Here is a 70,152-nt window from a genome sequence, read left to right as displayed (position 1 = left end):
AGGCTGTCACTGTGGCACTTTCTGTCATGTTACATCATTATAGTTAGGTACAGCAGTTGGCCACAGTGAGTAACTGCTGTGTGCCATACTCATCTTTCAGCAGTCTGCCAAAGTGGGGCTTCTGATGTGCCATGAGGAGCACAGGAAGAGCTCTGCTTTGCTTACAGAAGAGGTTTGCGTGCTGGTTGGTCATCGTTTGCAGATGTGTTGTGGGCAGAATTGTCCCTCGCAGGTGTGTCCGTCAACAGGGATCAGCAAGACCCAGCAGAACCTGGGTGAAGCCACAAACACTGCTCTTGCAGTGTGATATTGGCTCTGAGCTCATTGCTTTGTTGTAATTGTTATGAGTCAGTAAGCTATTTCAGGCTTTGCCTGCATGAGAAGAACCCATACAAGAATAGATGGGAATAACAGCACAAGCATTGCTGTAGATAAGATTGTGCTGCTGCAGTGTTCACCAAGAAAAATATTCCATTAACTTACTTTCCAGTTTGTCAGAGGAGCTGCAAGTGTGAGGGGTTTTGATGAGTGCAAAGCATGAAGACTTCACAGAAAAGTACACTAGATTTGGAAGGACTCTGCCCTGATATTTCTCCCAGTGACTGGTCAGTAACTGGTTACTCTTATGGACTCAATTTCTGCTAAAGCAAATGTATCGTTTTACTTCTCAATGTTTCAGATCAGTGTAGAGTTGGAAAATGGGCTGAGCAGAAAGTATTGCAACAAAGTGTAAGGACTGCATGGAAACTCCCATCTGATGGGTTCTGAGCAGTGAGCGCCCTGCGGGGTTTGTTACAGCACGCGCGGAGGGTAATTAGTGGTGACTCAGTGCGAATAAACCACAGCGCGGCTGTCGCCGGCCCATCGTTCTCATCTGCCTGAAATGAATGCTAATTGTTGTAGTGCCACTCGGTGGTGGAACTAGGAGCAAGCGGCAGCTGGGCATGCATGCGATGAGGGAAATTAAGGTGTGCTAAAGAACAGCAATCAATATTTGAATTATTTGTCTGTGTTAAAGTGGTTTGCCATTTATGGCCAGTGCTGTAAGTGCAGTTAGCACAAGCTAAACTAAGTGCAATCAGTTTTCCCCATTTATTTTCATAAATGAAAACTGTTCATAGCAGCACTTCTAGGTGCCCCAGTCTGTTGCCATAATGCACACTAAAGATGATTTCACCTCACCACGTTTCCCAGCTGCCTTATTTAATTCTTACCCAAAGGCAATTAAAACTAACACACACAAGCTATTGCTCCCAAATGTGATGCTTCAGATGAGCAGAGGAGGCACTTTCTTCAGCAAATACAGTTTATATGGGCATGATGGAAAGAACATCCCATGGGTCTGTCAGGGTGATGCACTGCAGTGGGTCCAGCCATGCAGGTCACCTGGGCAGGGCCTCAGGACAGCACCCAGGCTCCTGTGTGCTGGCAGAGCTGGGCCACTTGAATGCAAACAATGCAGGGAGGAATCTGATGGCCAGGAGCATGGCCGTGGTAACTGCCATGGCTTTTATTTTTGGTCTGAAGTTCCATCCAGTTAATTGTTTAAAAGCTGTTCTGAAGGGTCAGGCTGTTTAACAGTAATTTTAGGATACAGGTTGTCGAGGAGGAAAGGGAGGTGAGACCTGTGTTAGTTTCTCATGTTCAAATGGTTTCAAAGAGCCAGTAAAAACAAGTTAGTTCTTTGCTGCTTTGTCCTTTGCACATTCAGGCTTTAGATTTCTTCATTTGTCTGCCTGCTGGTGTGAGCAGCTGAGAACGTCCACCACGGAGCTGCAAACCATGAAATCTTTGCCTTCACCCCAGAAGCAGCTAACAGGAGGCTGTTTGGCTCAGTTAGCCTCTGTGGGAGGTGGAGGAAGGCATGTAGGCAGCTTAGGAGCTGTGCTTTGCTGCCTCAAAGAAATTGTTACTCTGTTCTAAGGGAAGCAGGTGATCCTGAGATCCTTATTCTTCATTAACTTTACCACAATAAGCTGATAAGCTTTATTTCTCAGAAAACTGCAGAAGAATGACATTTAAACGTCTTTATTTTATGGCCTTTTCCTCCCCTTCAAATTCTAGTAATGAACCAAATTCTGAATACTGACCTTGCAATGATGAGCAGAACTGGGTGGAGGTGAGGGAGGGCAGCAGCAGGTTGAGCAGTGCTGCATCTTGGGCTCCAGCTAAGCTGTGAGCTTGAAGCATTGAGCTGTTGCTAGGGAAATGTTGAGCATCTCACAGCTGATCAAACCATCTAGTGCCAATCAGTTATGTCTTTTATAAAAGCCTGTATCTTGGCTGTTTGTGACCGTTGAACTTTGATCCTCTCAGTTAATTGGTACTGACTTTATCCCACGTTAATTAGCCACACAGTGGATGCCCAGGTGCTTGCTCGCTTTCTTCCTTTCTCGTGGCAATACTCTGCCTTCAGTGTTTCATTCCCCATTCAAATGAAATCTGACTTTGAGAACAATTGTCATGTGGGTGGTTCCTCACTTCATTACATTCTCTTCTCCCAAAGGCATTCAAATATTGTTTTGGGTAGATTCAAGATGTCAGTAAGAAAAGTTCAACACATTGCCCTGTTTTCATGCTAATCTATTGCAAGAAATCTTTTTTCCTGATAAGTGACAGATGACAGGAAGGTAGAAGGTACAGGTACTTGGCAGTGAATTGCCAAAGAGAAGTGGCATAATTGGGGCCTTCCTTGATTGCTGATCTTGAATTAAGTGCTCAAGATTAATCATCAAAGGACAGCAATTCCCAGCCATAAGGACTGAGGTTGTTCAAAGTGATGATTTTATTGCTTGCCCGAGGCTATGGATAAATCTAGAGAGAATGCTTCCCCATTTCAGTTTGACAGGAGTATCAGAAATTGGGCTGGTTTCGGTGCTGGGAACTTCTCCTGATCATGGTGCTGCATTGTGTAGGTGAGCAATGAGACACCAGGAGCTACTGAAAAATGCAGAGAGAGCAAATGCATGCACTGGAGGCAAAGCAGGAGGCTGTTAGTTGTAGGCAGTAGTGACTGAACTTTGTGTGGTTACAGATTAAGAGTTTCCCAATGGTTTTATGGTGTAGATGTGACTGACTTTATCTCGCTGCAGGCAGAAGAGAGTGGAATTTGAAGAGAGCCCGTGCTTGTACCCTGCACAGAGGTGAGCCCAGTCCTTAACTCTGGCAAATTCACACAAACACATCAGGAGCTGAAAAATCCCCAGTCTTCAGGTTTTTCTGACTCCTGGAAACCTTCAATAGGAGGTTTATGTTTGTGTTCACTGCTGTACTGTGCTCCATCATGCATTAGGCATACCTAGACCCAGGGTCAGATGCAGAGTTTCATTAAAGAAGGCATTCATATTGCAAATGAGATTTTGTTGGTATGACTGATGTCCTCAAATACCCGTATTATAGTAATGCAAGAAAACCCTACAACTCAGCGTAGTGTGTGTAACGTTCTAAACGTTCTGAAGAAGTGGAATGGAAAAGAGGTAGTTTCTAGCTTTCAAACTCATATTAGGAAGTAATAGTTGTTGCTAATCAAGAAACAAGTTCATATCACTCTGTGAAGAAGAATTTTCTGAACTTGCTGAAGTTCTCCAAGTAATGCAGGGATCTCTTTTGTGCCAGCTCCTTTCTTGCAGGCAGTTTGCCCTTGTCCGAGCAGGATGCTCTATGCTCCTCTATTTGGCTGTATTGCCAGTTTTGCCTTCTGATCTACATGGGTTGTCCATTCTTCTGCCTGTGTCTTTCTTGCAGTGTTTCTCTGCAGACGCCTCTTCCCGCATTGCACATCCTACAGGTCTGACTCATCCTTTGCTGGTGGCCAGAGATAATCAGAGAAGCTGACAGAATAATCCTGACTTCCTTGTTTGTGCTCAGCACCTGAGTGTGACCGTCCTGTTTACAAACCATAGCAAACCCTTCACGCTTTCAGCTAAAATTCTGCAAGACTGTAGACCACAAGCCAGGTACAAGAAATGCCATGTGTTATGTATGGTCCTGAGGTGCAGTGTGCAAACAGTTTTAAGTCCTGTTGTAGCCTTTACACATCCTCAGAGAGTCCCTGGTCTTGCAGTCAGTTATCTGCCCAAACACTTCTGTGTCTGGCACTAACATGGAGCATTGTAGCCAACACCAGCAGGGTAATGAATTGGAACTTCTGGTAACGTTGACGCCAACCTTCTTTATCCTCCATGTGGCCTCTACAAGAGCTCTGTCCCACAGGAGCTGGCTGTGGCATCACAGCATGAAACCAATGCTGTAGCTACAGCTGCAGGAATTCCAGAAATTCCTGCTCTGGGTTGCTCACAATATAAATCAGGGTGAGCCCTCTGAAACCAGTGTTGATGCTGGTCTCTGCCTGCTTCATCTCAAAATGAGTGCTTGCTTCTCATTAAAGACAATGTGTTTTACTCTAAATTTATCTTAAAAAGGCCACCTAACTGGATACGTTGCATAGCTCCATGGTTGCCAACCAGTATTTAATTTCAGGGTTAACTTCTACATTATTTGACGGGACGAACTGTCTTAATTCTTGAGTCTGCTGTGCTGGGCACACACATGGGACTCCTGCTATTGCTTTCCTATGTGGGATGTGGCTTGTTGGGCATGGTGAGGATGGGTTGATGGTCAGATTAATGATCATAGAGGTCTTTTCCAACCTAATGATTCTCTGAGTCTGTGATATTTGCAGTGTGATACAGAGCATGCACCCTGGCTGTCTGTGCAGCTGTTGAACCACATGCTGCTGTCTGGAGGGGCTGCAACAAACCCAGCTCATGTCTTAGCATGCTCATAAATATTTCTGAGGGTTAAAAACAAGATAAACAGCTCTGTCTAGTGGCAATTTCAATAACTACATCAGAAGGTTGTTCAGAATTCAGCCCTTACATGTTGAATCAACTGAGTTTATAAGCATGTTGGCTTGCTTTCCCACGTGGTAAATGCTCCATGTCCTGCAGAGACCAGAGTTAGACACACGAGGCCGTTCTGTGATTAGTTTTCTCCCAGTTCTCAGAGATTGTCCCCCAGCCCAATGCACAGCTTTGACCCTGGATATAACTCACATGCTGCACTTGCCTCCCCATTGTGGCAGTGTGAAGGCCCCATATCCAGGCTCGCCATGCAGACTGTGGGCTGTAGTAGCAGATCTGGGCAGCTCTGGACTGCGCAGTGCTGTGCTGCTCTCTGAGGTGGTTCTGACAACTGAGCTTGCAGGCTGCACAAGCCCTGGGCCTTGCCGGTGGGCAGTGAGCCTCACCTGATGCTGGGCAGAGCCTCACCAGGCAGGGATAGTGGTGGGGTGGGCAGTTTTTTGTCACTTGAAAGTGCCCTTGGTAGGATCCAGCAGTGATGGTGGTGGCCAGGGCTGCTGTCAGCAGCTTCAGGACATGTGGAAGAGGAGCCAAGGGCAGGGCAGGGCTGTGCTGCCTGGAGGGAGACTGAGGCTGGGAGGAGGTGGTCAAAGGTCACCTGGGATTGCAGCTGGAGGCTGTTACCTGCAGGCAGTGCAGTGAGCAGTGTGGGTGTGTGTCCTTGGTGACAGCCCATCAGCCAGCACACTGCAATACGAGGGGAATTGTGAAGCAATGGTAAAGTTCCCTATCACTTCCCATCTCCAAAATACCACTGAAAGATGTCACTCACGTGGCGTTGTAAAAACGTTATCCAGAGAATTTCATTAGAATTGTGATTTTAGTGCTGTTTGAAGTGGGAGCAAATCAGCTCGTCATCCCTCTGCTGAAGTGCTGTACTCTAAAGGGGCACATGTAAGTTCCTGGCAGGGTTGAAGGGCAGCTGAGGGTCTTACCTGCTGGGTAGAGACACATTCCTGCATGAGAGCTGCTGCAGGAGGACCTCCACAGAGAGCATCGGAGTGCTGGAGAACTGAGGTCAGAGGGCTGTCTGAAGGTGGCCAGCAAGTCCCAGTGTTCTGGATGTGAGCACAGAGAGCTCCATACCTTGAGGACCAGTTAAGGAAATCTCTGAGCTGACTTGGACTAGTTGCCAGCCCCTGATCTACACCTGAGTGGGGCATGTTGCACAGACGCTCTGCTCCATCCTTAGCAATTAGCAGGTGCTGTCTCTGGACTCTTTAGCAGTCTGACGCCCACGGCTTGGTCTTGCTTTTCTTGCTCTTGCTCTGTCACACTCACTTGTGTGCTCACCAAGATAAGAGATTCCTGAAGCCCAGAGGCTGCCCACAGCCCCACCTCACACCCACCCCTCAGTGCTGGCTGCTATCTGGTCAGAACATTTCAAAGCACACTTCTTTTTTACTATGTTGACAGTACTTAACAAACAAGAGAAACAGCCTTTTTATCTAAAGGGAAAGTTGAAGTGAAGGGAGAAGTAGGTGAAATCATCAGAATCATAATTGATTTGTGTATTTCTGTTCCATAGGTTCATGCACATCTGTGCATAGTACAGCCCAGATCTGAGACTGGAGCTGCTTGTACTAATTGTGGTAAATGAAAATGTGCAAGCACAAATAATAGAGAAAGTTGAAGACTGTGTGTGTTGTTGCTGTGTAATGATGTCAGCATACAAAAGATCGAAGGTCAGTGCCCGGAGGTGGAGGAGGCTGTGCTGGAGGCTGCTGGAGATGTCAGGTGCTGTGCTCAGCCCAGGGACACAGCAGCAGGGTGCCTGCTGCAGCCAGAGGTTGGCTGTGGAGCTGATGCTTTGTAGGCTGCAAAGCAAATGACATGGGGCTTCTATTTGTAAAGCTCTCATCAAACAAGAACTCTGCTTTTTCTGGGTAGGCAGGCTTTAATTCTGATTCCCGTGGTGAGCAGAGACTGAAGTGAAACTGGCTGGCTGAGAGTCGTGTACAGCAGAGCTTTAATGTGAAGTCTGAACTTGCATGTTTGAAAGCTGCAGTGAAGCCAGCAGAATTTTACAAATGGAATGCATTCTTGATAAATCTGTCTCCTCCCTTGCAACACCTCCAGCCAGCAGTAGCATTGCCTGCAGCCTCGACATGCTTTTTGCATAAGCAGGGGCTGAAGATAAGGAGAGAGAAACAATAATAGAAACCTGCAGTCTACAGACTGCCCTGCCCAGAAAGAATTCAGGACTTTGATTTGGCTGCTGTCTCTGCACTATTGCTTTACCTGAGTTCTGTGTGAGTGCTTCTCACTGCACTCCATCACTTCACATTGTTTGCCTTTCTCTCGGGTTGAATCTGGTGAATTAGGTTTTTCAGATATTTTTGTTCAGCATTTTTTAAGCTGCAAGTCCTGGATCACATCTCCCTCCTTTTGTGCTGAGTTTTCTTTCTTACACGTGTTTTGTAAGTTCTGGCTCATTTCAGTCTCCTTGTATGTTCTCTCTTGGCATCTCCCATCGTGCCAATTCCCTGCAATCCCTGTGTCATCTCCACGCACTGTTTCTGGGCTGCCTGCCCATTCTCAGACTCCTCACTTCAAGATTTCTAGGATCTGCTCTCTTGAGATTTTTTGGCCTTCTTTATTTCTTCTCCTGTTTTAATACTTGAGACCATTTCTCTTTTAGCCTTGGGTTGAACTCTACAGCCACAAGGAATGTCAGCAAGTTCAGCATGCTGGCTCGGGGCACGCTGAGCTGGGCAGGGTGGCATGGAGCCTTGATGATGTGCCCCCACAGGCCTTATTCACAGCAGAAGGGTCTCTCAGCTGCCTCTGGAGAGCAAGGGCTGTTGATGACCCAAAATGAAGAGTCTTAGTAAGCTCCAAAGAAAAGCGTATGCCAGAACTTCCGTTTATTAGCAGGCCCAGGGAAGGCAGCAGGGAACGGGAAGCTTTTCTCTGGTAGTTTTATGTTGTTCTTCCTATTTGCTCTGAAGGGTGTTTCCCGCAAACATGCATGTAAGATGGAGCAATAAGAGCTAGCTAATATGTAGGGGAGAAAAAATAATGCTATTGTTTTTTCTTTGCCAACATTTTGTTAAGTGCTGCAAACTTGAAACAAGTATGTCAGTTAAAACGTTCCCATCTGTCTCCTTTATTCTCTTTAAGAGTAGCTGTACATCAGCCAGCTTCTCTTGCAAACACATTTCTCAGTCTTGCTGGAAGCTGCTTGCTATTTTGATATTCTATTGCTGGTTCTGCAGCTCCATTTTGGACCAAATGGCTGTTTTACCTGCTTTTTTGTATAGCAGTGTGTACGTCAGTAGGATACAACATCAACTTCTGTATTAACATTAAATGGAAACAGTCACTCCCTCATATTCTTCCTTTGTCCTTATCTCTGTCAGAAGCTAGCGCAGACAGAGACACGTGTTACAGAACTTGCCAGCCTATATATGACTTGCTCCATTGGGCTTTCCAGCAGACAGGAATTTGTTCCATGCTTGTCTTTAATGCAGTATTGAGGCCATAACTCCATAATGTATGTTTTTCATTATAATGACATTATAATGATATTTCTACGCGAATCTTTCTGCTTTGGGTGGTTTTGTTGTGTTTTTTTTTTTGTTTTTGTTTTCATTAGAAATGTATCATATCGTAATGTATGTCTGATCATCTAAGTCATATACTGGTACTTCTTTTCCTCGATTAGATATCTCTAAACTCTTCTATAGTAATGTTACCCTGATCATATTTCCTCAGTGAGGATGTCTGTACGTGCTCATACATATATGTAGTATTCACATATGTTTGTGTATACAAAACCCCAAATACACGCATGGGTCCTGTGGAGGCAGAAGCAGTTGTGAGGCAGGCAGTGGTGCTGGAGGTGCAGTGGAGCAGGCAGGAGCAGCCGAGTGGGCAGCAGGCCCATGCTGAGCCCATCCCTGCAAACACACACCGTGTTTTACACAGTTTGTTTATCTTTGCCTTAGGGCTTAAGTAAACTAGAGCTGTAATGATAAACTGTGAAGATTTCTCTGTTACAGATTCTTGAATTCTCCCTTTATTACTTAGTGTACTTACAAATAACATTTTTTTCTACTTTATGTGTTACAATTGAGAGCGCTGGGGCTCCTATTTAATTCCATTGTGTTTCTTATTACTGCCAGATGTGTTCACCACAGCTGGGAGCACTGCAGTGAGTTCCGAAGGAATTACTCCCTGAGTGCAGTCTGAAGCAGAAATGCCGGAGTGTTGCTCTCCAAAGGTCTGTGCAAACTGTCTGCCATACATTTGCTCCTTCAGTTCTGGTATTGAATATGTCCTGATCTGGCAGTACTGTCACTTGGCGGGGCATACACTTCAAGCGCTCTCCTAAGGCTGGCTGCTCTCTTCACAACAGCCTAGTGAAGAGAGCAGGCTAGAATGCCTTAGCACCACAGACTGAATTTGGCTGAAGGACAAATCTGCAGGAGCAGCTGCTTTTGTGTTGGGATCTACCTGCGTGCATTCTGCAAGAAGGGTCTGCGATAGGGCACCAGAAGAAGCAGTGAGTGGTTGATAATGGCCGTGATGTGCATGGTGAGGATCAGAAAAAGGCTGCTCTGCATGTCTGCTCAGCAATAGGAATGAGGATACGGAATAGTGGGCAGCACCGCGAGGTGGAAGGCTGCAGTAGATAAGGGCAGAGTGCAGAAAAGGGAGAAAAAGCAGCGCCTGGAGCTCAGTGCTGGGTGTTGGGTTTGCAGATAACACGTGTGGCTTGTTGAGATTGTTTAAAACAGTTTCTCCTGCAAACTGATTTTTGCCAGGGATTTAATTGCTGGTTTGCAACTGCATGTGAATCGCTGTTTGAACTGTTGTTTGTATTTATCTTCCTCAAATACCTGACGTTAATTCTGGAGTAATAGGATTGTCAAGCTACAAAGATATTGTTCTGATCTGTAAATGAAAATAGCCATTAGTTAACAACCATTGGAGTTCATCAGCTAGATGTCTTGGCTGCAACTCTGCTTTATGTGGGCAGAATTTAAATGGGATTGGGGTCAGCAGTAATTCAGGCTGATCAAGGATGTGGGGTTTGCTTATTGCCAAGCTGTATGCAGATTAGAAAAGAATGGTCAGGGAACTTGCATTAGCAGTAAATGAAAACAAAGATTGATCCATATCTCTATTCTTTAATCATCACCTTGGGTGGGGATTGTGCTTCTTGAACAAGCGGGCAAAGAAAAGTAGCAGATTTCTCTCAAGATTTTCTGTACCTTTGGTCTTTTATTATCCCTTTCCAGTCAGTTGCAGAAAATGGGCTGACATATCCGCCTGTGCTGGGATGGATGTGCCTGTGCCAGTATTGCTGTGCCTGCTGACCTCCTCTCCGTACAAAGGCAAATGGAAAAGCCTCACAAACTTTTTCTTGAATCCTGAAGCCAGGACTGAGGCCTTAATTCTTAAAATGATTGTCCTCATTTTCATTGTGTTCTTGGCATGTGAATACAGGATTTGGAACTGCCTGCCCTCCACTTGTTTTTCCACGTTGAAGACATTATAGCTGGTGCTGCTTTGTTCCATGTACATCCCTTTGCCCATAGAAGTTACAGCTGAGCAGCTGCTTTGTGTGGGAAACTGATCTCTAAGAAGGGACACTCACGGATCTTGTCTTACCTCTGTTGCACTGGTGTGCATGAAATAAGTCTAAAGTCATTTAACAATCATAATGGCTGACTCAACTTTACATGTTTTCCTATTGTGTAAAAAGTCTTCTCTGCTAAATTTGATTTTTACTGAAGAATGCTTTTAAATAGTCTTTATCACAGATGCTCACTTAATTCTGCCCCATGCAGGTCTTTCAAAATACAGTCTTTTCACTTCTCTTTCTCCAAAGAAAGCAAGGCGGGACCAAAACGCATAGCATGTATAAGTGGATTGCTGGTGTGCAGCCCAGTGGGAAAAGGAGGTCGTTTAAGATAAGGAAAAAACCTCTTGAACAAATCTCTGTATTAATGAATTCAGAAGTTGCCTGCTTGCTTGTTAATGTGGGTCTATTGTAACTGCTAGCTCAGCTGCCTGTTTGGCTTTGTGAAGAGCCTTCCATACTGTAGTTTTCAAATACAGAACTAAAACCATGCTGAGCTGTTCTTCTGCCCTGATGAGAGCTTTTATGTATGTGCAGTGGCTGCCTTCCGTTTGCTGTCTTGTTCTCGAGCCCTCAGCAAAACTGTGCATGTTTTATAAGCAGGCAAGGCAGCCCCGTGTCCTGGCAGCACCTCTGCTTAACCTGGAGCAGCGTTGCTGCCCGTCTAGGAGGGGTGACCCATGTGTTAGTTCATTGTTTGCTTATCCTTCTCTTGCTTCAATGACAGAATACGTTTTTCCTTTGAGAGGGATAGGGAGAATGGAAAATAGTTCCCTTCTTGATGAGAAGTCCTCAGGCTCATTGTCAGAGGCAAGTCAGTTGTGAATATGGGTTTCCCCAAACAAGCGTGCCCTATATGTACGTGCTGACAGTCTGTTAAGCTTCCTTGACCTCAGCTGCTCCATCCGGCAGGCTTGGAGGTATGTAAAGCATGCACAGCATCTTCTTGCAGGTACTGGCAACGATGGGTTGAAAATAATAACAGAAGAAATAATCACAGAGTCTCTATTATTTTAAAGATGCATATGAATGCACATAGGCATATAACTGATGAAAAGAACTTGCTTCAACATTAACTTGCTAGGCAACGTGCTTGGCATTACCCTGTGCCTCTCTTTGCAGTCTCATACAGAAATCCAGGCTGCCTGGGCACTGAGCCAGCAGTGCCTTTCAGCAGCGCTCCGGGGACTGCCCCGTCATTGGGGTGCTGCGTGATCCCATCCCACTAGGCGCCATCAGCCCTCCCAGCAGTGTGTACCTGTTCCCAGGGCTGTGGGGCTGCCTTGCACCCCAGGCAGTGTTGTGCAGGGCTCAGTGACAGCCACCCTTTTGCCCATCCCTGGCCCTGTGCTTTCCTTGGAGCCCCGGCCTTCTGACTGGAGCAGGAGGAGCATTGTCTGAGTGCATGTCTAGGAAAGGCAGGCAGCTGGTACAGAGCCAGTGCTCACAGCAGAAAAACCTGACCTGATGGCGTCAGTGGATTGAGTCCGTATTTCTGTTGTGCTCTCCTTCCAGGAAAAACAGCCAGAGTATTGCTAGAAGCAGAAAAGGTGACGGGTGGGGTTTGAGGTAGTTGGGTGGCACTGGTTGGTCTTTTGATCTTCCAGTGCAGGGAGCTGAGCAGCTGCCTGTGGTTGCTCTGATTTCCTGGGGAGTTCTGTCGTTAGCTGGAAAGTGATGGAAAAGAAAACTGTTTGTATTGGGGTTCATGGAAGTGAGGTCTTGTAGGGTTACAATACGTGCAACTGGAATGAAACATTGTTATCATTGTTATTGTTACTTTTCCCTTTTCCATATTGATTTCCTATTTACATAGAACTTGATGCAAATGCAGCTCTTTTAACTGAAGATTTGATTTCCTTCCTGTGTCTGAACTGTATACACAGTGATGTAAACCTCTCCTTGTCCGTCTTCACACAAGTGTTTGATTCAAAATATAAACAAAATTAGAATGCTGAATGTATTTGTACTTAAAATCCTTCCAGGTGCAGAAATGCCAGGAGTTTATTAAAGCAGGTAAGGAATGCTGAAAAATATCTTCTTTTGGAAATCATAGCCATGAATTAAACCAAATGGGTAATTAGGAATCAGACCGTGCAGACAAAAGGCAAAGAAAGGTTTCTAATTATCTTGTCATTTAAATACAGCTTTCATTCAAGGAAAGGCTGTGAGAAAGGCTATTTTTAGGCTGAAGTTTTGCAGAGCCCTGTGGGAATGCAGTGTCCCTCTAATAAATCTGTCCTCCTGTGTTTCAGAGATTTCCAAGTGTTCATCTGAGAATCGTGCTGTCTCCACGCTTCTTCCCTGTGCTGGAACTACTGGGGTTCTGTGCTGCAGTTCTGGATGGCTGGTGTGTTTAGTCCAAAAACATTACTGTGTTTTTTATCCTTGTGATTGGACTCTGCTGTTAGTGGTTTACTTAAAACAAAGACAGACGCTGGCTGTGGTGCTGGCTGCCCAACTGGAGCTATCTGGGGTATTTCAAGTATTTCTGGGTTTTCACTGACAAGGATAAGAACATCTGTAGCTGTCTGTCCTTACTGCTGCCTGCTCCTGGCTCAGTTATTCCTCTTGGAATTCTCAGGGTGTTTGGGAATACTGGTGCTGAGGGCATACAGCTATGCTGGCATTGGCTGTTTCAGACCCTGCGTCCTTGTAACATGAGGTTCTACATTGGATGTTATCTTTAATAGAGATAAAGTTAAACATCAACGCAAAGAAAACAATCAGGGTACAGGCAGAGTGCATGTCTGTTTTGTTACAGGGTATGAGTGACTTTGTTCTGCAGAAACTTTTCATCCATTATTCAGTGCTTTGGTATATTCTGAGGATCATTCGTTCCTCTAAGAAGTTGGTTTTGTTGCACTAAAAATGCTGCAGTCAGGGCTGCCCAACACGTTGTGGGAGATGGCAGCTGGTTCGCACTGTGCTGCTTCTCAGGATGGCTTAAGTTTGGTGTGGAAGGAACTGCAGAACTCCCCTTTGAGTCCCAGTCCTGTGTGTGAACAGCAGTTTTGTTGTATCCCCACTGGATGTGCTTAAATCTGCTTAAACCCCAGCAGGTATCAGTTGAGCTTAAAGATGAATTCTAAATCATTAAACTCATTTACGAGCATTTAGAAGGGAGTTTGGACAGACTGAGCTGAACGGATCATAAAGGATTGCTGCTAGGGAGGTGTGGGTTGTGCCGGGGCTCAGGCTGTAATATAAGACCACATTCCTTTCCTGTGAGCTTTACTGTATGACTGCTGCCAAGTCACAAGAGTCCATAAAGGCACTTGCAAGCTGATAGACAGTTAAATCCACAGGGAGCATCTGGAGGGGAGCAGGCTGCTGGGTGGGAAGGAGCATCCTCTCCATTCAGCATGTGAGAGTCCATTGCTTGCAAGCATTTGTGTCTGCTATCTAACATCCCTGGGTTAGGGCTTAGAAACAACTGCTCTTTTCAGAATGCCCATATAACCCACAGTGAGGTGATGAAGATCATTTATTTTGGTTGCTTTCCTACTTAAAAAATCCAACACAGCTATTATACAGAGCAGGCAGATACCAAGCTTTGCTAATCTGGTTTGTAACACTTGTTCTTCTGTTTTCTCTCAGAGGAAGCGTCCCCTATATTTCTTTCTAGCTTCTGGCTTTTGTCACCAAAGGCACCAGAGCGCCCTGTACCACAGCTGGGCCTGGGAGCACCATGTCGTGCTGCTGGGTCTGCAGCCTGCAGGGCCAGGATGGGCAGCCCTGCTCAGTATTCCCTTTTTTTGTTTGTCCGGGCTGTTGAGGGAGGAGGAACACACAGAAGTAAGAACAGGAAGCAGTTTCTGGAATCACAAATAGCTGCTCGCATTTCTCTTTGTACATTTTCCATGTAATGACAGAGACATTCAATTTTTCTTCTCTTGCTTTCAGACTGCAATTTCAGCAGCTTTGTATTTCCTCTCCTGGGAAGATTTGAATGAAGATGTAAATGATACATAAACCCATTGACACCACGCACAAGTCCAGAAGTGAATATTTAATAGCACTCTCTGAAGCCAGCTGAGAAGCAGCTGTGCTCCTCTATGTTCCGTACAGCTCATCTTTTTCTCCATGGTCACTCAGTGAAGTGCTGTGCTGACCTCCAGCTTCAGGTGCTTGTAAGGCCTTTGCAAAGGCAGGGGAACCTTCTGGGCAGGGCTGCTCCCAGCTTGGTACAGCGCAGGAGCTGGCAGCCACCCATCCGCTCAGTGCTGGTCACTCTGCAGCACACGATCCTCGGCCTGCTGCAGGGATGGCCCTGTGACTCCTCAGCACGTTTTTCCTGACTAACTTGAAAACTGTTTAAACTCACTACTGATGTCCATAGGACACCTCGTTCCCCACAGCAGCTCTGCTGGGCAGAGTTTCTGCTTTAGGACCAGAATCACTTCTCAGGAAGAACGCCCTCCTCAAGGTCGCAGCCACCTTTAGTTTGATTTTTGTGTAAAACCAGCCGAATTTTGAAGCCGAATGAAAAGCAGTAGTAATATTTTGTCTAAGGGGACTCGTGTCATAGATAAAAATAATCTCAGAAGGCTGCTTAGGCTGAAGGAGAACAGCTAAGGCTCCTGTTCTCCTTCAGACAGAGGCCTTTGGTAAAACACCACTTTGTCTGCATTTTCCCCCCCTCCCCCCTTTTAAATCCAGGCTTTTTCTCTTTTGGGATTCACCTCCTGGCTCGGGAAGTGTCTCTGTCCTCATCTTTTTTTCTCGTTAGTCAGTTTAAAGTGTTGTCTGAGTTCTCACACATCTCAGCTTCTGACGTGTTTGTCTAAGATGAAGGTGTTTCTTTGCTTTCTTGCCATACTACCTTCTCCATACCCATTCTCCTTTTGTTCTTCCCCACACCTTCAACTGTCAGTTCTTTAATTCCAGCTGCCAAAACCTCTGTTTGCAGACTATGCAAACAATGTGCTTTGTAAACTGTGCTTATGCAACACTTTGCAGTACTGAGCCCTGTGCAGGCACACAACTGTGCTAGGGTGCTGGGGTTCAGATGCGTCCCTCTGCTGCAGGAGGGAGCACTCTGGTGTGTTAGTGTAGGAGACATAGTACTGACTTGGTGTTAGAAAAGAAACCTGGGTCCTCTGCCATGGCATTCAATGATCTGAGGCCCTCAGAAAGGAGCTCTACATGGACAGCTGGAGAAGTGCTTTGTAGAGGAGAGAGAGTAAGCTGAAGAGAGCTCTGGCATTTCCAGTTCTTTTTCCTGCTGAATCAGTGGTGCAGCAGAATGGGGCTGGATTCTGTGCTTCCCTGACCAGTTGAGTTGTGTTGGTGATCCTTGTGCTTTTAGCAGAGAATTGCTGCATCTGAGTGCTGAGATGTGCTTTGGGGTTTGGTGTACTTGTGTTACACATACATGTGCGTGCATGTAAAAATATGTGTAGTTGGTCAAAATTATTTTGGTAGAGCTATATGGATCCTCATGCTTTGCATATTTAATTGCATTCACTGTTAATAGGCTCCTATCTTAATTAATATAAGGTTCTCTTAGGGAAGCAAATGAGAACAATTTCAAAAAGGTTTACTAGAGAAGAAAGATGATGAGTTCTGAAAATGATGGTGTAGTGGGTGAGAACATGGGTGGGTTTAACAAGAGTTGGATCTGGGATGTCGCCTTTCCTTTTTAAGGACCTTTCAAGAAGCAGAGATTTAAAGGGACTGAAGAAGAGATGTAAAGGGGGCAGATTCTCATGTAGCTCCTCCAGTCATTCAGTGGGACTCACAGTTAGTTGGGTGCAGTTAGTTGTGGGCAGCCAAAATCATGGCCCTCTTGAAGTCAGTAGAAAACTCCTGCAGCCTTTCATGGGGCCAGGACATGGTCACGCGTTACACGTGTTGATGTGTAGTTTCCACTGAGGAAACGTCAGCCAAGAAGCTCAGCGAAGCATGGAGTCTGAATGTAGAGTACAAATTGCAAACTTGAATTTAAGGAGGAGAGGCATGCTTCAATGGCAGCTCATTAGAGAAAAGCAGATAGAAGCTCCCATGCCTCATGCTCTGCATCTCCTCGTTTTCTGATTCTGTTCCTACGGCACTCATAAAATTCCAGCATTTTTTGTGCAGCAAAGGGAAAGCGTGGTAAGTCACTCTGGGGTTAATAGCTCCCAGGGTGCCTGGGTCAGGTCCAGCATTTCTGACAAGCAGCCCAATGTAGGTAAGTCATTACATAGGGCTGATGTATTTAACCTGAGAGAGATGCAGGTTTCACCACCTCAGCCTTCGCTCAGGGCAGGGTCCTGCTGCACGGAGCTGGGTGCGTGGTCTGCCTGGTGCATGGCAGAAGGGAGCTGTGTGCTCCTGGGAGCCCCTCCATCACTGTCAGTCATGGAGGAAGATACAATGGTTCTGCAGATAGTTGCTCAGTATTATTATTTTTGATAGGAACAGAATGTTCATTCCTACTTTTTTTTTTTTTTTCCTTCTTCTTCCTTTTTTAACAAGGAAGAAGTGTTGGCTCCTTGGAAACGTGCCTGCAGTAATGACTGCCTCTTCCCTGTCACTTATTGTGGCGTTGTCTGGGCAATGTGCAAGCAAAGAAGGGAAAAAAGATGAAAATAGCATCCTTCAGCTCCCGAGATGTGGTAGCGCAGGCTCCCAAGCTTTTGGTCTTTGCTAATAGCAACCATAGAATATATATATAGAATGTCTTCAGCTGTGGCAAGCAGTGCTTTGGTCCTTTTGTTTGGCAGCTTTTGAAGCATCTTATCTTCCTGCTAGGTTCTTTAAATAGCAACATCTGAACTATTTGTCATCAGCTAAAGGAGTTTGTGTCTGCATTTTTGGGACTGTTCTCCTATGGAAAGGGCATTGTTAGCAGTAATTAGATGAAATTCACGTTCAGACATGTAAATGGAATCTTAAAACTGGAAAAATACCACTTAAAAATAAGTAGGAGATGGGTGGACCTTCAGTTTCATGGCTCTCTTTCATGATTGTGGTTCACTGCACTTTATGTGAACAGAACGTACAGGTGGGTGTGAATTTTGGAAAGCCTGATAACCTTCTGTAGAAATAACCCCCAGTTACTGCTGTGCCCCATGAGGTTACACTGATGCTGTACCTGAAGGGCCCAAGGCACACTGATGGCATTGCAGTGACTCACAGTCTGTTGCTTTTAGACAGCGTGCACAACTGGCTGTTATAGGGAGCTGCTTGGATGCGAGGCAGGGGGAGAGAAGATATTAGCAAAGAAACTTCTTTCATCCACAGTGGCTAAAGCCAAGGCAGTCAGAATGCCAGCATTAACAGAATCTTTTTTCCTGACATGCAATCTGTTTTTTTTCCTCTCCTGAAAGCTTTTTAATTGATGCTACAAAGCATTAACTTTTGCTGATTATTATAACAACAGCAAAAACGACTTAAGAGGGAAGTGGGAAGAACCAAGGAATGTACCTTTTGCTGATTGATTTATGGTTACAACTCAGCTGAGCACTGTTTGGAATAAAAGAGCTGTAGTTGTGCTGAAAGGAAGGGGCAGGAAGGGAGGCTGTGTCCTGTCCTGGTGGCTGTGGGCACAGATGCCTGTGCTGCTGGAGCAGCCTTTCCAGCACAGCCCTCCTGCTCGTGGGCAAGAAGCACCGCTGCCTCGGTTGGGTTCACATCCCTGCCGGGGGGGGAAAGCAGCAGCAGAAGTATCTCACGAGTGGCCGGGCTGCATCCAGTCCTTTGTGCTTGTGGTGTCCTCTGCCCCTGCTGTTGTTGTGAGACAGTGAGAGCCCTATTCATTCATGCATGCTAATTATGATAGAGACTTGCACTGATCCTTCTGAGAACAGTTGGCTCGTTTTCAACTAACTGTAAACAGGCTGCCCGAAGTCACGAAAAGAGTCTAAAAAGAACGTTATTGATGTTTCCTAGCTAGCTGCCAGTTAATGCAGCAGCACAGGGCCGAGTGCAGATGGCAGAGCATTATTACATTTCAATTTCCTTCCTTTAAATTATAGTAGATTCTACTTTCATTACAGCTTTAATTTTATTGCAAGAGCCTATTTCTTTAGCTCTGTGTGTGAAACCAAGTGCTGAGGTGGCCCTTCAGGAACAGGCATTACCCTTGGAGCTGCATCATATTTAATAAGTATGTATAATACAGTAATCTTGTAAAAGCTGGTTACCTCAATTATTAGTAATTAGGATTTATGAGTTAAGTAATATGCTGCAACTGTGTCCTATTGGCAAATCCGTATGGAAAGCTTAGAGTTCTTGGTGACAAACGAGCATTCTGAGCTATGCATTGTGTGCTCCGTCATGCAAAGGTGCTGTGCCAACGCAGCTTTGCCTCAGCAGTGAGAATCGCATCGGGCAGCGTCAGTGTGCTTTGCTTCCAGTTAAATGTACTTAGAGTGGAGCAGCCCCGTCTGTGCGCTGCTGACCCTGGGGCCGGCAGTGCCTCCTGTGCCGCACGTCCCCCCGCAGCTCCCTGCTGTGAGCCGCTCTGCTGGCTGCTCTGCGGCAGCGTGGCCGTAGGGCTGCACTGCAAAGCTTTTGGGGCTGAAATCTGGAGAAAGCAGGGCTGTGCGTTGCAGGTGGGAGCAGGGAGGGGGGGTGCTCAGCGTGACGGAGCCTCTGCTGCCCGGGGCTGCTCGCAGGTTCCCGCAGCTCGCTTAGATGTGAGAGTGCCGGGGTCGGTGAGGCAGCGCGGACGGGGCCGCGTCTTGTGTCGCTGGGCGTGCAGAGCAGCCCGGGCCGGGCCCTGAGCGTCCGCAGGCGATGGGCCGCTCCCGTGCTGCGCCCCCGGCAGGTGCGACGCGCAGGGACGGGACTCGCGGCTGCGGGCAGCGCCGTGGAGCTGGGGCGGAAAGGTGCGGGGATCCCGCGCAGTCCCGCACGCTCCGGGGCGCTGCCGGGACCGTGTGCACGTGCTGCGCTCCGCGGGACGCTCGGGGCGGGCGCGGGGCAGCGCTGTGCCGAAGGACGATCCCTCGGAGCGTTCCGTCACCTGGCAGCCCGCGGGGCCGCGATCTCACGTCAACGTCGAGGCGAATTGCTTCGCTTCTCGCTGAAGCCCGACCTCGCTTTGCTGGAGCCGTGCGGGTCCTGCGGGGCGGGAGGCGGCCGTGCTCGGGCCCCGGCGGCGCCGCGCGGAGGTGAGGCCGCGAGCTGCGAGCGAGACGGGGCGGCTCCTCCTCCTCCTCCTCCTCCTCCTTCCCCCCCTTCCCCGTCCCGGCGCGGGGTTGCGGCGCTCGCGGGGCCGATCCGCGGGGCGGGACGCGGCGCTTCCGCCTCGGGGGAAGCGGCGATGGACGCGGTCGGCGGGGCGCTGGGGAAGAGGAGAGGCACCGCGCGGCCGCACGGCAAGCCCCGGCCGCAGTCCTACCAGAGCCCCGGCGGGCTGCTCGTCACCGACTTCCCGGTGGAGGACAGGTGCGCCTTCACCCTCGCGCAGCCCGCGGCCACCGTCAGCGCCGCGCCCCGGGGGGGTTCCCCGCGCCTCCCGTCCCGCGTGGGCTCGGAGCCGCCCGCCGGGCTGCTGGCGCTGCTCTCCAGCGCGTCCCTCGGCTTCGTCGCCAACGGCGCTTTCCCGGCGCCGGGCAGCCCTCCGCCCCGAGGGGCTCGCGTTGAAGCCGAGCGGGGACCGGCGGGGCCCGAGGGCATCTCCAGGACCATGTCCCCGGAGCGAGGAGTCGCCGCCCCGGCCCCGCTCCCCGAGCAGCCCGCCGTCACGCTGAGCACCCACAGCCCCGCCGCGCTCAAGGTGGGCACGCAGCAGATCATCCCCCGCGGCCTGGCGTCCGACAGCAAAGCGACCCACAAGGGCGGCGTGGATGCCGGCAGGAGGGTGCTGAAGGTGCGCAGCATGGTGGAGAGCCCCGCTGTGCCGCTGGGTGCCGAGGAGGAAACCGAGGGTGAGCCGGACAGCCCGGGCGTGCTGCGGCGCGGCCTGCGCTCCACCTCCTACCGCCGGGCCGTGGTGAGCGGCATCGACCTCGACGGCTCCGCCAACTTCAAGAAGAAAAACAGAATGTCTCAGCCCATCCTGAAGGCTGTTGTTGAAGATAAAGAGAAGTTTTCCAGCCTGGGGAGGACGAAGGTAATTGAGCTGTGTGAGGTGCGCTGGTTTGGGTGCTGCAGGTTACGTACCGGCACAACTTGTCACCTCCGCGTTTTCTATAAGTGCTCATTTATTCCCAGTTTCCTTTTTGCTGCTAAAGCCCCTTTGTGGTCACGAGTGAGTCCCACAGATGGCTTAAAGTGCAGCTTCCAAAGCAGCAGTAGGGACTCCCTGGGCAGCTCCGGCGTGTGCTGCCAGCCTGGTGCCAATGGGCTGCCCCGGCCCCAAAGGTTCTGTGTTGCAGTTCAATGCTTCAGAATCTGCATCCAGAGAGCAGTAAACAGGAGAAAAGAGGCCCACTGGATTTGTTAGGTTCTGATTGAGGGAACAAATAGGCTGACAGGAAAACAGACTTCCACCCTGCTCAGAGACATCGCTTTAAAAGCATTGGAAAATATCAGAGTGTGACTTCGAATGGAGCAGAGTGCCCAGCCTTGTTGGTGAGCCCCAGGAATGATGCATTTCTGTAGAATGTTAATGCATGAAAATATATTATTAAGCCTTATTGGAAATAGTTCTTAAATGTCATACTGTTCTCATCTAGTTCATTTTTTAATACCATCTGCTACTTTTTTTTAACATAGTGGTAGATGTGGTAGATTTCTGCAGCACTGTGGAATCGTGAGCAGATCCATGCAGAGGGCTGGTTTGGAGCTGCTGAAATGCTTAGCAGCTTTGTGACAGTCCTTGCTAAATTAAAGATGACAGTTCTGGAGGCTTCTGTGAAGGTGTGAGCAGCAGTGAAGCCGTGATAGATGAGAGCTGCTCCTGCAGGAGGGGCTGGCTGGAGATCTGCAGCAGTGGTTTGAGCGGAGTTTGAGGCGGGATGCTGTGACTCCCTGGCTTCACACACAGACTTCTTGTCAGTAGCATTTTTCTATCATAGCTGCCTTCCTGGGCCGTACAGCACCACAGCAGCCATTCTGCTTTGGAGCTTTGTTTTGGTTCTCAACATTTTTGTTTATGAAACTCTTTGCAGAGTGTGAAGAGCTCCGTGCAGCTCAGACTGAGCCTTGTGTCTCCTGGGGAAGCCCTGAGACTCTGAGCTGAGTTATGAGCTCCCGGAGCTCTTGTGGTGCTGATGCATGTAATGCTTTGAACGTGTAAGAAAAATAAAACATTTGGGACAAATGTATGTAAACAGTGTGCGAGGGTAGGAAAGTCCAGAGCAGCCTTTTGCTTTCTGTGATGAAACAGCTGTATTCATGAAGAGAAGAGGCTTCTGGAGCAGGTCCTGCTAAGTCAGTGCTTAAGTATGAAGTTCTTGTTACTGGTGGTTATTTTCCTTTCTTCTAATGTGTTTATGCCTCTTTCCTGTTAAAATTATTAGAAGAAAACGCTGAGAGGACAAGGGACATTTGATGGGGAAGGTAAGCCTTCTGTACGTTACGAGGTGCTTAATGACAAGTGAAATGTACTTAAACATCATTTTGCACAGTTCCTTATTACTTGATTACACCAAATACCTTCTTTGTCAGTAACTGCGTTGTAATATGGAGCCATAGCTGTGGCACTAGCCATACTTTAACAGTTATTTTAATGAATATGGGATGATGGGTTACAAATGCCTTCTGGTTGAAGAATTTCTTTTCACCTTAAGCTCCTGTTCCCCTTAAAAGATGAACTGGTTGATGTGTGTCAGCACTAGCAGACCTGCAGAGGAGGTGCAGGTGAGGCAGACACAGCTTCTGGGGGTCAGCCTCAGGGTCAGCACTTGCAACAAATGCCTGGATTATAATTCTGAAAGCTCAGTGCTATGCAGCTTTCCCCCCTTTTCACGATGAGCAGAATGCTGCTTCCACTGCCACGAATCCCTTGACTTTGCAAATCCTTTACTTTCTTTTCCACCTGGGCTTCAGATTTCAGTGTCAGAGAAAACCTGCCTGTGTGTCTGCCCTCTCATGTTACTCATTAGCTCAGAGTTTTGCTGCTTTTCCCAGTACTCAACAAAGAACTTTTTGCCTGGCAGCAAATCTGTGGCTGTCACAGTGGAACTGCTGTCACACAACGGCTGCTGCTTCCCTTGGCCCTTAATGCTTCCTGAGGACATCTCAGCTGCTGCCTTACCTTCCCTTTCCTCTTTATTCTGTCTTCCAAACTTTATGCTGTGTCCTGTTTGCATCTCTCTGTCTGTTTCTTGTTTTCATCTTTTCATGCATTGTCTCCTAATTACTTCCCTAGATGCTGTGGTGCCTCTCAGAATGCAGTTATTGTAAGGGATTTCCTGTCTTTGGAGTATACAGATTACATAGATGCATTCCAAGGAGTGGGTACAGAAGGCTGAGCCCGGTGTGGTGCCCAGCTGAGGGGCAGAGCAGACCCCATGGGGTGGGAGCTGATTGCTGCAGGTGCCCCCCGGCCTGCAATTCATAAGCTTTATTCTTAGTCAGGCACTCTTTGAAGTTTCTGTTTGGAATAGTTCTGCCTTGAGATCTCTGAAGCCCGGGTCATTCCTTTCTCTTAGTGAGGTGGGAAGGAGGTATTTAAAGCTGATGGAGTAAAAGTGGGAATGGGTGTTGGATGTACAGCAGCCTTTCTGATGAAATTAGTTAGACCTCCAAATCGGCACTGCTCTGCTGACAGCTCGTTCTGTTTTTTAATTGCTGGCTAATTATGAAACATCATACAGCAAAGGGAGGGCAGAAAAATTGTTTTCTGTTTTTTTCTTGACAAAGGACACATCTGTGCTTTAATGCAGTCAGTGTGGATCTTTTTTGGTAGCGTTACAGTGATCCATTGTTACTGTACTGCTCCATTGTCCATCTGAAGTAAGATGCAATCTTTGTCTGTTGGAGTTTGTGAACAGCACGTTGACGTTTTCATTTCTTTCATTGTTTAAGTGTGACTTATTTTTTATGAAAAGCAACTAAATGATTTCATGTAATTAATGGCATATTGTTACTTTTTTATAGAAAATGCTGTATTGTATCAGAACTACAAAGAAAAAGCTCTGGACATCGATTCTGATGAGGAGACGGAGCCCCGAGAGCAGAAATCAGACGAAAAGGTTGTTTTTCCCTATAAACCCCTGAGATCAACATGGAGTCAGCTATCAGTTGTGAGTATTTAATCACTGCAAAGCCAGACAAAGGCTATCTGAGCTGCTCAGACCGCACTGAAGCAGATCTGCTTGCTGCGGAGTCTTCAGCTGAGCTTTATCATCATCTTCCTTTCCCTTCCACAATATATATTGAGTTTCTGTGGGTACATCTATCAACAAATTTGTTACCAGTCCAGGTTGTGGTTGTGCACATTTAGATTTTATTTGGGTCTCATTTAAGGTCTTTTTCTGACTTTTAGAATCTCACCTTTATATATGACATAGGGAAAGATTATTATCGTACCACACCATGATGGAGGATGTTTGACCATTGGGCCCCCTAGCTGTGTTTACCCCAATAACCACTATTGCTGAGTAAGGTTTTCTTCTTAGAAGGGCTGTCCTATAGGCGACCTTGTGTTTCAAGGTATTGAAATATGAACACCTCTCTGAGTCGTTAATTATAAAGAAGCCAAGACAAGGTGGTTTTAAAAAGATCTGCTTTGAATTTTCTTTCAACAGATTGAGTACTTAAAATGTAGTTCATTTTGCTTAATACTGCAAAAACATTGTTTCTAATGAGGACAAATTGGTTTTCTTTTGCCTTCTAGGCAAACTAGCAGTTAAGTGCTCGACAGCTGAGGTATTTCAGAAGGAATGGTACTTGGTAATGATGATTGCAAAAATGCTAATTTGCCTTGAGACCAAAGTAGAATTGTCTCAGTAAATACCAGTGGTGTGTTGTGCTTACAGTTACATAAACCAAACTTGTTCTTCACCATTTCTAACACGGCAGACTTGTTTTCTGCCTGTACTTGATTTACAAGGCTTGAAGTGGGAAGTAGAAGGGAAGAGGTACTCTATGAAAATCAAGGGTGGGAACCCGTGAGTCTCACAGTGTCTCTGTTTACAACTCTCTGGAAAAAGCATGTGCTGTCATTTAGTATTAAAAAGAGTAAGTGCTGAACTGCAGCAGGAAGTCAGCTGGGAAATGCTGAAGCGTTGGATTTCAACACGAATTAGGAAAGGAGGGGTGTAGGAGGTGTCTGGCCCTCGTTAGATTTGACTGTGCTGGGAGAGGAGGGGAAAGACCGCAGAGCAAATCCGTCATCCCTGCGGGGTGTCTCTGGCCATGCAGCCTTCACAGCTGATGCTGGTCTGCTTTTGGAGGTAAAACCTTTGTGTATTCAGTTGTTAAGGCTTTTAGACTGTAATAAAAAGGTGCTTCTGTATTCTTGCAGCATTTACACATGTAGAAGTAAGGGAGACTTTTCAAAGAGCTTTTAAAGTCCCTGAAGTGGGATGGTGTTTAAATGCAACTCCTTTCAAACTCCTCCCTTGAGCCCTCTTGCTTGTCAGGTACCCGAGGCAGTTTGAGCCTGCCTGTCTGCTCCCTGTTCTCTGCAGCCTTCCTCTGTGAATTTAAAGTTTTAATTTGAAGAGGGTAAACAATTTTTCTAAAATCTATTCCAAAAGCATCTTTAAACCTCTTTTTTAAGAACTCACAGCAGTCGTATGCAGTGCTACTACCTGCTGTGTTGTGTGGAAGGTAGGACTGCCCACAGACACAGTGGTCAGCTGTGCTGGATGATACCAACGTGGTGCTGGGTGTGCAAGGAGCTGCAGGATCCAGCATGAACTTCCATGGCTGCCTCTTCCCTCTGGTGTCAAGCAGCAGCTGCCTGCCTCAGGGCTGATCTCTGTCTTAGCTCCCCTTTCAGAATCAGAAGGCTTGTGTTCATTTTGGTTTATGGTGTAGCCACCATTCCTCAAAGAAATTTTTCATGAGCTCTTTCCCTTGTGTAGCTGTTTCTTTAGAGGAGCATCCTGTACCTAAGTGTGGGATTAACCCCTCATTCTCCTCCATTCCTCCTTCTGTCTGGTGGGCTCCATCACAGCTGAGCTGTGGGCAGGAAGCTCTGCAGCACAGTGGTGCTGACAGTATGGCATCCCTTGTAGCTTTCTTGGTACCTTCTTCTTAGCCTATATTGCATCCTTGTGAATGGCATAGCACCACAAATATGGTTTTTAGAGTCTTTAAGCTAAAACATTTTGGGCACCTCAAAGAGAAGAACGGTATTTTTTTTCACAGAGCATGACGAAATTGGTGTCCATATTTGCACCTCTTTCTTGGAAGAGGATGGGATGGAAGCTTTGCCATTGATTAATTAGGAGATTGGACTGTTTGCTTCTACAGCTGATTCAGATGTGCTCTTTGCTGTGTGCAAACCCATGTTGGCCAGAACAACAATCACAAAACACAGCTTATGTTTCTGGAACGTGAGGTTAGCATTGCTGCATTGTCCTTGCTGGAAATTTACAGTTGCTCTATTAACAGGAAGCACGGTAATCTCTTGGATATCTCCATAGGTATTTCCTGTGTCAGCATATTTTTAGAAAAGCCCTCTGTGACATCCAAAAAACAGTCATTTTATTTCCTAGTGAGCCCTCCTAAGCTTGCAGGTTGTTGATGGAGAGTTATGTCAGTAGGAAGTCAGATAACTGGTTCTTACGTGGCACTTGAACTGTATGCTTATGGTGTATTCAGAAGAGCAGTTACTCAAATACACAAATAGAGTATTTCTATTTTCTTTGTCCTGGAGAGGGGAGAAGAGTTCTCGTGCCTGCGCAGTTGTGCTGGAGTCCTTCCATGGGAGAGCTGTGCTGGCTTTTAATTACTTCTTATTCTTTGGAGCTATCAAATGTTACACATTGTCTTTATATGCTTATTTTGAAGGCTCAAGGTTGCATTTCTCCAGTAGAATTAAGTACGTATGAATCTTTAGTGCAGTACTTACATTGTTTCTTCATAAGTTTTTCTACAAAATATGTTAATGAATTAATTGGTTGTGGTTTTTTTTTTTTTTTAGGTGAAAAAGAATGGATTGTCAGAAACGATCAGCCAGGAAGAAAGAAAGAGACAAGAGGTACTCTCTTAAAGGAAAATGTTCTTTTATGTTGGTAACTCGGGTGCACTGCATGTCTGGTTTAATGCCTGTGTTGGTTCTGAAGGAGAGGAGCCCAGCACTCTGCTCCCTGCCCTGCGGGATGCCTGCTCCATGGATCAGAGCTGTGCTGCATGCAGTGTGCTCTGTGCAGCAGGGCACCTGCTTGGTGCTGATCACTGGGAGCAACTAATGCGTAACATTAACCTTATGTTCACAGAGGTGGGAGGCAGCACACAGTGTAACTTCTTGCATTGCCCTTCAGCTGCATCTCACCTTATGAACAGTTCTGAATGGGAGCTCTTGCCTCAGCATTCCTGAAATATTATTTACTGAAATAATGTGGGAGCATCCATGCTGTCAGCAGTACAGGAAGCAGCAGCAGTCACTGATGCAGTTCTCTTTTCTCTCTGTCCCTTTCTGTCTCTGTCCCTCTGCCTCTCTCCTTTTTTGCTCTTTTTGTTCTCTTTATCTGCTTTCCCCTCTCTCCTTGCTTACAGGGGCTATGTCAAAAAGAATGAGAGGTGTTGAAAGGAATAGCCTGACCTAGCCAGCTATTATATCCCTGCAGTTCTTGAGGTATGTCCTACAAGAGAAAGAAAAAAAACAAACAGTGTTCTGTCTTGGTTTGGTTTGGGGTGTTTTTTTTGTTGCTGTTCTGTTCTTGAAATAGCAGCACTGCAGAATTACCCGCTGTGGTCATTTGCTCCTAAACCTGCATTTTACTTCAGGACACACCTTGGTGAGCAGAGCAGGGTGAGATCTGCGTGGGGCTTTCCTCAACGTGCACAGGTGTGTGCAGCCAGCCCCACACCCTGCTTCAGCACTGACCTGCAGCTGTGGTGTTCATGTACTGACACAGAACTGTCTTCTGTGGCGTTCACGTGATGTAGACCGTGGAGTTTTTGTTTGTTTTTAATAATCCTGCATTTCCTTGGCAATCTCCTTTTGCTTTTTTGGGCTAAAGACTGTGAGCAGTTGAGGTTCTGCGTTCTGCTCTTCTGCCCCCTCCTGCTTGGAAGCTCAGAGTTACAGGGCCTTTATTTTGGTCCCCGTGTCCTCCAGGAGCCTGTTGTCTGTATGTCCTGGAGCCATGTTTGCATCCCCTCAAAGATAACACATTCTTCAGCTGTCTCTTAAATACGGAGTCTTAAAATGTTACCAAAATAGTTTCAGCTTGAGGGTTTTTATTTGAATATTGGAGGCCTGTCTTTCCAGAGTGAAACTGAAGAATCCTTTTACGATGCAGTTGTACTGTCAGGTCATGTTATTTCTTTAAAATTACCTTTTATCAATTATTTTATTATTTCTTCAGTTTGTTTTTTAGAGTCTGGTTACATTATTTTTGCCACCATAGTACATTGTCACTGCAAAGAAACATGGTTTTTTTGGCTTGAGAGAGTGAAGACTGGAAATGTAATGGTGGGCGAAGGCTCCAAGGGCTCTTCTCAGGCTCCTTTGTGCCCACGGTCAGCCCTGGGAGTAGGTCCATGTGCTGCCAGGGTGGCTGTACACCTTTGTTCTGGGTGCTGAGGCGAGTGCGCTTGGTGGGCAATTTCACATTATTGTAAGCATCACCTTTGCATATATTCTTGCACAGTAGTGTTTGCTCTCATGAATAACATAGGGTGCTGTAGCTGTTACCTCTCTGCTGCTGCATCCCTGACTGCATTCCAGCAGCTATTGAGGTAGGCAGGAGGATGGAGTGATGCTGCCGAGCAGTGTTGGCTGGGCTTCCTTCCTTGTGTGGGCAGTGTCCCTGTAGGTTTTCTGTGAAGCCAATGAATTTTAAAGGCTCGAGTCCAACCTGATCAACCTTAAGGGCTTGAGGTAAAACTGCTGCTTTTTCTGAAGAAGACTTTCAGAAGGGTAGGGAACGTTTTGAAGGTACAGTGTGGAACACTCAATCTCACGTTATCCAGGAGAAGCCGTATTTGATCAGAAGTCTACCTCAGCAAGCAGAAGGATTCTCTAGACTTAAACTGTAACAAACTTAAGAGAGAATGTCCCCAGCGGAATCTCTTAGTTTTGTTCTTACCCAGCATTGTTTGTCTCAGCTGCAGGCTGGGATTATTCAGCAGAGCTGCCTTCAGCATGTCTGCATTCTTTCTTGCTTTTATATCTGATCATGGAAGAGCAGAGCCTCTCTAGAGCATCAGACCACCTAAGGGAGTGCCTTCTGTAGGCTGTCACTCATAGACCCTTCTCTTTCTCCCCTTCTTTCTCTCCCTCTTTCTCTCCCTTTCTCTCCCTCTATGTGTTTATGGAGCTGTGGTCATTGTCCTTTCTAAATACTAGAGTCTGAGGTGCTGCATTTCAAGTTAGGCTCTCCCCTGTCATTTAAGGGAGATGTTAATTGCAAATAGCTAACGAAGTGGTATACGCAAGTGTGAACACCAGTTATAACACAAAATTATGTTAGCTCTGCTGATAGTATTATCCCATGCTAGCTTTATATGGGGGGCCACACTGGTGACAAATGCCATTTGGTGCATCTTGTGACAGAAGTGTTCTTGGAAATGTTTTCATGGTTTTTCCACAGTACGTATGTGTATAAAAACAGTGGTAGACTAACAGCCAGTAAAGCCTGGAGGGGTAAAAGATGTCTAAAGGCTGGATAGGTTTCCCTGTCAGAGATGGACGTGTCCTGTGGAATGAGGATTTCAGAGTCCAAGAGTCCACTGGAGGTTTGCTGTGGGTGCAGCCAGCAGGGGAAGGGAACGTGGCTGTGTCCTCTGAGTGATCACCGCTGGTGTGAAGTTTAAAAGTCTTAATATGGTTTTTTGTCCTAGAGTGAAATGACTGATTTCCAAGGGTAAATGGCATGGAGCTCATGGCAATGAAAACTTGTGCTTTTAGCTCGCATCCATTACCTTCTCTTTGCTTCTCTCCACAAACAGAAGGGACCCAGCCTCCTCAGTGGTAACCCTTCTCTTTCACCCCTCCACCTTGCAGGCCATATTTGAAGTGATATCTTCTGAGCATTCGTACTTGCTGAGCTTGGAGATTCTGATCCGGATGTTTAAAAACTCCCGAGAGCTGAGCCTCACCATGACCAAAACGGAGAGCCACCACCTTTTCTCCAATATAACAGACGTTTATGAAGCAAGTAAAAAGTAAGTGTACAAATGCAAGAACTGTTTTTGGGTTGTAGCTGAGGGTGACTGCCTGTAATCAAAATGTCTTTCAAGCAAGAAATGAAACATAGCATACAAAATAGCGTCTTCACTGTTAGCACAAAAGGGAGCAACAGCCACAAGGGTGAAGCTTTTGTGGAAGGTTTAGGCCTGGGGTGTAAGGATGTGCAGTCAGATGTTGCACTTGTTGTAAAGCAGTAATTGAATTAGAATGGGCTTTGGTTCTCTCTGCACTGGGATGTCTGTAGTCTGCAATGCTAAGGATTTGCCTTAGCATAATACAGAAGCTGCAGTTTTGATTTTAACAACCACAGATTTATGCCTTTGTGGTATAACCAAGGCTCAGTTGGTTTGTATTTTCTTGCTGTACCTGGCAGGCAGCTCCTTGGGTAGGAGAGCTTTGATCAGTACTGTTTGTTTTACGTGGTAGTATTTGCAGGCTGTGCCTTACCTACCCCTCTTGTCCCGAGAGGCAGCTTGCTCTTGTTTGGAAAAATCAAATCCTTTCTTGGTGGAATTGTCTGTTCTTAAAGCTGAACACCTGTTTACTTTTCTGGCTGTATTGGTTCAGTAAGGAGAGCTTGTAGGCAGACTGAACTAGAGATGAATAAGCATGGTTCATTTCTGAATGGTTCCTAGGCTGGATCTTGAAACATTGAGCAGCCATACTTAGTTGTGCAGTCTATCAAATTAAACTTAGCTTGCCCTTATTAAACTGTTCAGAGTTAAGCAGGAGTTTATGCCCTTAGGAGCTGACTCTTGCCAACGTTGTCCTAGATGAGTTGAATCTGTTTACTTTCGGCTTGGTACTCAATGTGCAGCATGCTGTGCGGCTCTGCTATCTGCTATGTAAACAGCAGAGGCAAGGGGAGCAGCGTTGTGCATCCACAGCACCTGGCAGCAGAGGCTGCTCAGATCTGCTCTGCCTTTTGCTTTTCTTTTTTGAGTTTATTTTTAAATTTCTTCCCTACAAAGTCAGCAATGGAAGGATGGATGCAGCACACACACAGCCTAACAGAAGGAAGTGCTGCCAGGTCTTCTGAGGTGCAAATACTTTCAAGCCTGTTTTATTATTGCTGATAATTACTGTCACTTAATATTGCCTATGCACATACATGTGCACTCACAGTGTGTTCCAGAGTTAGGAATACTTCAGATTCTTCTTCAGAAATTTGTTTTGTGAGGTTTTGCTTAATGGTGATCTGTTTGCTGTCTGAGTGTGATTGACAGCAGCAACAGACGTTCAGTTGCTATTGCCCGTGTAAATGAAAAAGAGAAACGTGTCTGCTGCTTTTCCAGCACCTTATTTCCAGTTTGAATTGAAGCTGAAGGATAAGATGCTGTTTGATCTCCTGCACTGTCGGTGCCCCTGCTTTCCTTGTGGAACACAGAATATCTGCCTCACTTCTGAGGTGGGCAGTGGGTGGGAGGGGGCTCTGCCAGGCAGGGGTATTTCTGGAATCAGCCTTTTCACAACCCACCTTTCTTTTAGTCCCTTTCCTTTTGTCCCCTTTGCTTCCTTCTTGCAGAAATCATGTTGTTCTGAATTCCTTTCCACCAGGCCTGTTTCTCTTTGTAGAACTTCTCAAGTTCCATGTCCTAAGCCCTGGTGACAGCCTTTCTTGGCTCCCATTTCTCCAAAGCCACACGTGCTGTGGAATTTTAAATGGGTTGTGCAGAGATTTGAATACATGTCTTATGAAGTTTATGCAGTAATAGGATTTTATTCCATGGAGCGTATATGTTAGAGGGTCTTGTGTCAGGTGAAAAGCTGTGCTAGGAGCCATGTGATCGGCATGCATTTGAACTTAACTCCGTTATATTCCAGCATCTCCGTGTTGCTTTTTGCTCATCTCCTTTACTTACAGTCCAGGTCTGCTGGTGGAAGCTGGCTGTTACTGGATCCCACAGCCACTGCAGGGAGGAGAGCCATCTGGCAGCACTGTTGTCAGAGCTGCAGGTTATCCAAGCCCTTATTTTCTAGGAATAGTACTTTTAAAGACTTCTGCTTGTCTGCAATGGGACTTGTAAAAGTAGAGTATCATGAGCTGATTTTCTGCTAGAGTCTGCAGAAACATCATCTGTGAGGGGGTAACTGCTGCCTTTTTTTAGGTAGCTTAATAGAAATCAGAGGTTAACGAGCCTGGAGACTTTGCTGCTGCTTTGAATTGGTTCTGTAAGAAGCAGTGGAACGTAGCAGTAAAGCTGAGCTGTGATTGTTTTTCCTGTTCTCAGTGCCTGGGTCTTCAAAACCATTAAATCCACTTCTGAGTTTCTCAGTTACAATGTTTAAAGCAGAGGTGGGGATTGCAGTGTATGGAGGGGAATTCTTTAAAACCCTTTTAGTTTGTAGTCCTCAGAGGAAGTGGGAGGGGGGAAAAAGAATGGAAAACCCCACACTGTCCTAAAATTATATTCTTATTCTTTTTGGTCTGGAAAGTGTAACGGCTTGAGAACTTGATTTAGTGCTACTTGGAGTGAAATCAGAATTCATAACCCCTTTTTAAACTTAAACGAAAGCGTATTTTGTTTCCTGAGTTACGCAATAGTGTTAAACTATAACAAAATGTGCTCGCTTTCTGCAGCCTCATCCGTGTAAATAATGCAAAGGGGCTTTAAAAAGCCTCTTTCTCAGTGCCTTCGCATTGCCACTCTGTGTTCCCAAGGTCTTCCACAGGAGCAAAAACCATCCTTTTGTTATAGAAAAGTAATGAAATCAGGCATCTGTCCTGGATGTGCTCTGCTTTAGGCTGTCCTTACTTTTCTGAAAAAAGACCAAAGAACTGTGAGTGCCTGGGTGCAGCTATCAGTGCTTTGCTTTGCAGGGACAGACCTTTAGTGAGGCTGAAGAGTGCAGATGGGTAGGAGTGGGATCTTCAGTCAGGATTGCTTAGCAGTTATATGTAGAAACTTAGACTTGGAACACACTTAGTGGGAGCTCTCCAGAGTGCCAGGAGAGGCCCCTGTGCATGACGAGGCTGTTGTAACTGAACAACACTGCCTTTGTTGGAAGATGAATGCAGGCAGTAAAGATGGTCTCTGCTTTTGGGAGGTCACTGGGGTGCTCCTAACAAAGAAGAGCTGGTCTGAGCTGTGCATGCAGCTTACTTGGTGTCTGTTTGTTAAAACATCCTAACTCCTTAATGGTGTATTTGCTGTATATGTAATATGATTGCTCCTGGCTGGCAGGACACAAAATCACACGGGTTGCATCCAGGGTCAGCGAGAGCTGTTACGCTGAGATGTAACCTGATGGGTGTGCCGTGGCTCAGCTTATTTGGAACTAAAAGCTTGTGCAGGGTGAGAATGCTGTGCAATCAGTCTTAGCAGTCAGAACTCCTCCGGCCTCAGTATGTGGTGCAGGGAGGTCAGGTTCCCAGGAAGGGGCTCTTGGGAAAGAGCTGCTGCAGGGAGCAGTGGGGGAAACATCTGGAGCAGCAGTTGCTCTGAAGGTGAAACCCACAGTGTCAGAGCAGGTGGAGAGCTTTGGTGTGTTTCTCTGTCTGCCATTTGGGCAGCAGAAGGCTTATGGGTACACAGAGGTTAGCATTAGCACAGAAGGGCACTGACAGAGCTTACCAGGACAGATTCAGACTGTTGACTCTGCATGTTGACTTCAGCAGAGAAAACTGTGTGGGTTGTGGGGTAGCTCAACATCTTATCTGAGTACCTAAGTTAAATTCTAATGTGTGAGTATGTCCTTGGGTCCAGGTAAGCTTATTATAGTTGCTTCTCCTATAAATTAGATCAGTGCTTCATCTTTTTCCAGTATCCTTATGTATGGCATACCTTCATCTTTCTCTGTGGGATAACTTGGTGTCAGTCCTTGTTGAGGACATGCCTGTATTGGATCAGTTAACAGCCATTAGAAGCACTACTTCTAGAGAATGCAGAGATTTGTTAATTCATCTGGGAGGCTGAGGGCAAAAAAAAAAAAAAAAAACCAAAAAGCCAAGTACTATAATAATAATAATAACAATTGCAGGACTGTGAGAAGACCCCAGGTGATTCAGGTGAGCTGTAATGACAGTGAACTGCTCACAGGCTGCAGCTGACCGGTTGGATTTCCCTGTACGAGTGGTGTAACAGTCAGTACCATTCTCTGTTCCTGTGTAGCCTGACAGCCTCAGTCCAGCATTTATCACAGTTCTTGCCACAGCCAGCTGTGAAGGAAGCTGGTTCCACTGAGCATTGGTTCCCAGGTGGCTCGGTGACACTGCACTGTGTCTGGGGAGCAATTTTCTGCTCCTGTAAGGAAGGCTGCTTGTGCTGGAGGCTTCCAGGTGGGTAAATGCCTCCCTTTTCAGTAAGGCTGAGTGGTAATGCTGTGTGCAGTGAACAGAAAAAGGCAGACGAGGAATTAAAAGCCTCCCCCAGGAATTGTGTGCTGTGAGGTACCTGTGTGCAGGTAGGTGCAGGGCAGGCACTGACCCACAGCCGGTGCTGCTGATCACTGGGCTCAGTGCGAGGCTCCAGTTCTCAGTGTGTGGAGCACTGCTGAGTTTGCTCTGATTTCTGCCTTTTTTTTTTAATGCTTTATTGCTGAAGGGATCACTTTTGATTGCTGGGAGCCTGCAGGGAGCCCATGGGGTGCACTGAAGAGCCGTGAGTCCAAATACCAGTCTTTTCTCTGAATTTTAGGTGCTGACAGAACACGTTCAGGTATTTGTATCTCACTGATGACTTGGGGCAGCGAGTTCACTTTGGTGTTCCGTCAGCTTTCCTCCTTCGCGGTTTGTTTGGACATCAGCACTAATTGCTGAACTCTTCAGCTCTGATGTGGAGGGGTTGTTTGTTTGGAGAGTTCTTTCAGCAGCTGAGAAAACTCCCTGGGCCGACCTGACTGTGTTTGTCTGCAGACGATGTGCAGCTCTGGGAGACAATAACTTGAAGAATAATCCCCAGCTAGAGCTCGGATTCCTGAGCGGGTGGTTCTTCTGTGAGAAGTTGGCTTCCTTGCTTGGGGTGCGATGAGAGGTGGGACTTCGCTGTTCAGGGAATCACGTTTCTGAGTTCAGATTCTGAACGGAATCGTATTTCCCTCAGCTGAGATGGTGACAAACAGAATTTGAGACAGAATACTTGTTTAGGTGGGCAGAAATGTTTGCACACACGTATGCACTTATATACATGTATGTACTTAGATAAAATTATAACAGTTCCTTTTTTTCCCAGCTGTGGTTCTCAGCGCAAGAATCATTCTTTCTTTACCTACATCTCTGGTAATGATGGCTGTTAGCATAAACACCACAGCTCTGTTTTGTTGAAAGAAACAAAGAATCACCCAAACCCCAAACCTTCCCTCTGCCAGTGCGTTAGAACAGTTTTGGCATCAAATACAGATACCTCATTCTGTGCTGAAATACTGATTGTAGCCAGGATTTCAAGTGTGCTGCAGGTGATGGCCCTGCGACCGAGCACAGCCCAAGGAGCCCTCCAGCCATGGCTGTGCTTTGGGACTGGCATGGTCAGCACTGGGGTTTCCATTGGGTGGTGATGGTGGTTTGTGTTTGCTGCAGCAGCCAGTGTCACCAGAGCTGTGCCATAGAGCTCCCAGCTGTTGTAATACTCATTTGTGCTGAAACCCATTGTTACATTGCTTGAATGTATTGTCAGTTTAACAAAGCACTGCCAGCAGCAGCATTCCTGAATTCCTGCAACCTCTGGCTCTTCTTCTGCGGCCTGAGCTGTGCAGGGAGTTATGTGTGTGTCTGTATTTAAGGACAGTTGCTGTGCAGAGCAGTGGTGCTTGCAGTTTAATGCCAACAGCTGCTTAGCAGGAGGTGCTGTGTGGCTGCTCCTCCAGTGCTGTTCAGCTGAAGCTCTGACCTGCATGGACCCTCCTCTGCTTTCGTGCTGGGCCCCACAGGGATTGTTCTGGTTACAGCCCTTGCACCACTTTTCAGCTTTGTTGTTACTGCAGGGAGCATAAAAGAGGCAAACTGGATTCATCTGCATATTTTTGACAGTAAAGCTGATGGATGTTCAGCAGTGTAGTAATTAGATTAGTATGATGGGAAAGGCCTCACAACAAGTGTGTAATGATAGAAGGACCAGCATAATAGAAAGGTGCTATAAGGGAAGAAGATTGTTCACCCATAGCAGAAGATTCCAGGTTTGTAGGGGAAAACTCCACAGAGGACAGATCTCCAGAAAGAGATCCTACTGCAACGGAAGTCAGCCCTTAAATGGGGTCTAAGAGAGGTGCAGCCAGGCTCCACCCCTTCCAGCCACACTATTGGATTGCCTTCACCTGTGCTGCCAGGGCTGACTGGGTCCTGTCCCCAGGTGTTCCATCAGTGGTCCAGGCTGGGACTCAGCAGTTCCCATACAAGCAATTATTCAGACTTCTTTATCTGTGCTTTCCTTATGGTGAGGCTGCAGGGAGGGCAGCAGAGGGCAGTTCTGGTGGGACGGAGCAGAGGCTGCTGGTGAGGGCAGTGAGCGCTGCCAGCCCCTCTGTGTGCAGGGGGAGCACACAGCTTTGGGAAGGCTCCACATTGTTCGTTGCCTGGAAATGGTTGTGTTTAGCACACTTGTCAGAGCAGGAGGAGCTGTGTGTGTTCCTTTGGCTCCTCTCCTGTATCCTTGGGTCAATGTGCTATTTTAAAATGAGATTTTAAAGCTACACACAGCGATGAATCCCTGAGATGGAAGCTTTCCTAGCAGGCGGATAAACTCACCAATGTGGGGCTGTGGCTGCAGGGCAGGCTTTCCCCCGCCGCACTGCTTGCTGCAGGGCAGCCCAGCTCCTGGCCTCTCTCCTCTGTGCTGCCAGGCCTTAGATTGACGTGCTCAGACATCTGGGCATGTAACCAATCAAGGGTGTTAGACAGGATCAGCTTCACGAAAAGGCGACAGAACCACACAATTGTAGGGGCTGGGCAGCACCAAAAGCACTGTGAAGTTAAATCTGCTTTTTAACCCTTGTGCCAGAAATATGGGTTGTTGTGACTTCACAGATTTAACCAATAACAGTAACTTGAAATAAATAACCAGCAGGGCAGGTCGCAGTTCATTTCCATGTTCAGAGTGGCCTTGATGGCGGGGGATACTTCTTGCTCCTGGGTAGTGGCTCTGATATCAGGTAACGGCTTTCTAACTCTTCTATGGCTGCCTGGTTAGAAGCTCGTGGCCAATGACAATTTTAGCCCAGCACAGCCTAATCTTGATATAACCAGGTAATAAGACAGCATTGGTAACAGTGTAAGTCCAACTCACTTATTATCTTTATTTAGGGGTGAAGGGAGAGCAAATGTTGAAAAGAAAGACCAAGCAAAATAGTTGATATTAGTACCTTGACTTGGCTGATTTGTTCATTGCAGCCCTTTAAGTAACACTTGTGCTGGGTTCGATGGGAACTTGGTGCTGCTAAGGGAGGCATTGCTGAGTCCTGCAGTGTAACACGTTGTGCTGGCGCTGCTGTGCTCAGCTGGCTTAGCCCAGGCTTTGCAGGAAGCTGTGTGTAACAGGTAGGGATTGAAGCAGTGCCAGTTAAAAGGGAGAATTTGCTTAAGAAAAAGGCCTGAGCAAATCCTGGGATGTTGTTGCACATGATGATGGATGGGTTACTAATGGTGTATGTAGGGGGAAGAACTCTTCAGGTAAGGTTCCAAAACTGGAAGGGGGAAACTTGCCGTAGGGCCGGGACAGCCCCAGTGCTGCTGTGTAGTGCAGTGCTTCTCCATCCCAAGATGGAAGAGGGAACAAACAGGAAATTAATGACATCTGCACTGCTGAGTCTGGCACACAGCCTTTAGGAGAGGGAGAGTTTCAGCGTATTTCGGATGGGATGTTCCTCTGAAACAGCACAGGGCAAAGGAAAGCAGTTTCTCTGTTAGGATGCTGTTGACTTTCACTTCAGTGGAACTCACTTTAAGTGGGAAAGGTCTGGCAATAAATGCTTTATTAGGTCCTCCTGCTGCTAAGAAAAAACAGTCACAGAGCAGAGTGCAACTAATTTGTAGCTGGTGAAACTGGCAGTGAGTCAGTCAGTACTGATCCTCATGACAAGTAAAAGTGACTCGGGATGGTTTGGTGGCTGCACTGTGACTGCTGGGAAGGTGACTTTGAGTCCATCTTCAGCGTGTGATTTCCAGCAGTAACGTTTCTTTCAGTGCAGTCTGAGGGTGATGGGACGTGGGAGTACTTTTTCTGTCCCTTTTTTCCTTTTTTGTTTTGTTTTTAAAGTATCTCCTACCAAGCAACATTTATACTGACTCCTAACATTATTGTGACTGTTGGTGTCCCTGATGAAGCATGAAATAAGCTTTAGAAGTGTCAGTTCCAGCCCATCATGATCAAACGCGTGGTCAGCGTAACATGGAGCAGGGAGGAGGGCTGAGTGAAATGGGGCTGGCAGGGCACTGCGAAGTTCTCCCAGCCATTAGTGTGTCTGAACAGGGTGGAAATGAATTCCAGTCCTGGGCAGTTGTGGTCAGCAGCTGAGAGCTGCCTGCTGTGGTTCTGCTGAATGGCAGAGCTCGCTGCAGCTGGGCACCATCAGTCAGACAGCAAGATGTGTTCATTTCAGTGACCTCTGTTAACACACCTGCATAACGAGCTTCTCTTCGTCCTCTCTCATTCTTAAATCCGTAAAACAGGCTGTGCAGAGCACTGGGGCACCAAAATGAGATGCCTCAGGGTGACAGGCTTTGACAAGCCAGTGGTTAGCACGGAGAAAGTGGGATAATGGGCCAAAACAAAACAGAACTAGATTTCCCAGTGCTTTAGCTTGATACCAGGCCATGTGTTCCAAGTATTTGTGTTACTTTGCTGTGCTCCGTGCCAGTTGTTTAGTTAACTGGTTTACCCTGGCACGTTACCTGGCTGTAACAATTGCAGGCAGGAAAAGAACCAGAGGGATTTTTAATAACTTTTAGATGGTTTTTTTGCATCGCGCTGGTGTCACATGGCTCTAATGACCCACATTAGCTCTAATACCAATTCATTGGAGCCCTTATACACCAAAGGGTCAAAACATTCCTAATGAGCATTGTTGAAATGAAGGCATTTGTTTTCCAATAAAATTACAAGAGTGGCAAGAAGGAGTGAAAAGCATTCAGAAGTCAAAGAGGCTCCTGTTTGGAACAGAGGATGAGCAGCAGGGAAGGAGATTTGGGGTTCTGTTTCCTCTTTCTCTGTTTCCAACCTGTGCTTGGGGTTGGTGGTAGACTGAAGCAAATGAGACAAGGTAGTCACGTACAGCTCAGCTCTCTTTGTTATTAGCTTAACCATTCACGCTTTATTTACTTGAACTTATTCTGGTATTGTACTTCCCTTATTACAGGAGGAAATGGTGATTTAATGCTGTGCTTGAAGTTGTTCCACTTCTTTTTCAACCCCATTTCTGGAAATTCCCATCCAGCCGACCGTGTGGGCTGCCCTGGTTTTGGCAGCAGTGTGGGAAGTGTTTCTGGGGGAGCTGTGCCAGCTGACACCCACCGCCCCGACGGCATCATTGAAAGGCTTCCCACGCTGCTCTGCCAAAAGGAGGGATGACTTCACCCCTTCACAAAGCATCCAGATCGTCATTAGGTTATAAGAGCAGCGGGTTCTGTCAGAAGTGTAAAGTGCTGCAAGGAAGTCTGCTGTTTGTTTTTGGGGTTTTTTTTTTGTTTTTTTTTGTTTGTTTTTTTGTTTTGTTTTGTAAAATGAGTGATTTCTTTCCTTTTTTCACAGGTTCTTCAAAGAACTTGAAGCAAGACATCAGAACAACATCTTCATCGATGATATCAGCGATATTGTGGAGAAGCACACTTCTTCAACGTTTGATCCTTATGTAAAATACTGCACTAATGAAGTCTATCAGCAGCGGACACTTCAGAAATTGCTGTAAGAGCTAAGTTCAAGATACAATTGCAAAATCACCCCATTTAGTAGGAGGCAAAGGCCGTGGCGTTTGGTGCAAGGCCTGTAGCTCACAGCAAAGCGTGTCTTTACATGCTTGGTGTCCCTGCACACTGAAGTGCCTTTGAAGTCTCTGAGAGTGGAAACATGCTGGGCTGCATCACACAGTCCTGCTTGTGGCCACGTGGCATGTTGCCTTTCTGCTGATAAGTACAGGTCTGCATATTTACCAAAGCTGTGCTTTGCTTCTTTGCTACCTATGAGTCTGTGTGCACTCATGTTCACCTGTGGGAGAAAATGAGCTCTCTAAATGTCAGTACTGGTTGTGCATATCTAAGTAAACATCACTGAAAGCTGTGATACAAATCTTTCCAACCACATTTCCCCTATTTCTGAAATCTGCCAATTTTCACAGCTCTTGTTTAAAACATTCTGTTACGTTCTCCTCCCTTTTTCCCACCAGAGCTACAAATCCAGCATTTAAGGAGGCGTTGGCACGCATTGAGTCCCATGAAGACTGCAGGAATTTACCGATGTTCTCCTTCCTCATTCTCCCTATGCAGAGAGTTACTCGACTTCCATTACTGATGGATGTGAGAATGTTGTTCTATTTTTCCTTCATGTGTTCTTTTAACGTTAGCTCTCCTTTGTGTTTGATTCCTGGGTGATCCCACTGCCTGTACGAGGTACGGGGCTGTAAGTACTGACAGCTCGGCTTAGCATGAAGCGCAGAAGCGTTTATTTGGTTGTGCAGTGGAAAATTAAATACTTATTTAATACTTACTTAAGTTCAATGAAAAAGGACCTGCAGTAGAATTGCTTCTGAAACCAAGAAGAAACCTGGCACAGAAGTTTCACAGGCTGTTAGGATAAAAATTAATTAATTAGTATCATTTCATGCATCCGTATGTCCATGGTGTTCTCTCATTTAGCACATTTGTCCATAAGTTCCCTGGTGGTGCTTCAGCTCTTTGATTACCATTAATTGCTATGCAAATGTCTCTATTTGCTGCAGTTGGTGCTTTTTAGTTCTCTGAAGTAGTGGATGTTTTCTTTCAGACAATTTGTCAGAAAACTCCTAAAGATTCACCAAAATATGAGAACTGCAAGCAGGCCCTGAAAGAAGTAAGCAAGGTATGTCTGGAAATACAAAACTTTCAAGCAGAGCATTGTGGTATGAAAAGAAAAGGAGGAATCTCAGGGTTGTCAGTTTTTTGCCTTCAAGATCTCAGTTTGAGAAAGCATAACACATCACAGACTGTTATTAAGTGTGATGTATTGAGCATCATTAGAAACTAAGAATAATTGAAAAGGAACTTCCTCTCCCTGTGAGGGCTGGATGTGGCCGTGGGCGCTGAACGTTGCTGTGTAAGGGAGAGCAGTGAAGGATATAAAAACTTTGAACTGTCTTAATTGAAATCAATCCACAGTGGCCTTTCTCTTGGCAAAATTACTGTCTTTTTCTTACTTAAGAAGATATCCTGCACTCGGGAACACTGTGCTGTTGCCAACACAATTATTTTTTTCCATAGGAACAGTAAATGGTTTGTGAAGTGTTTGATTTTAAAAGGAGACAAGGCTTATTAACTGTGGGAAGACCTGCATGATATTTATGGAGTTGAAGGGAATGTGATTTGATGCCCTTCTGACTGCACCTGTGAGCACACATGACTCTTCTCCCATGTGCAGGCTTCAGTAAGGCTATGGTGTGTGCTTTGAGATTGTGTTCTAAATGTCGGCCACGATGAAACCATCCCTGGGGTAGTTTCATAGAGTCAGAGAATGGCTTGGGTGGAAAAGGACCTTAAGGATCAACTGATTTCAGTGCCTCTGCTGTGGGCAGGGTTGCCAATCCCTAGACCAGTTTGCCTGAGTTAAACAAGCAGTAAAACAAGCAGTTAAACAAGCAGTGGCACTGCAGTATTTGTACTGTGACTTTCGTCTATGAAAGAGTTGCATGTGTGTGCAGCACCGATTGTCAGGCTGGAAAGATGGCTTCTGTGGGGCAGGGCACTCATTTGGATCAGTGAGTAAGAGAAATAGTAATTATAGTATCATTAGTGTGGGTTGAAAGGGGCATCGGGAGGTCGTCCAGTCCAGCCCCAGAGCAGAACCATCTCTCAGCTCTGACCAGATCACTCCGTGGTGCATTCAGCCTGGTGCTGAAAGCATTGTGACCATCCCTGAATGTGAAAATGTCAGATCCTTTGTAAACACTTCACAGAAGTGCACTGTGTGAAGGAACAGGAGTTACTGGTATCACACATGGTGAGGATGTGAAATACACTCGGTAAATGTCTTGTTTTTCAGTTGGTGCGTTTGTGCAACGAAGGTGCTCGAAAAATGGAAAGGACAGAAATGTTGTACACAATTAACTCCCAGCTGGAATTTAAAATCAAGGTATGATTAAATCAAGGAACAAAAACCATTTAGCATAGGAGGAGCTTTGACTGCATGTTCTTCTGATAGCTTCATTGCCAGCACATAGTAAACTGGGCCAGGCTGCAATCCTGATGCGACTTCTCAGTTAATGGGAAGTCAAATTCATATTCTAAGGTAGCTGAAGCTCTGGAAACTTGAAGAGTAACTGAGGACTGCTGCTCCTTTAGCAAGGTCTGTTAAGCTTCAGGTGAGACTTTTAAGGAAATAGGGTATGAGAACATGCTTTTTTAAAAGAATGAAGTAGCAATGATTACTGAAGAATGAATGCCCAGACTCTGGGTTTAGCTCTGTGGATGGAAGTGTGTTTAAGTGGTCAGTCTTGTTCTGGGTAAGTCCTGACTCCAGAAGGATATTTCTCAAGTTGTCCAAAGTATTTATAATAAAGTAATAAAGGAAACATCTCATAAGTGACATCACAGCATCTGCTAACACTGGTGGATAATAGTCTCAGGTAGTTGCATAACTGAAAATAGAGCTTTAAATAGTTTGACTGCATTGGGTCATTGGCTTCCCACATTCCTTCCCAGTTTTCTGACCTGCAGAAGAACGTGGCAGGTTTTAAATGCCTTTAAATTGTTTTTCTGCTGGCAGGGGTTGGGATATGGATCTGACCTTGCAGGAGCAATAGGCCCTGTGTGATCCTTGCAGTGTGCTTGCTGGGACTGGCAGCTCTTGCTGATTTCATGACAATAACAGAACTTTATCTTCTTTTTCTGTATTCTTTATGCAAGTTTTTTTCCCTCCATGTCTCTTAAATACAACCACTGAGTGGTTTAGACTTCTTTTGTTGGAGCAGGTGCCAGCTGGAATGCTTACCGGATTGTTTTGGCCAAGTTTCAGCACATTTTAAGTTCTGATGGCTTATTTTACATAGAAAGGAGGTGAAATATGCATTGTAGTCTTTTGGCAATTAAGGGAAAATTAATATTAAAGTAAACACAGGATGCCTCTGGAATACAGTCAGCCAGGAAAATCTGATGAACTCATTTGGAATAGAGATTAGAGGGCTTTTTTAGTTCATACTCTAGAAATCTTCAGAGTAGCTTTTATCTGAAGAACAATGATGATGATTCCGTTCTATAACCATTATAAATCAGGTGAACTATTTCTGTTCTTTTCTCATGAAGCATTTTGTAATTCTCACTTTCTTTGGTGTGACTGTAGAGCATTACATAGGAGTACGAGAGAAGCTGCTAAAACCCACATCACTTCTGTACATGGCTGAGGATACAAATCAGCCTGAGGCAAGACTGAAGTTGAAGGCTTCTTTAATTTGTAATGATTTGTAAGGGTTCCAAAGGACTGCTGCACTGCTGGTCTAACTGAGGGCTGCTGGAGGAGCCACTGCACTGTGAGGATCTGAGTGCCATGGGCAGCCCAGCAGGCAGGGACAGCCAGCCATAATTGCGTCCTGTCCATGTCCGTGTTCACTGTGTGAGGGAAGGAGCTGCTGCCAGTGCTGAACAAGCAGTTCTCCTCTTCTTAGGGCATCAGTTCCACCCTGAAGTGCGAGCAGTCAAATCTGCTCATTTTTACCCTAGATGAGCAATTAGGTCATGAATATGAGACTTTTCAAGTATTTGCAGGCTGTTACTTGTGGACTGTGTGGATGATAAAGATGCTTTAGAACTCCTGATCTCTGTGCTTTGAGTTTTTTCAAGTGGGTTTTGTTTTTCCAAATATTTAAGACTGTTACCTGATCTTGAAAAAGGAGGGGAAATAAGCTACTTTTAAAGGATTGAAATGTTATTTTTTTTGGTTTTTAGCCATTTCCTTTGGTTTCTTCTTCGCGGTGGTTGGTGAAAAGGGGCGAGTTAACAGCGTATGTAGAAGACACGGGACTTTTCTCCAAAAGGACTTGTAAGCAGCAGGTGTACTTCTTCCTCTTCAATGATGTCCTCATTATTACCAAGAAGAAGAGGTAAGAGCTTCGCCAGTACAGAACGGTGTGTTTGGCTCTTGCAGCACAGAGAGACCATCCAGCCTGTAGTTGTCCTGTGAATTGTGACTGCTGTGTGTGCCTCCCCCAAGGGAAATGGAAACCAGCATTTCCTGCCTTGGGAAGGGCAAGCTTGATCACATGCACAGAACTTCTGTGTATTTTCTAGCTGTTTGCTAATTGGAAGGAAAAATGAGGTTTGAAGGGGCCTGGTACTTTTGCAGTGTAACACAGGAGGAAATGTGGATTAAACATGTGTTAATTAGTCGAAATTTGTGGAGATGCTTCTGCAGTCACAGGAATTACCTGGAGAGAGATTTATGGGAAGCTGCTGCCAGGAGTCCCCGCTTAAATCTTTATCACTAGATTTGAGGGGAGACTTAGAATAATCTAAAGGAATTTGCATCCTCTGATGTTGCTGTTAAATAATATTTGATACATAAACCTTCCTGAGGCTGAAAACTGTTTGGAAGGATGATTTTGCCTTTGCATTGACCAGGTGGGCCAAATTCCAGCTATTTGTAAGAGACCCTCCTCTGTGAAACTTCAGTCGTAACTTTAATGAGAAGTAACGAGGAATGAGGTAGAATATTCCAAGATGGAGGGAAGTACATTTAAGTCAAAATACTGTTAAATGGGCAAGGGGAAAAATTAATAGAGTTGTCCCCAGCTCTTAATGCTGCAACCATGATTCTGAGGTTGAGTGTTAATGGAGGTCCCTGCTGGAACGTTCCCTTAAAGGCCCCTTGTTACATCTCTGGCCTCACACCACAGCCCTCTCACTTCTTAAGCTGTGTTTTTCTTGTGGGCCCGCTGCTGTTCTATGGCTGTGTTGGTAGCTGAGTAAATGACTGAGTTAGGAAAACAGTGACAAGTTTAATTATCTGTGGTGTTTATTGGCTTCTTGTCCAGATTATAATGCAGATTTTTATAGCAATGCATCTTATTAAAGCTTTGGTGCTTTTGATTTATAACACCTTCCAGCTGATGGAATTGAAACATCCTAAATGGGCCCAGAAACCAAAACTAAAGCAAACTTAACAATCAGCTTGGTCTGGTCACTTGAATAACACCCCCTGAGCAAACCAGAATTGAAGATGGTTTGTGTGAACTTCCCAGATTCTCTGGGCACAGAGTAGGTACTTAACAAGTCAACATGGTCATTAATAACATCTGAGCTCTGGTGAGCTGTTCTCCTACCCCAGCGTTACCATGGACACAGCAGCAATGGACAGAAATATTTGTTGCTAGCTGAGTTCAGATGTTTGTATTTTTAGTGGAGCAGTTGCTTTCTTGAAAGATTCTTAGCATTGTACAACAAAATCACTCTACTGTGCTAAAAATACTAATTACTTAGTGCTGCAGTCATGCTGCTGCATCCTTTCCCCAAAGTTCAGCTGTCCTGTGTGAGCAGTTTGCCATATATGCAGAAGCGCAGGGACAGGCAGTTGTTCCATCACACTTCGACCAAGTCGATTGAACAGCAGATGAGAAATACTCAGTACCATTGAGAAAAGCACAGGAAGGGACATGTGGCCGGTGCTGTGGTACCTGCCACATCGATCTAGAGAATAAAATCCTGCATTTCCATACAGCTCCGCTCTCAGCTTTTCTTCTATCTCCTTAAGCTCATTGCTGAACTGCAAATGGCCACTGCTGTGGCCACAGCTCCCACTACAGTGTCCATTAAACCATCAGTGTGTTGACATTGGATTTTGAAGGTGACATTCCAACACAGCAAGTAGCCAGCAATGTAATTCACATCTTGAGTTCTTTCAGCCTGCTCCGTGATGCAGATGGCTGCAGTGTGGTTCTTCATACCGTTGTCCTATCTTGGAAATGGCTTTCTCTGAGCTAGTGAAGAAGTTACCCCAAGTTTCTCAGAGTATGATGACATCAGTGCCTTGCTGGGATAGAGGATATTTACTTTACTGATAATACCTCCATGTTTGTATGCATTTCTATCAAAGTGAATTTTCAGCACTCGATGGCTTGTCAGCTTCTGAGTGTATCTGGACAGAGGAATGCAGCTGGACTTCATGCACTGGAAATCACCCGAGGGTTAAATTCTGCCTGGCAGTGTTACCTGTTCACAGCTGCCTGAAAAAACATGTTTTTTTTCCAAGCTGCCAGGAATTATTTTGTCACTAAAGTAATAATGCTAAAGATGGTTAAATGTTGCTGAAGGAGATTCACCACTTTATAGATAGGATAAAGGAATTAGTCCTGCTGGAAGGGAGCAGTTTGTGTGGGGGCCTCTCAGGGAGTGTAGGAGGTAAAAAGATAAAGGTTCCTTAATAGTTTAACATCAGATGTTTTATTGAATGGAGGTAAGATGGATCTGTGCAAGTTTATCTCAGTTGATTAATTAATTGGGAGTGCATTCATTATTTACTATGCAAATATATAGACTCCGTTTCTTTAGTTTGCAGTTCAAGACTCCCGACTGCCTCGGGCAGCATTCACAGCTGGGTGTGCTGGGTCTGCCCTTGGCTGGGCAGGGATTGCCAGCCACGTGGAAGAGGTTTTAAGCACTGAGCTGACATTTTACAAAACAAGAGTATGAATCTTGTAATGTCACTCAAGCTTCTTATGTTTTTGAGGCAATTAGTTTCACTGCTTTGAAAACTGTGAAGCATGCAATTAATTTCCACTTGAAAACTATGTTTTCAGTATTGCTTTAGAAGCACAGGTCCTAACCGTACTGTAATGGACTGATAGGATGGTTCCAGTAACTTGTGACTGCCGTCATACAGCACTGTCACACCTGCAGTGCCTTGTCCAGGTGTTTGCCCTCCTCTCTCTCCCCCTCTCCCGTGTCTTTAGCTGTCAAGCAAACTTTGATGAGCAGCAGTGACTCTCCTGTTGACAAACTGAAAGCTGCTGTTTGAGGCAAAGCATGTTTTCATTTATGTGACAGCATTCTTAAGATAACAGTGACATTTCTCATCAGTGATGGTGTATTACAGTGTAGGTAAAGCAGATTCCGTAACACTGAACTTGTGGCTTTTGTTTTTAATGGTTCTGCAGTGATGAGAGTTACAACGTCACCGATTATTCCCTGAGGGAGCAGCTGGTGGTACAGCAGTGTGACAGCGAGGACCTGACCTCTTCTCCCATGAAGAACACTTCAGCCATGCTGTACTCACGGCAGAGCTCCCCAGTTCACCTCTTCAGACTGTCTGTCCTCAGTAACCACGCAGGAGAGAAGGTGGAGCTGCTCCTGGGAACAGACACTCAGTAAGCAACAGCAAATAGCAAAATGAAATGTTAAAATATTGGAGGAAGTCATATACCTCTCTGAGCTTCTCTGCAGTAGCTTTCCACTTGCTGACCTGTCTGTCTAACCTTAGGGAAGGCCTCGTGATGGCTTGTAGCCACCGCAGGTTTGTCATCATAGGGCAGTGGGCATGGCCATGAGCTGCTGGAGCTCAAGGAGTGTTGGGACACCGCTCTGTCTGGAGTTGGGTGGTCCTGTGTGGATCTGGGTGCTGGCATCCACAATCTTTGTGGTTCCAGCTTGAGATATTCTGATTCTGTTTGAACTGCAAATGTGGCTGAGGTATCCAAGTTCCCACTTGTTTGTTGTAGCATAAGTACATTTGTTCAAACATTTCTCTGACAAATGTTCTTCTGAGAGCTGGAAGTTGCCTGTGAACACAGAACCTTTCTGTGATAACAGTTATGTCCAGAGGGCAAGTGCCTACAGGAAACCAGAGCAGCAGCTCTCGCATTGCAGTTGAAAGCACTACACAGATGTGCCTTCTGCAGCCTGTCTGCATGCACAGCTGTCTGCAGGTAGCTGAGGACAGCACTCAGGGCTGCATGACAACAGGGTGCATTCCTGACAGCGCTCTGAGGAGCACTGCAGCGGTGGGCTGAGTTCCCAGCCCTCTCCAGAGCTGCTCCCATCTCACCCTGCAGCACTGCACTGCCAGCACAGCAGCTGGCTGGCTGGGAAGTTCTGCCTTCTGTGTGCTGGGCAGGGAGATTTCCCTTCTTGACAGGAAAACCTTGAAAAATGTCACTTTAGGATTGCTCTGTCTGATACTTCTTCTGTACTGGTTTCTGCCAACCATCTTATCCTAATAGTTATCTGGGCAGCGTGGCATTTATAACACGGTGCAGTAGTAGCAGTGAGCACAGCTGCATCCTGAGGCGTGGTGGTAGCAAGCAGCCATGGGGCATGAATGCTGCGTGCTGCTGTCCTGCAGCTGCGGTTTGTGCATCACTGTAACAATGGTTGGATGGTGCCGGAGTGGGAACAGCACAACAGCACAGGAGGAGGAGTTTGGCACCCCCTGGGGAAGCTGTGGGGCTGTGCTGGGATAGAGGTGGTCCTTGTTCTGAAGCAGTTCTGGAGGGTGTCCTGCTTTGCAAGGGAACAACAAGAAGCATCTTGTTCTTTGGGGCGCACGTCCCCAAGAGGCGCTCATTCCTCTGTGGTGCCATTAACTTTCACACAGCCTGCACAAAAGTGAAAGATCTGGTCTGTTTGGTGGGAGATGGAGGCAGGACGGAAGGCACAGAGCACAGAGTGCTCCAGACAGAGCCCAGCCTGGAAACGGCTCCATTTTGGGTTTGTCTTCGGAGTTTAGAATAACCCTGAAAGAAGCCACAGATCATTAATTATATCTATTAAAGATCTCATTATAAAGTAAGCAGATGATTCAGACTTGTTTGGAAATGCATTTTTATTGGGGAAAAATGAGGCACATTTTTAGTTGTCTGGTCTTTTTATTAAAAGAGATTTTGTTCTACAGCTCTGTTACTGCTTTGCTATACGTGCTTTGTGGTATAATTAGCCGTCTGGCAGATTGTCATCAAGAGGAAGAACTCTAACAATAATTACTTGATTTGAAAGCCACCTTTTAATAGATTACAGATAATTGTGAGCTGTATACATGGGTTGTAGACAAACGTAACCTTCCCCTGGCTGTAAGAGGACAGGGAGGCGATGTGCAGCTGGAGGCTGAGCTGGGGGGGGGGCGAACTGAACACAGCTTTGCACATTGGAGTTAAACACTGATGTCGACTCCGATCTGTAGCACTGTGTGATCCTGTGCTGCCACTTGGAGTTGCTGGAGGCTCCTGTAGGGAAGGATGAGCTCTGGGCAGGAGCTGTGCAGGACGGGTGTTGACAGCAGTGGGCAGTGTGGCCAAGCCCAGGGCTGGCTCAGACCCTGTGTTCTACACCCATCCTTGTGGTACTTCTCCCAAACAGATACAAGTGCTTCTGCAGACATTCCTTGTAGCTGAGTGGTCATTTAGCATGAGATTACCCAGTGGTGCTGGCATCTGTTTTCATAGTTTTATTTTCCAGATTGCCTTTTTATGCATGAAACTTTGATTCTCTTGTAAAAATGCATTAAAGGCTACAGAAGATTATGTGTAAAAGTAGAGGCTTTCCTAGAGAGGCTGAAAGATGGAAGAGGTGTTTTCTTGACTGGATTTTTTGTACGCTTTAATACTGCCCATGGGGAGAGTGGGACTCCAGTGGGAGGATATTCACCAAAGAAATGCTGCTCAGATGTATGAAGAAAGGGATATTCGGACTGGAGGGCAGTCTGGAATTACCCCATTTTTGTAAGCTGTGTGTTAGGAAATGCAATTCTTGTGTTAAGATGTGAATCTGTAAGTAACATGCTTCTAAGGCTAAGAACAAAAGTAAGCACACGCAGAATGCTGTGTACTGTGTACTCCTTCACATTTGGGTTGAAACAACAACTTCAGTGCATCCTCAGATGTTCTGTGAAAAGATCAGGCTTCATAGGGAAGGCAGAAGTTCATTATTTTGAGTTAAAAACCAGTGGAGCAACAAAAAACCTTCAGAAGAGGAAAATTCAGTCCTGGACAACCTGAAGCCCATTGATGTGTCCAGGCCTTGATTTGTGCTGGCTCTCAGTTTTCCCACATCAGCACATCTGGAAACATAAACGTGCCCTTTCGGTGCATAGAGAACTTATTTTTCTGACTCTTGCTTTTCATTTTAAGAATTTTCTGCTGCTAAGCCTTACTCAGAAGCAACCTGTTGATACTGCGTATTAGAATGGCTTTATTATGTTTCTCAGATGCTTCAGACGTTAGGAGGATTATGCCTATGATACAGCCATAATCTTGGTTTTCTCTTTGCAGGAGTGAAAGAGCTCGCTGGATTACAGTGCTTGGACAAGACAGAGACAGGCAGAGCACAGACAGAACCAGTAAGTACAGCTACCAGCAGTGCTGAGCACTGTGACGTGGGACTGGAACTGCACTGCCCCTTAGTGGTGCCTTGAGCACATACATGTATATGCTGTACGGACCCCTGCTTTTGCTGAGCTCTGTTACTTCAGTACATGCAGAGCTGCCAACTCTTCCTTGTCCAGAGGAGCTTCTTTGAGGAGTTCTGTTTTGCTCTGTGATTTCCATTTGTGTTCATTAATGTTGGTGAGCTGTTCCAATCTCTTAACAAAAGAGCACAGCCCCTTCCCATGTGTTTAATCAGAGCTCAATGGGATGTAATTGTGTGTGATGGGGAAGCCATTTGCTGCTGCCTTTGGGTTTGGGGGTTTGGGGTTTTTCTGGAGTTGGAAGAATGTTCTAAGTTAAGGAGTGCACATCGTCATAGGAGATGGGCTACAGGAACTGTGTGACTCAGCTTGCTTTCTTCTACAGCTTTGACACAGGTGGAGATCATCAGAACTTACACAGCAAAGCAGTCAGACGAGCTGTCTCTTCAAGTTGCTGATGTTGTTTTGGTTTATCAGAAAGTAAATGACGGTGAGTACTGATGGTGGTAACCACCTGTCAGCTCTGCAGATTAGAGTTTGTTTCCTCACTGGCTTTCAAAGAAAAACTTGAGTATTTTGGTTCAGGTTTCCAAAGGGCAGCCTCTGGTTAAGCAGCACTTGTAGTAAGTAACTCATCAGCTGTCATAGCCCACATAGATACAGAGTTGGGGAAGGTACGTGTTGAGTGGTTCTGATGTGTGAAATGCCCACAGACACTGAAATGGAATTGCCCAAAAACATAGAGCGTGAGCATCTCCTCAGGTACCTGGGCTGTCCCTACACAAGTGCATTGCTGACAAGTTCTGCCAAGGTGCCTTTAAAAGAACTTGGGAAGGGTTCTCACTCTTTGTTCACACTTGCAGGTTGGTATGAAGGGGAACGACTGCGGGATGGTGAAAGAGGGTGGTTTCCTATGGAGTGTGCAAAGGAGATCACGTGTCGTGCCACGATTGACAAGAACATGGAGCGCATGGGACGTCTGCTTGGACTTGAAACAAACGTATAGATGGTTTCTGCATCCTCGTACTGTGCTGCAGGATTTGCACTAAACTGCTGCCAGCAGAGGCACAGCTGCACACACTACAGCTCTTGCATGGCAGACATGAGGCACAGATGCATTGAATACAGTGACGGCACCGATACTTCAGATTTTGATTCACATTCTGAGAGCTCTGAACTGATGCTTGGCTTGAGGAACAGCAGTTTCTATGAGAATGAGATTCCTGGGCAGTGCAGATCAGCCATACTTTTTTTCAACATGAGATTTCCCTTTCAGCTGTGTTTCTCCCATCCCCATTTATATCTTTCTCCATCTGTTTCCTTGATCATTTTTACTTTCTTTCAAATTCAGACCTCCCTGTAGCAGGCTGAATACCAGCAGCTCACCAAATAAATACATACATTGAGCTGGAAGGAGAGCAGGAGCACAACACTGGGGGAGGGGAGTTCAGCTCCTAAGAACTGCAGTATTACATTCTCAGAACCCGAAAACACATTGAAAGTTACTTCCCCGTGTCGTCAAAATCTTTGTTTAACCTGAGCTACACAAACCTGTATGTAACTTATGAAGGACTGCCTGTCCAGCAGCAGCTCTGTAGGACACAGTGAGATTGCCAGTCTCGGTTATAGAGCTGACACACCTCGTGTGGTGGTGCTGTTCTTGGCTTTGGAGATCTGTCACGGTTGCACTTCACACAACGCCTCTGTTTTTGCATCTGTGGTTTAGCTTTGGAATTTCACTGAAAAAAAGAACTACTTAATGTCGTGTGAACAGAACGCACTCAGAATCAAGTTAATTTCAGCGCCTCTTTTCTGTATATAGATGTGACAGTTTGTATTACAACCACCTCCATCTCTTTGTGGCCCGGCTGATGGCAGAGCAGGTTTCAGTGTGTGTTAAGTGAAAGACGTGTGGCAGCCAGGCACGCCGTCACCTTCCCCGCAGTTTGTGAAAGGTTCTGGACGCTGCTTCACATCAACTGTGCTGAGTTGTGAATAGCTTTGTTTATAAACGTGTACCTCTGTAACAAAGGGCAGGCTGGCAGGAGGGCATTCGTACAAGAACACTTCCCATGACAGCCTGACAGCGGCCTTCAGCCTTTGAGATTCATTGATGGAAGGTGGACTGATGAAGTGGCGATGATTCGGACCGCACACTGAGCAGAGTCTTATTTAACACAGTAGAAGGACTGCTAATATTGTAACAAAGGCTTTATTGTACACAGACAGGTGTTTAACACGTAACTGAATGTATAAATCCAGGCATTAATTTTATTCAGATTTTTAATACACTGTATATATTTTTCATACCTATTTTTTCCAGAAGTGCTGTAATGTTTTTTAAAAGCATTTTTCTTATTTTCAGACACAGGAATTAAAGACTTTTATGATTTTATAGGACTACAATCAATAAAATCCTTTAAAATCCTTACTAAAATACAGCCTGTTTGTCTTCAGGGAGCACTAAGCTGCAGTTCATTAACACCATTGTCAGAGAAGTTGGATGTGTCTGAACCAGCACTGCCCTGTAACTCAATGCCCTCATTAGGTCATCAATGAAGATGTTAAACAAGACGGGCCTCTGTACCAACCCCCAGGGGACACCACTTGTAACAGGTCACCAGCCAGACTTAACTCCATTAACCACTACCTGCTGGGCACGGCCCTCCAGCCAGTTCCTTACCCAAAGGAACTCCACAGGCAGGAGTCAGCAGAACTGCCATCTGGGACTCCTGGATGGCAAAGTTTAACCTCTTTAGGACCATGGTTGGGGGGGGCCCATGGGAGGTAGTTTTGGAAGACATGGGAGCCCAAAAAGGCTAGCAATACTTTAAGGCAGTTATTTTAAAGATGCAGGAGCTGATGACTGTAAGATTGTTGATGTGGTTTACCTGGACTTCATTAATGCCTTTGACACTGTCGCCCCATATCCTCGTGCAGAAGCTGGCTGCCCATGATTTGGATGGGTGTATGCTGAGCTGGGTGAAGCACTGGCTGGATGGCCGGGCCCAAAGAGCTGTGGACAATGCAGTTAAACACATTTGGTGGCTGGTCACCAGTGGTGCCCCCAGGGCTCGGTACTGGGACCACTTCTATTTAGCATCTTTATTAAAGATCTTGATGAGGGGATTGAGTGCACCCTCAGTAAATTTGCAGATGACACCAAGTTGGGAGGGAGTGCTGATCTGCCTGAGGGGAGAAACGCACTTCAGAGGGACCTGGATAGACTGGATCAATAGGCCAGGGCAAACTGTGTGGGTTTCAATTGGGCCAAGCGTCGGGTCCTGCATTTCGGTCACAGTGCCAGGCAATCCTACAGGGTTGGGGAGGAGCGGCTGGAAAGCTGCCTGATGGAAAGGGACCGCACTGTGCTGATGGACATGAGGCAGCAGTGCGCCCAGCTGGGCAAGAAGGCTGATGAAAAGGTTCGTGCCCCAGGGCACCTACCTCATCGCCGCTGTTACAGCCGCTGTGCAGGCAGCCCCGGCCCTGTTTAAATCCCCGCAGCACTGAGCGGCACCGCGTGCGGAGAGCAGGAGAGACACGGCTGGGGGAGAAGTCCTTTAATGTGACACTGCGCCCAGACACAGAATGAGTAAAAAAAATACATGTAACACAACGAAGGCTGCAGGTGGATTCCACCACGATCAGTAACGGAGCGCCCTCAGCGCCACGGGGGGAAGGGAAGCAGCAGAAGAGGGCTGCACTGCAGCATTCCCTCCCCGGCCCCAAACTGCATTGAGCATGCACCCATCAGCGGCCGCTGAGGGAGCGCAATGCGATAAGCAGCTGTTAGCAGAGGAGGAAAGAACACTGCAGCATCACAGGGCTCCGAGGGGGACAAAAGCAAACGAACACCAACTAATGCTGCTAACACTGCTGCTCTGTTACTTAAAAGGCGACACACGAGACATGCAGACAGACAGACAGACACGGCCGTGGCTGCTGCAGGAGCTGCCCCTCAGCCCTTCCTCCCGCTCAGTAACTGCCACCCACAACAAACCGAACGGGATACGGGTTCAACCAACAGCCGCAGGGCATCAGCTGCAGCGTTCGCCCTGAAACCGTGGAGCGTAATTCCTGGCACTTTCGTTCTCCTGGGTGGTGATTAAGTCTATAATGGCTGTCAGTACGGCCGTGTCCCTGCATTTGGTGTCGTTCCAGTCCACAGGGTGGGGGTTCTCTATTTTTTCTTGGAGGAGATCATCGAGTTCACGTCTTAAATTCTGCAGACAGAAAAGTTGTTGGAAGGAGAGAGAGGCCATGGTGAGGAAGCCCACAGCACTGCCCCAGTAAACCCGCAGCCCTCTGCCCTCTCTTCTTATCCCCACCCCTGTTACTCCCATTGCTTTCATTTCAGCACTGCTGTCTTTAGGATCAAAAAGCAGCTTCCCAAAAAGCAGCAGTTTGGCCTTTAATCACACGATCGTTGTTGATTTTCTCACCCATTTGCTCACTATTTCATGTCTAAAAGTATTCAGGTTAAGAAAAAAGACAGAAAATCAGAGGCCATTTCTAGGATCTAATATACAGCTCCATTCAGCTCCTCTTCCGAACGGAAAGCATCACTGTCAGCTGAAGAGTCCCTTCCTCTGGTTTCCACATCCACCTGGTCACTCCATGGGCACAATAAAACTACAGGAAGCTACAGCAATCCCACTCTTCACCAACTCTCTGCCTGTAAGCTGTGTTCACAAACCCTCCCCATCTGCCCTGCTACACTTCTCTGAAACTTCCACGATTTTTCAGCACCCCCCAAACTGTTTGGCTGCACAGCTGAACACCTCCTCCCACTGCTGCAATAGCAGCACAACCCTCACTCCATTGGTGCAGCTATTAGAGTGCCTGCTCCTAAGGCCAAGCACTACAGAACTCGTTACTGCTTACTTCTGCCCAGTTTACCACATGAATCAGACTCCTCTGAATGCTCCTTTTACCACCGTTTACAGACTGGCCCAGGTTGGAAGGGACCTCAGGGATCACAAATCTCCAAGCCCTGTTTGGTCCTCATTCATACACTCACCTTCAGAAGATGAATTTGGTTTACCTATCATACCTACAATATTTTCTGGGAATAACATGAAAAACAGTGATTTGCTATACCCCTACAGCGATATGTAAGGGGATACAAAGATAAGGTCTAAGAAGAGCTAATGCTACACTGAGACTTTCATATACACGATTATTAAACATAATCACCTTAACTAAGTGTGCTATTCTTGCCGGAGACTGGAAAACAATCCATTCATCCACAGCAATGGTGTCCTGATCCTTATCCTTCTGGATGGATATATCTCCTCCAAAGAACAGCAGGCAGTACGGGGAAACTTCTGTACAGTCATACAGGTAGATCTGCAGGAAGACACAACTGACCGGTCACTCTTGAAAGCATCTCAACTGACATCACAGCCACTCACAAAACCCAAAGCAGAATTGAGACCACCTTTTCTGTCCTTCATTGCAAAACAAACCTGAAGCAACTTGGTTGGAAAAGTTACACCAAATGAAACACGAGCAGAAATGGTCCCAAATGCAGTCATTCACACAAAGGGGAGAATCAAACTAAGCTGTCCCTTTGGCAATCAAACAGGAAGAAAATTCGCAACACATTTGGGTTCTTCACATATTTAGAAGCATTGCACTGGATGGAAATGAAAAATACTCTTTTTTTGGAACAGAAGCACCTATCAAAAGCTCGGCCTTGAGTTACTTATGGAACCCCACCAGGAGCACAGAAGAAACTACGTGGGCACATAGAACACAGCACCCAAAAGAGGACAGCCTCAAACAAAGCTGCTCCTTACCTTCTGGGCCACAGTAGGAGGCACTGTTCACATCCCCAATGCCCCCCGCACCTCAATCCGACCTTATTAAAGAGCTACAAAATTAAATAACAAACATAAACCTCCACGTACACTGCTAGTTCTCATCTTCAAGTGGTACACAAGCCAGTTATAATGGAACTCTGTTTCTTCCACATTAACCGATTTTGGATGAATATTCACTGTTCCATCTGTCTTGGTGCAAACTTTCACCCTTCAAAGAAAAAGAAGAGATATTGACAACTTTGCAAAACCAGCCTGTCCAGCAAAGCTGTGAGCGTAACACACCTTGTGTTCGGTAGATCTTCCTTGCGGCTGGCTTATGCCTAGCTCCACCATGTGGCTAAGATGCAAAGACACAGTAACTTCCATCAGATCTGTAAGTGCTTTACTGAGTGCATTCTTAAGATAATTTTAAGCACACCCATCTCATTTTAAAATGGGGGAGTAATTGACTAGAAGTGCCAGCTGCAGGCAGAACTAAGTTGGGCAGAACACTGACCACCTACACTTATATCTACTGTGGAAAAATGACAGTGTCTCCTCCAGCAGCCGTGATATTAAAATACTTTACATCACAAATCATATGATAATGTCACACCAATTATTTCACATATCAGCCACTATCCAAACAGTCAGACAGTGCCTCTGTTCCAGAAAGTAAAGATCAACAATCCCATGCTCACATCTGTCACTCTTAAATGAGGTAACCCATAGCCACAATTGATTAAAGAGATTCATCCTTGCATTTTAGCCATTGCTCTGCCTTGCCCCTCCAGAAACCACCTCTGCTGCAAATAAAGACCACACCAAATCCTTACATTTTCCTCTTTTTGCTAAAGCTTGGCCGGATCTTTGCAACTTTTGGATATAAGCCAGCACAGATGACAGCTTTGAGCAGCTTCTCATTATCTGTAGAAGACAGCAAAGTAAGTAACGTGGTTCTGCAAACCATGAATGTGACTGATCAAAAGCTTCCAGTTCCCCTCATTATTTACCTGAGTTGGTATTAGACTTGGGATCCTTGGGGTCTCTGCTGTTCACAAATCCAGCTGCAAGCAGATGCTCAGCAAACTGTCCTTTCATGTTATGCAGCATCTAGGAAACAACAACAGTCCCAGAATGATGCTGTGCAAAAGTCCCCAGTCCCCACCAACATGTTTCTCCTCCCCTCCACCCCAGCCCTGATAGCCAGAATGTTACCTGGAGAGTATTTGGAGACAGGAAATATTCCCAGCAATAGTCCTTCTCAGTTCGGAACCCACGACGACGAGTCTCTTCCCAGCCCTAGAAATTCAAACCACCACTTTTAAGAGAACATACACTAACAAAAATTAAATGAATAATGACAGAGCAAAAAAACTGGAGGCCAAAAAAGTTCCTTGTTTTCCCCCTCTGTGAGAGAGAAAGCAGACCCCTCTTCAACACACACAGCATTTGGGCAGGAAAGCAGCTTTTTAAATGGTAAGAATCATTCTTATTTGCTCAAATTTGCCAAAAATTCATTTGTTGATATTAAAAGTAGCAACCATTTTTTCACACCATTTATTCAGTGGTCTTCTTGCCCAATGCACACAGTGAAGTCTCCAACACTTCTGAGGTCAGGCCCAGCCTACCACACAGTACAAGCAGCACTGACTCAGTGACTTCTGAAAGGCTGCCACAGCCTACTGAGTTCATCTCTAGTCAAACATGTTTAGAAAGCACCCAGATAACCGTGAAGTTATGTTTCCAACAGCACATCCATAAGAAATCTGGCTACTGAGACAGAAAACAAGGCTAGGAGGGTGAAAATTCATTTCTACTGAAACAAAATCAAATTAAGAAATAACCAAGAGCACACATTGACATTGGATTTTTCCTTAGAATAAAGCATAAAACCCAAATAAAAGTTTCTGAAAGACAAACATTAAAACATCCTTACTGTGAAAGCATTCACCACTGTTAGATGATCACTTTTAGTATTCTTCGACAGCTCCTTTCTTCTTGCATCTGCCACTTTCTCTTTGCCCTAAATTTAAATTCAGAAAATATTTTTGACTGGTCCATTCCTCCACCCAGTTCTCTTTCCCAGCTTAATGAACACATATAAAGCAATACTCTGCATGCAGCATGCACAAGAATTAATGCTATTCTGTAGGTATATGTGTACAGTATGTCACAGTATATGTAGGCAGTCAGTACTAATAAAAAATGCTATTAATATAGAAGTGAGATTGATGTGCCTTTACACTACAACCTCAGTGGCATCCTAAAATTCTTTTGAGATTCTTAAAATCCTATTTGTAACTCTTGCTTTAGAAACGTTACCAGGGGAATGACAAAAGGGTCTTTGAAGCTCAGGCTTGCTGCAATTGTAAGTACTGGATCCAAGCAACAGAACAAAGCTCCAAAGAGGATCATTTTTCCAATATGTGGTTCAACTGGTAATCGTGCTAGATGTACACCGAGCGGAGTCAGTTCCTCTTGTCTGTCCAAAGCGTTCTGTCAGGAGGAAAAAGAAAACATTTGTGGTATTTGGAATCAGAGGATTTTCTTGAAACAATAATCACACAATTTAGAAAGCAAAGGGAATTCTGTCATCTAAAAAAGGCAGCTGGTATTAACAACAAGGGGGTGGAGGTAGGAAAACAACAGTGCAAGTTATGCAGAAATAGAAAGGTTCAAGAGGTACAATAAAAGAGCAACCACCTTTAATTGTGTTTCAAGTGGTTTACTGGGCTCAGTGTCCTGCTGTACGAAAGCACTAAGACTAATTAACATTTGAGGTCTTTACTGTTCTTCTGGCCAAGCATTTTTTTCAGATCTGCATCTTCCTGTCAATATCACTCCTGGTTTTTATCCCCTTTGCTCTTTGCTACCACGCAGCCTTGACAGGGCAAGAAGTCAGCAGTATGCATGTGTCATTCATCTCTCCTTCCCCATCTTCCAAACGCGCATTGACAGACGAGACCTTTCTCTTATCTGCCCACAGAAAACACATCTCCAGCTCTTCACTGAACTGGCTGGAACTCTTGATTAATCAGACACAAGCAAGGTCTTACAGATAACAACCTGTAGGGAATCTAAATAAAAGCTGTGCCAAGTGTTTTCAGCAATTCAGGAACTACTTTATGCAGCTCATAAGCTTCCAGTATTACATGAAACTGCCTTCTCTGTTCAGTCAAGGTGTCAGAACACTGTACGGCCTGAAGATACAAAGGGTCTGCAGAACAGAGTGTTTCAAATGTTGAGACTTGTGCAGTCAGAATAACCTTTCTAGCAAGCACCAAAAGTAACAACCTGACTGCAAGCAGTTTTCCTTGCACACATGAAACAGTATGTTAATTAGTACTTTACCAGCTCCATTAGATGATTAATGGCCAGCATGACAGCATCACGAGATGGCGGGTCCATCAGTTTACTCAGAAAATAAGCAATTCCACCAAGCTTTAGAATCTGGAAGGAAGTAAAACGAACAAATAAAACAGCAAACCTGCAGCAATTGAAGAAAGGTGGTTACCTACCTAAAACCAGCACACAGCGACCATGCTGACCACAAAAGGTGTAAATAAATCAGTTTGAAATTAGGATTTTGCTAATTAAGAAGTACGGACAAAACCAGAAACGTTCTGGTTGAAACTGTCATCCCATCTACACTATTTCATTCAGAACGTGCACACATGGCAGCTCTACACATGCACTGGAATTCAGCGTAAACCTGTGAAAAGGAAACTCAGGTCTACTTTAAAAGAGCCGTCCTTAAGGATTCCTCTCTTCACTCACCAGCATTTTCATGGAAGCAGCTCGGATTAAATGATTTAAAAAAAAAAAAAAAAAAAGCAGAGTTGAAATTTGCTGAAATCAACACTTCAGCTTCTATTGATCCTAAGCAATCACTTCACTGGGTTTGATGGTGCACTGTCAGAACTGCTCCAATTATTAGCTACACACGTTGTGCCGATGGTGTAACAGAGTTTAGACTTCAGGACAACTCTAAGCTCAGAACTGCAATAATTTAAACTTTCAACCTTTTATTCCAATAGAAAAGCAAACACCTGACAATGCATGTGCCTACCTTGATCTGTAAGCAGAGCTCTTCCAAAGGCGTCCTCAAGATCTCTGGCAACTGATAATCATCCAGAAGGCTGGCACGCAGCCCATTGTACAGATGGTAACAGTGGCCTGGCTGCACTCTGGAATATATTTAAAGGAAAAGTATGGGCTTTGCTATGTCATGATTGCATTTACTTGTAAGCAGTTTTCCAAGACACCTTGAAAATTGAAAACAGAGTTATCTTCAGTTGCAATAGTTATTGCAAGATATGCACACCCATCAACAGGGAAACAAAGCTACAGAAAACAGACCTCGTAACTGCTCAAAAGGAACAATGAAGAGAACAGAGAAAAACTGTACGTGTGTGAACAAACAGAAAACACTCCAGAAGGGATTCTGAGACATACAGAAGCTTCAAATAATTTGGTACACAGTTGAGCAGTGTTAATCTGTAGGCCATTTTAGCTTTATTATATTTGTTGCCTCAAAAGTGAGGGCAAATGCTGCTAATATAAGTAAATGATAGAACACAAGATTTATTATTCTATGAGAAGGAAGGAAACCCGTGACCAAAACACAGCAGAAGTTATATCAGTCTGCTAGGAAAATAATGGAATAACTCTTTCATAACAGTGACAGAGCACTACTGCCTGCTTCTGAAAATGGGACTGACCAGGTAGAACCTCCAGCACACACATGCTTCAAGGCCAACTGAAAGTTAACATCACCACGTTCCTCACCAGCCTCATCCTTACCTTCCTGCTCGACCTTTCCTCTGCTTGGCATTGGCTTTGCTAACCCACTCTGCAGCCATTGTGCTGATGTTGTTCTGTGTATCAAAGTGAGTTTCCTTGATTTTTCCACCATCTATAACGAACACCACGTCATCTATTGTAATGCTGTTTAAAAATAAAGAGGAAAATAAATGACTCTCTGTCTTTACAAGCTTAACCTGCAATTTTACCAATTTAGGCATTCTTTATCCCTTCCCAAAACACGGGTAGGAAATAAAAATTCAGGTATTGAGCATGTCATTAATAAGCACGTAATTAAACAGTTCAATAGAAAGCTTGATTTATTCTGACAGGTCTGGTATGAGTCACCACATGCAGTTTTAAAGCCTACAGAGGACAGGCAACTCACAGGTACCATATACAACAACTGCAGGTCATGTCATCATCCACATTTTGAGTTTTTTAGACAGTTCTCAGAGGAAAATTCCAGCCCAGACTTTACCTTAAGACACATTTGTAATTCAATAAATGAATGATAAGGATCTTTAAAGCATACTTTGTGAAATATTAAGCAGGCTTATACTTTTACTTATTACATCAAAATTACAGGTACTACTTGTGTACATAGCTACTATTTACCTGGTCTCTGCAATGTTGGTAGCAATCACAATTTTCCTTACTCCTGGGGGGGTCTTCTTAAACACCTGTAATTATCCACAGCCCATTTATATGTTTGCAAAACCAAACATACGCACAATTATTCTTTTTCATTGCTGTGAAATGCTACTTCATTGTGTAACAGCAGAAATGCATACCTGAGTCTGGTTGACTGTAGGCATCAATGAATGCAAAGGGATGATAATAAATCTATCTGAAAATCAAAGTAGGAAAAGATGCAGTGTAAGCACAGAAACTTCCATTATACAGGGAAGAAAATAGAATCAAGAATGCAGAACAGAGAAACCATGCTGCAAATGAATGACTGCTCCTAGATCTCATTCTGAATAATGGCATATGTATACGTGTGCTTTTTGCTAGCAGTTCAAGACATCAACATTAAATACAGGTGACAAATCCTAATAGTGATGTAAATTTAACAAATTAAAACACCAGTTACAATAAAATATGGGCCTGGGAGGGAGGGGGAAATAGAATCTTTTTGTAAGGACGACAACTGTGTTTTAAGCGCAAGATATCATGCTTACAATTTGTCTTTTACCAAGTCTATCACCCACAACAAACATTCAGTGCTGCTCGTTTAAACAAAGAGACGATTCTGAAATGCATTCTCTTCAAAACATGCAACTCCGTGAGCTACCTAAATATTTACCCACAATAAAGAAATCATTCCACTATTCTACTGAAGCAGTTTGCATTAACCTCTAAAAACAAAACTAAGCTATGAAACATTAACCATCAAAAAAACCCTTCTTTTTACCTGACTTAAACATGACTTGTGACATCAAGAGATCGTGCAGAGTGCTGATGTTGTCCCACCCTGGAAGGAACACCAGGATTGCACCATCCTGTAGGTGAGGAAATGAATGGGAAAAGGAACACGTTAGAATGCATTACATACTGTGCAGAAAACAACACAGCCACTGATGTATGTCTTTTGGTTAAGTGATACCTGAAACCTCCACATTTGGAGCCATACTTAGAGGTTATTTTCTACAAAAGAACGCACTACACACCTATCTAAGCTTAAGAAATCCAAATTCATTTTTAGACATGTTTTCCCCGCATCATTTTAAATGCTGCCATATAAACAGTTGAAGAATCTGAGCTGCAATGAAACACAGAAAAAACTATGTTTGATTTTCCAAGGAAGGGCAAAATAAGAAACAGCCAGTCACCCCCATCATCCAGCTTCAGTGCTCTACCAGTTGAAATTTCAAATGATTTGATGTTCTTAATAATCAAAATTCTTTTCAAGAACTCAGCTGAAGTACCGGCCCTTCTGTGGATGTTTTTGTACACAGAAATGAATATGTAATTCCAGGTTATGTTATATGTAACCGGTGTACGTTAGCTAAGATAACAGGAGTTACTCTTACTTCCAGTTTACCACCGCTTCAGGCACAGAAGCACTCTGACAATAACGTACCTAACAGTATTACTGGAAGTCCTTTTTACTGAGACTCTAATTAGGATTTTCAGACTCAGAATCTGATGTCTTAATATTTCAAGATCCGCTTCCTCTAACACAAACAATAGAGAGAAGGCTAGAATTGAAATAAATACTGTAATTAGGTATTTAAAGATATTAGATTGCTTTACAAGCATTCAAAAAAACACACATCTGTGGAATAGATGAGAAGAACCAAGTTGGTAGTTATTTATTAACAGCCACTGGCCACAATTCAGTTGTATCTTGAAAATACAACGCTATGAAGCAGAACTGTACCTCTTCCTCCAGAACAATGTGTCTGATAAGTGCTGCTATTAGGTCAAGGTCAACCTTGTCATCGTCCATCATTTCCAAGGCATCTATAGTACCCGCTGAATACCTACAGGCATCAAAAACAAGTGTATCGGTACACCCACAGTCATGCACTCATATCCATTATAAAGCTCCACAATTACTCATCCACGTACACTGCTATTGTGCAATTTCTTTTTTCTTTCTCAGGAGGTACCATACTTGAACAGACAACATACTCTCAAGACTCAGTTTAGTACAACTGTTGCCAGTTTAGTCAGGTAAGTTAAAGAATCCTGTTGTGACTGATCTGTATTTCTCTCCTCTTCATAGATTACCTTGGATCCATAGCCCGAGCTCACCCTTCAATGCATCCCTCCCTCTCAGTGAGAGGAAGCATCTCATCTATTGATTAAAAGACTGCCATACTATGAAATCTATCTCTGAAAAATAAAAAGAGACTGACAAACAGCAAAGCTGGCAAGAAAAGAAATCAGGAACGAAGTGGAAGAAGCCCAACACTGTGCTGCAGACTCTGATGGGCAATAATGATATCAACAGCAAGCGAACCTGACAGCTGTAAGCTCTCTTAAACCTGGCACATGCAAAGGAAGGTAGACCTCTGTGGCTGACTACATTACTCCAGCAGTCACCAGCCAACTGCACTGGCACCTCCATCATTCTTGCCTTCCACAGTATTAAGCACTACATTATTAATGAAAGCACAGTATTAAAATTCAGCACAAAATTCCAGTTCTCAGCTGAGAAACAGAAAAACCACAAACAACGCAAAACAGTAACTTGAGAACAACCTGCCCCGCAGCTGCCTTAAATATTCTGGCCATCGTTCCCTGTAGATTTCTTCTTTTTCTTCTTTTTCTGGCCTGCTTACATGTCCTTGCATGAAACCTTTCTTCCACCGTGGCCGACGGTCTGTGTTTTCGGGAGTATATCTTTAAAGTTAAATAACACATGTAATTACATTTTGAACCTGCAGCCATTTGATCCAGCTGCATTGCTGTTTCTTCTAAACTGAGGACAATGCCCAGTATTTCAGTTATACCACATAATACAATCATTGGATACACTTTTCCTGAAAAGGCTCATGTATTTTTCTTGAATAAATAACAGGTGCCATCTCCAGTAAGCATGAGAACAGCTGAAAATGAACAAATAAAACAGAGACTGGCTTATCAGCCTGAAAATTCACCACACCAAAGGAAGTCAAAAGAAAGAACAGGCTTTTTTTCTTCTTCAAGCCAGTATTTCCAGATTGCTACACTAAAAGCTACTGAACAGCTCTTGAAAGCTTTTCTGCACATGATGCCTGCTTTCCAGTGCAATTTTCCTTCTTAAAACAGCTGATTTTTTGACAGGTTATTTATACTGCGCTATTAATTGAAAATAAACACCAATCAAATGCCAAAACCAACCAATCTGTGAACTGCACTGCTGTCCAGAAAATACACTCACCTCAATTTCTCAATGACATCTTCAAGAAGATACTCCACCACAGGAAACGTGAACCCAGGAATGTGAATCATTGGGCAGTTATCTGTTGAGAAAGGTGGAAGTTGTACTAAGGTGTAAGTGCAGGACTGCACTCTCCTGCACATTCACCTCTTTCCAGCTAGAGAATAAACACTGACATATGCAGAAATGAAGGCTTCTCTCTGCTTGCTCACTTGTGGCTTCTGACATACTACGAGAATACTCTGTGCAGAGAATTCCTGCAATACATCTGAGTAGCACACGCAGAAGAAACATCTGCTCGTTATGAAACAGAACTGAGGAAATAAGAATCTCCAGCAGCTGGTGGCTATCTGAGAGAAATGAAATCATTAATTCTTTTGATAAAAATCCATCTTATAATTAGACAACTGGATTACAGACGTCTAAATTACTTAAGAGGAACATTCACAGGAAGCATTTCACCTACCAAAGTACTCCGAAAACTTCTCTGCATTTAAAGTGGCGCTCATTAGTATTACTTTCAGATCCAAACGAACATTCAAAAGATCTTTTATAATGCTCATTAAAACATCTGATTGAAGATTCCTTTCATGAATTTCATCAAGAACTACATGACTAATACTGGACAGATGCCTGAAACAGAACAACAACAATCAACATTTACTTTTTGCACTAACAGAAAACAGAGATGGACAGCAGCAGCTCATGAGTCAAATCATTAGATAATCGTATTCAGTTTCTTATTAAACAGGAAAACTTACTTATCTGACTGGAGCCACTGAAGGACAATTCCTGTGGTACAGTACAGAATTGAACCTTGTTTCCTTGGTAACCGACTGGAAGAGATGCATTAAGAGTTCTTCAGTTCTCTTCTTTATTTTACAAATTACATAAGAAGCTTAAAATCAAAACGCAGACAGTCATTATAGACATTGTGAAGCACACCTCACATTTGAACCTGCTCACAGTTCAGCTGGAGGAACAAGGAATATGCCAGCAATGCAACCGTTCTGTATGGAGAATAACTACTGACAGAACCTCTGACTTCCCAGGCACTATTATTACATTGATCTGCTGATCCAAATTCTTGCAGTTATGTCAACTCAACACAGACAACAGCTAGAGACTAAATTATACAGCACTGGGACACTCCTGATCAAACACTAATGACAAATGTCGATGAGATTCTATGAACGAGTGCCTCGAGCTCAAACACTACAAGGACTGAGCTGCTGTATCCCTCCAGCAGTATTTCCATCAACGTTAAGTGAGGTGTCATCATTTGCTGGAGATGTCCCATGTATGTTTTTCATTTTACCAGTGACTCCAAACACATAACTTTAGTTCAGTGGACTCTTGTTAATGAGCCTCTTATTATTATCAATTAAATTGCTAACCATTGCTACACAGCTTGACATTCAGAACTGATTTCACAAATCGACCTCAAACCACTCATTTACACTCAACAGAGAAAGTAATCACCACACTCGTTGCTGACTTTCAACCTCAAACCTATATCAGCTGTTCAGAGAAACTCCATTCGGAGAAAGTAGAGGAGTAAAAGCACTTGTCTCCAGCAAGAACTTATTCTCATTTATTTCTTGCTTAAATAACAATTGACACCACTTCACAAGAAGGAATAAAAATTGCCAAGAGAGACTCTTTTACCTCTGCAGACGAATCTGGTATCCTGTGCTCTTGCCATTACCACACGCTTCTGCCCTTTCAGCAGCAACTCTCTCAGCCACCTTAAAACAAAAAAACCAAATGCATTCATTACACATTAAATATATGTGCACAAAAAGCCCAAAAGGCAGAGCTACAATTTAACTTCTCATCAGTGGGAAACGCCTAGAACCAAGACGGAACACAGACAGCAAAAAAAACCTGAAAAACAGTTTCTGAAAGCCAACTGTTTGTTCTCTGTCGGCAACACAGAAACAGGCTTGCAACGCAAAATACACGTTAGAGAATTACAAATGTCATATTCTTATTTATAGACTTCTAAGAGGCCTGAAACAACACTACTGTTCATTTCAATTCACAATTGCACTGCCCAGGTCCTTTAAAACCACCATCATAAATAACGGTCAGCTTCAGGGAAGGAGATGTGCAGTGCCTGTACTCTAACTACTACCAAAACGTATGAAACACCAAATCAGTGTGTATTAGCAAAGTTGTGATCTGCAATAGAGTCAGGACTAATGAATACACAGAAAGCAATACGAAGTGGCTGAATGCCAACCTTCAGCTTTAAGTTTAGCATGATGACATCAAAAGTAGATTTGTTTCTGTAAGAGGTGTGCAGTATCTATCTGGTCGTTTGCAGCTCTTTCAGATCTGTTATAATTAGTCTAGCAGACTGTACACTCAGCTAATTAACTTACACGGGCTCATTATACCCTGTACTAAATATCTTCATTCAAACAGAATGAGACAGTAATTTTTCTCTCAGAATTACAGAGGGAGGTCAGACACAAGCAGCAATAACAGCCCCACCTCATGGCACTTACTGAGATAGCGCTGATCCTCCTGGGCTGAGTACAAACAATTCTGCACGTGGAGCCTTTCCCTCGCTCTATGTAATCATCCAGGATGAACTGTGTCACTTGGGTTGTCTTCCCACAGCCAGTTTCACCACTTATTACAGTCACTCGATTATTGTTTATAAGGTTTACAAGTTCCTGTTTCCAAAAAGAGACAAAACATTCTCAAGTATTGTGATCCACAACAGAGGCCTGAAGTGTTCTGTAAGTCCCTACTACTGTAATGCAACCTTAGAAGAAAACATACTGATAACTAAAGACAGAAACACTTATTAAAGTTTACTTTAAGCCACACAAAAAGTAATTCTTGTACACTTCTCATGCGTAAGGCTGGCCATACATGCTCATTTATGTGAATAATGCCACCGTTACTGATAAGGTTGAATAAATTCCTGCATATTATGAAGCAATGAACCTAAGATGCATTCTGGAAAGAACTAAAATTCAACTCAAAACTCCAGAGGCCTCGGTATCATCATAAAAGGCAACAGAGCTTCCCTTCACACTGCTCCCAGTTATACAAAATTCGCACAAGAAATCCCTCTCCTTACAAACAAAATACACACTTGCCTGTCTCATCCCATACGAAGGGAGCTTCTCTCGAAACCTCTGTGAAAAGAGAAAGAAACGGGACACATTTTAAAATACCATTTAAACACTGAATTAATACAGCAGACCCCAACTATGACCCAGACTAAACTCAGAAACAACTGCACAAACCGCCCAGCTTAGGTTGAACTGGGACACTAGAAATGAACTTAATTCCATGCACATTTTCAACGTCACTGCATTCAGTAAAAATGTAGAACAGATCAGCACACAAAGAAGCACACACAGCTGAAAGACCCTGAACCATCCTCCCATCTGATTGATGCTAAAAGCGTTCCAGTGGGCAGCATTACGTAGGACCATCAGAATAAATTGAGGCGTCCCCTCAGAGCCCATTGCCCAACTTTTAGTTTTATAAATAAATGCACAGATGAAATCTTTAAGAAAGAAAGCCAGAACGCCCACCCAACTAAACAACATGTACAGGTCAAGAGTTGGATTTTAAGCACCCAGAAATTAAAACTGCTGTTTTAATGCCTGCCCTACTGACACATCCAGTAAGTGCTGACTGACTTCTTTTGACAAAGAAATATCCTGACAACTTCCCAATAAATAAAACACAAGAATTCACACTTCCAGTAGTTTAATGCACATAATAATAGAACCACAAGCTTTCTCCTCAACACTTGGGAAAGTACCTGCATTTCAATATATCTAGGATCAGATTTCTTCTTTCTTAAGTCTTCTTTAAGCTGCTCATCTAAATCCGCATCTTGATCATTCCTTTCAAAGAGGTATTCCACATCCTGATCAAGAAATGTTTTCTCCAAGCCCGGCTGCCGTTTCACAGGAGCTTTTTCACCTTTTTCAGCTCCTGGCTTCACCTTTGGAGGCTGTTCTGGAGTATGTCTGAAATGAGTGCAGGGAACAGAAACCTCAATGATTATCCAATGCATGTTTGGCCTCTGAGGAAAGTGCAGGGAGCTGTGCCAGGCAAACCTTACATCTGCTTCTGAGATATTACACTGACAAGCTTTTTGACTCCTAACTTGAAGAGAACACGGCAAGTGAAAACAGTTAAGTATGAAAACCACCAACCCACAAAAATTCTCCAACAGCATCTAAGGTGTAACGTGTTCTTTTCCTCTAGAGGAAGCTAATGAGGCCACAGAACATCTCCAGAGAGCTGCTGCTCAAAGCACTGTTGGAACCACTGCACCTTTCAGCCAGGCAGGGACACACCTGCATCACACCAGCGTGTGGAGCACAACACGCCGCCCCTCGTGTCACTGCTGTGATTTGAAGTCCTTCAAGACAAAGTGTTAAGAATGAACCCCGCCTCACAGAGACCACGAACCTGATGCCAACAAGAGAGAGCCCGAGGCCCAGAGCTCAGAAGCTCCAACCATCTGCTGTCCTGAAGTTCAACGGCAGGGCTTTGTAGCTCTAAGAGCAAATCTAGCACCGCAGACTCTAATTCAACCTGAAGGAGGCCTTTACAGCGATGGTTGCTGCCAGCTCCTTCAGGACGGCTCAACGCGTGGAACAACGGGAGAGCCCCTCCAACCTCACCCACGTCCCTCAGTCACCTCTCCCACCCGGGCGGCCCGTGCAGCGCCCCGCTACCGCTTTGAGGCCGGGCAACGTGTTTGCATTACGGAAAGCCCCCCAGCCCGCCCCGCTCCTTACCCCTCCTCGTCCCCGGACCACCATGACATGGCTTCCTGCTCCTTCTCGGCCCTGGGCTGCACGGCGTTCAGCAGCTGCACGATCTGCTCCTCCCGCCGCTCGTCCATCCGCACCACGGCCCGCTGCGAGAAACGCGCCCGTCAGCACCGACCCGACCCGACCCGGCGGCACCGCATCACGCGAGCGGCGGCCCCAGAGCCCGGTCGGAAGGCGCGGCCCCACCTGCTGCCGGTCCGTCTCCTTGCTCTTCTGGCCCTGCTTCCGCGCGTACCACAGCCCGATCTCGCGGCCCTTGAGGTGGCTGGGGTGGCGGCCCCTTCCTCCGCCGCGGCCCCCGTGTCCCCCATGTCCCCCTCCGCCCGAGGACGCAGCGGAGGAGCCGCCATCGCCGCCGCGGCCCCGGCCCCGTCCCCAGTCGCGGCGCTGCTCGTAGCTCATGGCACCAACGGCACCAACCGCACCCGGCCCGCCCGCCTCCTCACACAGGTCACTTCCGGCTCCCGCAGGCCCCGCCCCCACCAGCACCGCGAGTTCGAGTCCCGGTCCCGCCCGTCGGTAACGCCGCTAAATAAGAACCGGCTGTGCCATCAAACCCGGCTGTGAAACGTTCTCGGGTTACCTTTAATCTGGGAACTGGGAACTGACAGAAAAAAACTCAGGAAAAACAACTTTGGCCTTTGGGTCAGACCCGACTGGACAAATAACGTCCGTGCAGCCTTATTCTACTGCTCGTAAT

General features: G+C 45.3%; 2 protein-coding genes across 9 annotated transcripts; one reads left to right on the top strand and one right to left on the bottom strand.

Moving 5' to 3' along the window:
* The first annotated feature begins 19,708 nt into the window (after positions 1-19,708).
* On the top strand, positions 19,709-52,582 carry ARHGEF26 (Rho guanine nucleotide exchange factor 26). 6 transcript variants are annotated; one of them, XM_015872184.3, is made up of 14 exons: positions 19,709-20,500; positions 21,852-21,891; positions 23,434-23,579; positions 26,432-26,488; positions 29,462-29,622; positions 39,325-39,477; positions 39,956-40,085; positions 40,552-40,626; positions 41,803-41,892; positions 43,701-43,855; positions 46,904-47,113; positions 50,009-50,076; positions 50,531-50,635; positions 51,009-52,582. In XM_015872184.3, the coding sequence occupies exons 1-14, from the start codon at positions 19,709-19,711 to the stop codon at positions 51,149-51,151; spliced, it is 2,325 nt and encodes a 774-aa protein (XP_015727670.2). In that variant the 3' UTR covers positions 51,152-52,582. The 6 variants fall into 6 exon arrangements, 4 of the variants coding, with proteins under 4 accessions (XP_015727670.2, XP_085369841.1, XP_085369842.1 ...); XR_014933624.1 differs by lacking the exons at positions 39,956-40,085; positions 51,009-52,582; XM_085513717.1 differs by lacking the exons at positions 19,709-20,500; positions 21,852-21,891; positions 23,434-23,579; positions 26,432-26,488 and adding an exon at positions 27,007-27,085.
* On the bottom strand, positions 52,339-69,884 carry DHX36 (DEAH-box helicase 36). 3 transcript variants are annotated; one of them, XM_015872182.3, is made up of 25 exons: positions 69,639-69,884; positions 69,417-69,538; positions 68,426-68,636; positions 67,749-67,787; positions 67,146-67,316; positions 66,301-66,380; positions 65,394-65,468; positions 65,099-65,265; positions 64,633-64,714; positions 63,972-64,112; positions 63,145-63,247; positions 62,176-62,263; positions 61,553-61,608; positions 61,377-61,441; positions 60,759-60,902; positions 60,025-60,142; positions 59,307-59,405; positions 58,278-58,451; positions 57,892-57,978; positions 57,171-57,254; positions 56,966-57,065; positions 56,789-56,879; positions 56,061-56,181; positions 55,345-55,497; positions 52,339-54,371 (listed from the first exon to the last, which is right to left on the bottom strand). In XM_015872182.3, the coding sequence occupies exons 1-25, from the start codon at positions 69,852-69,854 to the stop codon at positions 54,186-54,188; spliced, it is 2,973 nt and encodes a 990-aa protein (XP_015727668.2). In that variant the 5' UTR covers positions 69,855-69,884; the 3' UTR covers positions 52,339-54,185. The 3 variants fall into 3 exon arrangements, with proteins under 3 accessions (XP_015727668.2, XP_085369839.1, XP_085369840.1); XM_085513713.1 differs by lacking the exon at positions 65,394-65,468; XM_085513714.1 differs by lacking the exons at positions 63,972-64,112; positions 64,633-64,714; positions 65,099-65,265; ... (5 more) ...; positions 69,417-69,538; positions 69,639-69,884 and adding an exon at positions 63,498-63,965.
* Positions 69,885-70,152: the final 268 nt, after the last annotated feature.

The sequence above is a fragment of the Coturnix japonica genome, chromosome 12, assembly GCF_054131305.1.
Source record: "Coturnix japonica strain WE chromosome 12, WE-NBRP24, whole genome shotgun sequence".
Classification (NCBI taxonomy): domain Eukaryota; kingdom Metazoa; phylum Chordata; class Aves; order Galliformes; family Phasianidae; genus Coturnix; species Coturnix japonica.
Note: the sequence above shows the minus strand (reverse complement) of the source record. Positions and strands in the feature narration are given on the sequence as shown.

Excerpts from the sequence above, each read along its gene's own strand:
- ARHGEF26 (XM_015872184.3), top strand. The coding sequence starts at position 19,709 with ATGGACGCGGTCGGCGGGGCGCTGGGGAAGAGGAGAGGCACCGCGCGG. Across the intron at positions 29,623-39,324 it reads GTTTATGAAGCAAGTAAAAA|GTTCTTCAAAGAACTTGAAG; the intron begins GTAAGTGTACAA and ends CTTTTTTCACAG. Across the intron at positions 40,086-40,551 it reads GACTTCCATTACTGATGGAT|ACAATTTGTCAGAAAACTCC; the intron begins GTGAGAATGTTG and ends GTTTTCTTTCAG.
- DHX36 (XM_015872182.3), bottom strand. The coding sequence starts at position 69,854 with ATGAGCTACGAGCAGCGCCGCGACTGGGGACGGGGCCGGGGCCGCGGC. Across the intron at positions 61,442-61,552 it reads CTACAGTCAACCAGACTCAG|GTGTTTAAGAAGACCCCCCC; the intron begins GTATGCATTTCT and ends GGATAATTACAG. Across the intron at positions 60,143-60,758 it reads AGGAAAGGTCGAGCAGGAAG|AGTGCAGCCAGGCCACTGTT; the intron begins GTAAGGATGAGG and ends AATATATTCCAG.